Raw genomic sequence first — 70,636 nt, forward strand, 5'->3', positions numbered from 1 at the left:
CCTAGATGACCTTGGGTACGGTAATGCCTTTTTAGGTACAACACCAAAGACACAATCCATGAAAAAATCATTGATAATCTGCACTTCTAAGGGAGACTGTCCCCTAGAGCCTCCAGAAGGAACACAGCCCTGTCGACACCTTGATTTTAGGACTTCTGACCTCCAGAACAGAAAGATCATAAATTTGGGTTATATTAAGCCACTAAGTTTGTGGTAACTTGTTACAGGAACAATAGGAAACTAATACTTTATGTCATGTTTTCTTTATGTAATGTATTTTTTTTAAGAGTCTATTTTTTAGAGCAGTTTCAGGTATTGAGAGGAAGGTACAGAGATTCCCCATGTAATCCCTGCCCCTACACATGCATAGTCTCCACCATTATCAACATCACTCACCAAAACAGCACATTTCTTTTACGAAGGATGAACCTACATTGACATGTCATAATCACCCAGAGTCCCTAGTTGACCTAAGGGTTCTCTCATGGTGTTGTACATCTATGGGTTTGGACAAATGTATAATGACAGGTATCCGTCATTATAATATAGTACAGAGTATTTTCACAGCCCCCAAAATCCTCTGTGTTCTACCTATTCATCACTTCCCCCGACCCTCCCACCCACAGCAACCACTGATTTTTTAATCTCCATAGTTTTGCCTTTTGCAGAATGTGATTTGTTGGAATCATACAGTATCGTAGCCCTCTCAAATAGGCTTCGTTCACTTAGTAATTTGCATTTAAGTTTCTTCCATGTCTTTTCATGGCTTGATAGCTCATTTCTTTTTAGTGCTGAATAATATTCTATTATCTGGATGTACCACAGTTATTTATCCATTCACCTACTGAAGGACATCTTGGTTGCTTCCAAGTTTTATCAATTATGAATAAAGCTGCTATAAACACCTGTGTGCAGGTTTTTTGTGTGGACATGTTTTCAGCTCCTTTGGGTAAATGCCACTGAGCACGACTGCTGGACTGTATGGTAAGAGTATGTTTAGTTTTGTAAGAAACCCACCAAACTGTCTTTGGATAATAGTCCTTTATCAGATATGTCTTCTGCAAATATTTTCTCCCAATCTGTGGCTTTTCTTCTAATTCTCTTGATATTGTCTTTCTCAGAGCAAAAGTTTTTAATTTTAATGAAATCTAGCTTATCACTTCTTTCATGGATCATGCCTTTGGTGGTATCTAAAAAGTCATCTCCATACCCAAGGTCATCTAGATTTTCTCCTGTGTTATCTCGCAGGAGTTTTATAGCTTTGTGTTTACACTCAGGTCTATGATCCATTTTGAGTTAATTTTTGTGAAAGGTATAAAGTCTGTGTCTAGATTAATTTTTTGCATGTGGATGTCCAGTTGTTCCAGCACCATTTGTTGAAAAGACTATCTTTGCTCCATTGTATTGCCTTTGCTCCTTTATCGAAGATCAGTTGAGTATATTTATGGGGTCTATTTCTGGGCTCTCTATTCTGTTCCATTGAGCTATTTGTCTCTTCTTTCGCCAATGCCACACTGTCTTGATCACCATAGCTTTAGAGGAAGTCTTGAAGCTGGGTAGCATCAGTCCTCCAACTTTGTTTTCTCTTTCAATATTGGCTATTCTAGTGTATTCTTTACGTAATGTTTAAATCTATCTACTTTTTACTTGCTACCTAATTTAGCTTCATGCTAACAATAATATCCATGGAATCAACGGCTTTGAAGTGCTTGCTATGTATTTTCCTAATACACATTAAAATAAATACATGGTTATTAGCTAAGAAGCACTCGCCTATGTCCCATTCCACCCCACATCTCCTTGTACACCTACCCCAATGGGTCAGCACGTACGCACTTGGAAAACTGGTGTAAAGGAAGACTCAAAGATAGACCAGAGTTTCACGCTTGGCTCTTCCACTCATCGCCTTTAGACGGGTCATTTCAATACCCCTAGTCCTTAGTCTTCCCCTCTGTACAAGGGGTTTAGTGGAACAAATATTTATTGGACTTCAGCCCTATGCTGGCCACCGGGACTATCCAGGACAGTCCCTGGCTGAGCAAGGGATCCTAGGCCCCTGCGTTGGTCAAAAGTTTCCACTCCCTGCTCACTTACATCTGTTCCTCTTACCTGAGCCCTCCAGCTTCCACTCGGAATCAGAGAGCTGAAGTTTAGAGCAATCACAACCCCTGTGTCCCTTTCCTCTTCTTTTCCTCTGGAGCATCTATGCCCTGAGCTCAGTGGACATCAAAGAGAGAAGCTGCTTAACATGTCCCCACTTCCCACACTGGCCACTCTGAATCATGTTCTTACAGGGAGATGGTGACTAAATCAAACAACTCAGTGTGGTCTAATGGCAGGAACACTAGAGTAGAAGCCCAAAATCTGGCTCCAGTTGTAGCTCTGTGACCTGCCAGGGGCATGATCTTAACCTCTCTGAGACTCAATTGCCTTATTTGTAAATAGGGAAAATCCTACTTAGTTCAAAGTATTAGTGTGAAGATTCAGTGAAATAATATGTGCTCGATCTCCCAGCACCAAGCCTGACACACAGTAGGTATTCAATAATGTCAATGAGGCCTGAATTGGAACAGTAACCATCTCCTAGTATGCAGAGGTGATGGAACCTTTACAGGGACTCCTGACATATCAACAGGGGACAAGAGCTTTCCCAGAGGCTGGTGCACCCTCTAGCGCTCTTGTGTTGCAAGCTTGGTGATGTTCAGAAAGCATCTACTATTTTTTTTTAACCTGACTTTCCACTTCAGTGAAGAAAGCAAACAAGAGGAAGGCGGGGGAGAAATGGTGAGAGGGAAGGAAAAAGGAAGGCAGGGAGGGAGAAAAAGGCAGAATGAACAGCAGCTATCTCCAGTGCTTGAGGTTACTTATGGATCTTAGATCTACTCAGAGAGCTGAGAAGATGCCCCACGAGGAAGAGAACATTGAACCACGTTTCCCACGCTGGTTTTCCAACACCAGTTTTCTCATCTATTGCCAACGCCTGCCCCCTTGTGGACATTCTTCAAACTGCTTGTATTTTCAAAAATGCAAGGAAACCTGGACAGGCTCGCAAGGAAAACATGTTTTAGGCTGTCACAGGCTCCCCATTGCCTGCAAGATAAAAACCACTAGACAAAGATCTTTCACCATCCAGCCACTGACAACCAAGACAACCTCCTCTCCAGGCACCCCCCCTGCCAGCACTTTATGCTTTAACAATAACAAGCTTCCATAGTTCCCCAAAAAGAGTTAGTAAGAGGCCAACCAGGGAATCAGACCAGAGTTCAAAATGCTGACTCCTTCTCTCCCTAGCTGTGTGACTCTGGGTAAGCTGCCTAACCTCTCTGAGCTTGTTCCTCATCTGTAAAATGGGGATAATAACAGCACGTACCTCCTGGAATTGTTGCGGAGTTAAATAAGACAAAGCATGGAAAGCATCTTACAAATGTCCTATGCCCCCAATAACCTCCAGCTTTTTGTAAACTCATCATATTCTTTCTACCTCAGAGACATTTGTTTAACAAGCATTCATGGGGCCGGCTCCGTGGCTTAGCGGTTAAGTGCGCGCACTCCGCTGCTGGCGGCCCGGGTTCGGATCCCGGGCGCGCACAGACGCACCGCTTCTCTGGCCATGCTGGGGCCGCGTCCCACATGCAGCAACTAGAAGGATGTGCAGCTATGACATACAGCTATCTACTGGGGTTTTGGGGGGAAAAAATAAATAAATAGAGTGCTTTAAAAAAAACAAGCATTCATTATGAACTATGTGGATGACAAATAGGGCACAGTCTTTAAATACCTTGTAGTCAGGTGGAAGAGACAGAAATGTAGACAAATAATTATTGTATTTTTAATTTGGCAAAGGCAGTGGTAGAGTTAAAGATAGTTTGAGTTCTCCCCAAAAAGCAAACCTAAGATAAGGGATTGTAGGCATTAATTTATTGTGGGAAGTGGTCCTAGGGAACAAGGATGGGGGCTGAGGGGCTGGGAAGAGTGAGCAGGGGCAGGAAGGAAAGCCGTTATACAGTGCCTTATCCAGCTGGATCACGTGGACAGTTGGGGCTCTCTAAGAAACCACAAGGTATGTACCTCATATTGACTGCCTGAAGGACAGAAGAGGGGACGTTTACCCGTCAGCTGCTCTGCCCCAACAAGAGTTGCCCCTTGGAGTGTTCACTCCCTCACCCTTCCAGGGTTGTGCATGTGCAAGTGCCCGGGACATTTCTGCAGACATCGCTTGCCTCAAGGTCAGGCAAGCCCAGGGGCAGAAAGCGAGATAGGCAGCTGAGGAAGTGCAGGCAGTTTGCACCTGCTCAAACTGGGCAGCCCCAGCAAGGGCTGGAATAAAATGTGGGCAGACAGGATGCAAGGCTGGGCACAAGAGGTGACAATGATGACAAAGACAATCACGGAGCAAAGCAAGAGCCCTTAATCCAGCCCAGCCTTTGGTCAAAGAGATGGGATTTCATCACATCAAGTTTCCTGGAGTGGAGGGCTACATCAGATCCAGGAGGAATTAGGCAAATCGGGGATGGAAAAGAGGCTTTGATGTGAGGGATCAGAATTTGCCACCCCAAAATGTGTCTCTTTGGCTTGATTATTTTTAAAAACAAAAGACTCGAAAAGAAACTTTGGCCTTCCCCCTAGCTGCCTAAAAGAATGTAAGATAGAAGGCCTGTACCAGAAAGGAGCTATCACCATAGATAACTCTGGGTATAATAGACTGGGAGGATCCTTGCTAGATTCATTTTGATCAAAGTTCTCTCTGGGGTCCCATTGTCTATAGCTGGCTCAGCAAACATTCGTTTACAAAACATTTGCTTTTCTGTCTCCATGTAAATTGCCTTCCTCTCCTTTGAAGTCCCAAACCACTACCCCCAACATCCTCCTTTGTCTTTAGCTGAAGGTAGTATTTAAAGTGGTAGCTTCAGCATTTTGGCGAGTTACTCAGGTTTCCTGGGTTTTTCCCATGTATACATGTTATTAAATTTGTGTGATTTTCTCCTGTTATTCTGTCTCCTGTCAATTTAATTCTTAGACCAGCCAGAAGAACCTAGAGGATAGAAGAATATTTCTTTCTCCCCTTCACTGATGAAGGGCTGAGCTGGGACAACACCAGGAGGGTGGAGAGCAGAGGCAGAGGAAGGACACAGTCAAGGAATAATTAGGACATGAAGTTGGCAGGATTTGGTGAGTGACTAGATGGAGGAGGGGAGCGAAAGCAACAGTGGTCCAGGGGGACACATGGTTCCTAACCTGAGGGCCACCATCCAAGACAGAACAGGAAGGAGGAGGACTTGGCTCTCTAGGATTGCTATGGCTTGAATGTTTGTATCTCCCCAAAACTCATATCTTGAAATCCTGATGTTCGATATGATAGTATTAGAAGGTGGGGTCTTTGGGGTGATTAGGTCATGAGAGTGGAGCCCTCATGAATGGGATTAGTGCCTTTATTAAAGAAGGCCCAGAGAGCTCCCTAGCCCTTCTAGCATGTGAGGATGCAACAAGAAGTCTGGGACCCAGATCTCCAGCCCAACTGTGAAGAATAAATTTCTGTTGTTTATAAGCCACCCAGTCTGTGGTACTCTGTTATAGCAGCCCGAATGAACTAAGGGAGAGATGGATACTGAGCTCTGACATGCCATGTTCAAGTAACCTTTGGGATACCCAAGTGGAAAGGGTCAAGAGACTCCTAGGAACTGGAGTCTGGTATTTAGGGAACTTGAACATTGGAGTGTGGAGAGACGGAACAGGATGTGGAAAGAGATTTGTGTATCAGTTTTTCTGTTGATGCACAAAGACCAAGAACATGATAGATACCAAGTCACCACATTGCCAAGCGGAGTGTTAGATCATTTCTGCAGGCCCACCATGAGACTGGGAAGCCATCGCCAGAGTCCTTCATCTCCTGCCTCCAGCCTATGACAGTGGAGAGATTGAAGAGGGAGAGAGACAATGTCTTGGGAGAGAACTATTGGAGTGCTGTGGCATTTTCCCTTTCCCTTCACACTCAGAGAAGGGAAGGGAGAGGAGGCAAAGGCTCATGTTTTCCCACAGGCCAGATGTGGGCCATGTGGGAAGGAGCCAACCTTGAGCCATCTTGAAAGGGACACTGCCCAGGCAAGTAAGGACAAAGTGACACAACACAGATGGGAACCATGGAAGCCTAGGGGCTGAGGGTCACACCTGCTAGAGGAGAAAATTATGATCAGTGTTGCTGGTCAGAGGACCCCAGCAGGGCTGCACCCAACAAAAGAACCAGCATCTAAAACTCCATCATTCCCAGGCAGCATCTGTGGCTGAATCAATCCGAGCCAGCCTGCACATTCTTCCTGTCTTGCACTCTTCCTGGAACCAACTTGCCAGCAGGCTCAGAAGTGGGTGCTCCAGCCCCAGTCAAGCCTTCAGATGAATGCAGCCCCAGCTGACTCTGACAGCTGACAGGGAGACCCTGAGGCAGAGCCCCCAAATTAGCCACTCCCAAATTCCTGACCTACAGAAACTGTGAAGGATAATGAGTACTGTTTTTTAAGTCACTAAGTTTAGGGGTGATTTGTTACGCAGCAATAGACAACTAGTACATGGCTCCACCTCTCAACTACTGATTCAGAACTGGGGATGGTTCCAGGAATCCATTTTTAATAAGCTCTCTAGATGATTCTTTGATGACTAACTCAAGCTAGAGGAAGAAAAGACTGAAGCAGCATCTCTAGGAGCTCTGACCTCCAGTGCCTCCATGAAACTTACAGTCCTGGGGGTGAAATGGGCAATAATCACACCAAATGTTGTTTTTGGCTTTTGGTTTTATTGAGATATAACTGACATGTAACATTGTGTAAGTTTAAGGGGTACAACGTGTTGATTTGATACATTTGTATATTGCAATATGATTACCACTTAGCTAACATCTCTATCACATCACACAATTATCATTTCGTTTTTGTGGTGATAACATTTAAGATCTAGTCTCAGCAACTTTGAAGAATATAATATAGTATTGTTGACTATAATCACTATGCTGTGCATTAGATCTCCAGAACTTATCTATCTTCCCATGGCAAGTTGTTTAGCTGTAATTGTGGGATCTGTATTAGAAGGAGCTAGGAAGTGGTCTGGGCATCAGTTTCTAAGCATCACTGAAACAGCACTGGAATGACTTTTAGCTAAGCCAACCACGCTTCCACCTGAGCTGACAGCGCCACCAAGTGGACATTTTAAAAACTGCTCACACCTGATTTTTTTCCTTTACACTTGCAGTCACAGGCAGCGAAAAGCCCACCCTCACCAAGGGCTGACACGCTGATTCAGATCCTATTTACCTCTCTGCTGCTTACCAGCTATTGACGACCTAAGCTGTAAGCCCTTTCACGTGCCTCCTGAGAGTCTGGTTTGGAAGATCAGATAGGAAAACTGTGAATACAGAATAAACACTACAGAAAAGTGATGTTGCAAAAGTATTTTCAAAATGTGGAGTCTGCTTCTCACTGTGGAAATAAATTAGTTTAAAAAAAAAAGAAAAGCATCTGCATGAAATTTTTATTAGCCAAAAATCTATTTCTCCACAACAGATATTTTTCATATCTGTTTGAAGAAGCATCAAATTATGAGCCCTCCTGGGTGGTTCCCACATCCCAGTGAGGCTTGCCTGAGCCTCTTTGAGGTAGAAAAGAGCTGCTAGGCCACTGTAGGAATGAATGAGAGTGTACGAGGCTGGAGCATGAGTGAGGCGTAAAAAGAACTCAACATCGAGTTTACTGATTCTGATGTCCATGCTGTTACTCACAAAGCAAGTGATACCGGCTCAAGACAAGGTTGACATAAGGGAGGCCATATTGTAGAAAAGAAACCCTGTTGTAACTCTGAATGACCTCTGACAAATTAACCCAGCTGGATCTGCACCCTCCAGGAGATCTAACTGCTCTGTAGATTTTACGACCCCTGCTTGTGCATGTAGCTCCCAGCTGCGATAAGATGATAACTTTGTTTTTTTGAGTTCCTTAGGAATGTGACGACCCCCGAACAGAGAATCTATGCTGATAGCCGTCATCAGTGAAAACTGAAGGATCTGGTGTGGCACTCCCAGTGTGTAACACCAGAAGGTCAACATTCCTAACCCCCTCCCCAATAACCCAATGGCCTATATAACGGCTGTAAGATTTCGTGCCCCCTTAAGATGGTTCTTTTGGACATGAATCGGCCATCTTCCCTCTTGCTAGCAAGCTGTAATAAAAAAGTCCTTTTTCTCCTATCACCTTGCCTCTTGACTATTGACATGTCTTGGCAGCAAGCAGAAGGTCTCACGTTGGGCAGTAACACAAATGCAGGGCTCACCATGAAGTCTTGTATCACATGAAATGGGAAAGACCACGACAGAGCTCTGAGCCTGCAGTCCAGTTATCCTCACTCGGCCCCCATATGTTGGGCGGTAACACAAAGGCACAGGGCTCACCACAAAGTCTTGCTTCATGTGAAATGGGCAAGACCACGACAGAGCTCTGAGCCTGCAGTCCAGTTATCCTCACTCGGCCCCCATCGCCTGTCTTTCTATGCCACACTGGGTGCAGTCTTTGCATCACTCTGGACAAGACTAAAGAAGAGAGATGACAAGAGGAGCTTGGCAGGTAAGGATTTGACACCAATTACAACGTGTGGGCGTTTTCCCCTCACCAAGAAATTCTTGGACACCAGCTGGGGTCCTACAATTTACCTCAATTCTGACACTATCTACCTAGAGATAGCATCAGATCCCACAGGATAAGGGCTCAGTCCTACAACACTGACACCTTCACCCCCTGCCGTGACTTCAGATGTCACAAGTTCAGGTTGTCACCTGTGCTTCTGACCAACCAGCTATAGATTGGAGCTTCCAACGACCCCTTCCTTGGGTTCAATGAATTTGCTAGAGTAGCTCACAGAACTCAGAGAAACATTTTACTTACTAGATTACTAGTTTATTATAAAAGAATATAACTCAGGAAGAGCCAGATGGAAAGGATGCATAGGGCAAGGTAGGGGGGAAGAGGCACAGGGCTTCCCTCTCCAAGGACACCATTCTCCTCCAATCTCCACTTGTTCACCAACCCAGAAGCTCTCTGAACCCATCCTTTTGGGTTTTGTGGAGACTTCATTACATAGGCATGATTGATTAAATCATTGGCCACTGGCAATCAATTCAACCTCCAGCCTCACTCCCCTCCCCAGAGGTCAGGGGGTGGGACTGAAAGTTCCAACCCTCTAATGACATGATTGGCTCCTCTGGCACCAGCCCCCATCCTCAGGTGGGGTCCAAAGGTCACCTCATTAACACATCAAAACACACCTTTGCCTCTCTCATCACTTAGGGAATTCCAAGAGCTTTAGGAGCTCTGTGCCAGGAACAAGGACTAAGGCCAAATATATATTTATTATAAATCACAATAGCACAGCTAGAAACTGAAGCCCTTAGGCGATTACAGAGGACAAGGTTCAAGGTCAAGCAGACTCTCACTGAGTTCACAGCAGCCTGTACACTCTAGGGACGGCTGTGATTTCCTCCCCTGCTCTAGGGTACCCTTCCCATTCAACAAATATTATATGCCCCTCCTAGGTGCCAAGCACTGTGCTGGGTGCTGGAGATATGAGAGTGAGTTTAAGAAACAAACAAGTAAACAGCACTGCTCTTGTCTCATGGAACTTAAAGGTTGATGGGGGACAGACAGTCATCACCACCGCACAAACAAGGGTAAAATTGCAATTCTGGAAAGGACTATGAAAGCTCGTAATGTGGGATCCGACCTAGCCAGGGGCCAGGAAAGGCTTTCCCCCCCGGAAGTGATGCTTGAGCTGTGGAAGGAGGAGGAGGTAACTGGCAATGGGGCAAGAAGACGCCCTGCAGGACACTTTGGAGCAGAGGGTGGAGGGAGCCAGAACAGGCAGCCCTCCTAAGCCAGAGTTCCTCTTTAGCTAAGAATTAGCTGGAATTCAGCGAAGAGCTTTACCTTTTATGCACAGAATTTAACTCCTTATGGAGATTCCTCAAAAAATCAAGGATAGAACTACCATATGATCCAGCTATTCCACTGCTGGGTATTTATCCAAAGAACTTGAAAACACCAAGGCGTAAAGATACATGCACCCCTGTGTTCATTGCAGTGTTATTCACAATAGCCAAGACTTGGAAGCAACCTAAGTGCCCATCAAGGGATGAATGGATAAAGAAGATGTGGTATATATACACAATGGAATACTACTCAGCCATAAGAAACGATGAAATCCAGCCATTTGTGACAACATGGATGGACATTGAGGGTATTATGCAAAGTGAAATAAGTCAGAGGGAGAAGGTCAAATACCGTATGATTTCCTTCATTAAGTAGTAGATAGTAACAACAATAAACAAACACACAGAGACAGAGATTGGACTGGTGGTTACCAGAGGGGACGGGGGGGAGGGAGGAGAGCAAAAGGGATAATTCGGCACATGTGTGTGGTGATGGGTTGTAATTGGTATTTGAGTGGTGAACATGATGTAACCTACTCAGAAATAGAAGTCTAACGATGTACACCTGAAATTTATACAATGTTATAAACCAATGTTACTGCAATAAACAAAAATAAAAATAAAGAATAAGTACCCCCCCCAAAAAAAGAAATGAGTAAACAGAATTTTATAGGGTGATTTTTGTTATTTGGTTTATGTATTCAATTTCTTTAAAAAGTCTGAGCAAGAAAATTCCTACTTTCATAGAAGATAAAGCATCATTTTGTTAAAAATTACCTAACAACTTTTAAAGAAATATTTCTTTCTATCTATAATCATAATCATATAATTTCTTTTTTGAATGTTATAAATGCTGCAACTTATAAGAAAGCTTGAAAATATAAAGAAAACAAACCATTTATATTTGGGGAAAAAAAAAAAAAAAGAATTTAACTCTTGTGAAAGACGACATGAGTGAAGCCATACTAAAACAGAACCCGAGCAGCCATTTCAGAGGAATTGCCTTGCACGTCTTGTGTTCTTTATCTTCCAAACTGGACCAAACTGCCAACATTCCAAGAAGCCAGTAAGGATGGGAATATCCTGTAAGGACTGATGAAATTGGACTTTGCTGATGACCAGACTGCTAACCAATCAATGAACTACAAGTCTAGCCTTTTGTCTATGACCGAATCTCAAGCCAATCTATGAAGACCAAACCTAGCCTTACCTCATCTAGCACCAATGAACTCTTCTTTAATACAATGCACCACATCCTCTCTTTTTCCCATAAAAACCCTAAGCCCCTCTCCTATTTGGGACACTATTGGGACACTATTTGGGTTTCTACCTGAATCTGTGCTCCCCGAATTGCAATTCTTTGATCTCAAATAACTGCTTTGCCTCTTAAACTGGTTTCTGTTTTTGTAGGTTGACACTCTGTACCTTCTTGTAGGGCAATTAATGCTGCATGAAATTTTATCATTTTCATTTAATAAGGGGAATGGGCCATGAGGAAGATGGAAAAATCCAGAATCCAAACAGGGGATGGCGAGGTCACCTAAAGATTAGCAACAGTGGAAAGCCACTGCTACCCGAAGGGCTGAGAGTCAAAGGGAAGAGCCCCAGTGGGCAGGCCTGGGTGCTGGTTCCACAGGGACAGGAGCTGGCCAGTGGGAGCTGGGGCTGTGGAGGACACACAGCCACGGCCAAAGATGTCACTGCCTCCAGAGATGCCACCAGAGGCAGGAGGGGGCATGGGGATATTGTGGTTTCTCCCCTCACTCACTCTCCAGACTTCCACCAGGACCCCCCACTGCAAAAACCTAGGGAAGCCAGTTGGCAAGGGAGCCTGGGAAATGTAGTTCCCTGCAATACAGAGCAGGATGAGAAGGGCAAGGAACCCAACTAAGAAAAGAGGCCAGTGATGGGCTCATTGCTCATCTCTGGTCTCTCCACTGCTGTGTGGCAGGGCCAGACACGGGAGCAAGGTACACCCAAGTCCACCACTCTGCAGCCTGGGAGAAGCACAGGGGCGATGAGAGGTGGCCAAATGGCAGATGGTAGAAAGAGGTGGTTTAAGAACTGTGGCTGCAGGAGGGAGAAATTACCTCCCCTAACCAGAGTATCATATAAACTACTAGGGTGGGCAGCTGTGGATCCCGGCTCCATCACTTACTTGCATCACTTACCAAGAGCAAGCAACTTATTGAACTTCTCCAAGCCTCTTTCATCCACTCATTCAATACTTACCGACACTGAGCATGGGGAGATGCAAAACGGAAAATAATGCTTTGGGGGTTAAAGGGAATCTACCTTCATCTCTGCTCTCCTCTAAGTCCCTAACCAATCGGGAACAGACAAAAGGAGACAGAAAGGCAGGGGGTAATATAAATCAGTTCTTCTAGGGCAAGGGAGAGAGGGCAGGGGAGTGGGAGACCCACACTGCCCAAAGTCCACGCAGTGGCCTGGCTCCTGGTCCATGTGGTCCGGTCAATCTTTACTCCCAGTCCCTCCAATCAGATAAGCCTCTCCTCCTCCTCCTCTGGCAAGGAGCAAGTGAGGACCTCGAGAGGAAAAGATGTGTTCCCACGAAAACTGCCGCTGTCCTGGAGGTTGCAGATGTGGACCCCGTAAGTATACATGAGGAAGAGGAGCCAAGAAGAATGTGTGTGCAACTGAACAAGAAAAAACAAACAACCCAATCAAAAAATGGGCAGAGGAAATGAACAGACACTTCTCCAAAGAAGATATACAGATGGCCAATAGGCACATGAAAAGATGTTCAACATCACTAATCATCAGGGAAATGCAAATCAAAACTTCACTAAGATATCACCTTACACCCGTTAGAATGGCTATAATCACCAGGACAAAAAACAACAGATGTTGGAGAGGATGTGGAGAAAAGGGAACCCTCATTCACTGCTGGTGGGAAGGCAAACCAGTGCTGCCTCTATGGAAAATGGTATGGAGATTCCTCAAAAAACTAAAAATAGAAATACCCTATGAGCCAGCTATCTCACTACTGGGAATCCATCCAAGGAACCTGAAATCAGCAACCCAAAGAAGCTTATGCACCCCTATGTTCACTGCAGCATTATTCACTATAGCCAAGCAGTGGAAGCAACCCAAGTGTCCCTCAACTGATGAATGGATCAAGAAGATGTGGTATATATATACAATGGAATACTACTCAGCCATAAAAAAAGATAAAATCGTCCTATTTGCAACAACATGGTTGGACCTGGAGGGTATTATGTTAAGTGAAATAAGCCAGAAAGAGAAAGACAAACACCACATGATTTCACTCATATGTAGAAGATAAACCAACACACAGACAGAGAGAACTGTATGGTGGTTACCAGGGGCAAGGGGGTTGGGAGGTGGGCACAAGGGCTGAAGCAGGGCATTCCTATGGTGACTGACAAACAATAATGTACAACAAGAATTTCACAATGTTATAAACTATTAAGACATCAATTTTTAAAAAAAAGCAAAACAAACAAAAGAATGTGTGTGAAGCATCAGGCGAAAAGCAGGTAGTCCATGCATGCTACTTATTACCATCAGCACATCATGCGAGCAAGACATCCATGTGAAAGCCCAATCCACAGGGAGTACGTGCCCCACCCGTCCATAAAGGGTAGGGGTTAAGAGACGGGCTAAGGCACCCCATGGACTTCAGTGCAAATTCTGGCTTCTCTCTACACTTGCTGTGTGATTTGGAGAAATTATTTAATCTCTCATGACGCTTTGTTGCCTTGCCAGTAAAATGGGACTGCTATCTACCGCATTCAGGGACTTAGTCCAGATTCCCTGGAAAATAGTCTGAAGCAAATCTTCTGTGCTAACTGGACAGCATAAAAATTAAAAATTTTGTGCTTCCAGGGACACCACCAATAAAATGAAAAGACAAACCACAGAATGGGAGAAAATTTTTGCAAATCATATATGTGATAAGGGAATTGTACTAGGACCACAGGAACCACAAGCTCTGTAGCGCCGCCCTGGGCAGAAAGCCGCCCAAGTGTATGTGAGGAGATGCATAAACCAAGGCCCCGAAACCAAGGGTTATTGTGAAGATCGGATGAAAACATTCAAAGTTCCTGGCACCCAGTAAATAAATGACAGCTCATTGTGTTCCTGTGTCTCTCCCAACAAAACCTTACATGCCTCTTAAGGCAGATCTTTCTTACTCACCTTTGTAACATGCACAGCATTTTGCAAATGGTAGTAGGTCAGTAAATATTAGTCAATGAAGTGCATGTTTTTAACATGCCCCATCCCCACATGGTACCTGACCCTGAGGAAGTGCTCAACAAATAGCTGATTGTCCTACTGAAGTGATGCGCTCTTCAAAAGTAACACCGTATTATCTTCCCGTCACATTTCAATATAAATTAGAGACGGGTAAGAATAACAACAACTAATATTTTCTGAGAGTTTCTATGTGTCAGTCCCTGTGCACGCACTCATCTGTTTAATCCTTGGAGATCACCGACATTACTGCTCCCACTTCTGCTATGATTGAGACATGGAGAGATTAAGATATGCTCAAGGTTCTACAGCAAGTGAGTGGAAGAATCGTGTTCAAACACAAGCAGTCAGACTCAGAGTCCTTGTATTGAACCGTTACTCTATCCTGCTTCTGGCTGTAGGTCACACTCTAGCTGAGAGTTCCGAAGAAAAAGTCACGATTGTTTAATGGGACAAACTGCAGTGGGCTCCTGCCCAGGACTCTGCAGCCCTGTGACAGGCAGCTCTGACCATCGACGGAAGTTGTGTACACCTCAGCTTCCAGAAATGCTCGGGCTGACCTCCAAGCTGCTGAGAGCCCATCTGGAGAGAGAGCAGAAGCCTCCATCTGGAGTGTGGCAGGAAAGGAGCACATGGGACAGGCCTCTTCAACCAGCTCAGGTTAGAGAAATCTGAAAATTCAATAAACCAGGCTTCACGTTACATGTATCAGATCAGCTCCCTGAGAGAGGATTACAGCAATAACGCATATCTGTGAGAACAAAGCAGACCCAACGCCAGGTAGATTTTTCTAGATTCTGTGAAAGGATAAAGTTTAGAAGACTGCCACAAAGTGTCTAAACAGAGTTAAAGTTCTCTGGACGCCAACTCCTCTCTTCCCATGCTCTCTCAAGCCCACTCTAATCTTGTACCCCCACCACTCTACGGAAACTGCTCGTCAGCACCATCAGTGACCCCCCCCCCCACAGCTAAGTCCAATGCTCAGCTTGTAGCCTTCATCTTACTGGACTTCTCAGCAGCATTTGACATTGCTGTTCATTCCTTCTTTCTCAATCTACTTTCTACTTCACTCCTAGGACACTACCTTCTTAGTTTTCCTCCTACCTTATCGGTTGTTCCTTCTCAGGCTCCTTTGTTGATGTTTCCTCTTCTTCCCAAACTCTTAATTTTAGACAGCTCAGTCCTTGCTCTTCTTCTCTGCACACATTTAATGTATTGCTAATGTCTTAGTCCGTTCGGGCTGCTATAACAAACTACCATAGATCGGGTGGCTTATAAACAACAGAGATTTATTTCTCACAGTTCTGGAGGCTGGCAGTCTGAGATCAGGGTGCCAGTGTGGTCAGGTTCTGCTGAGGGTCCTCTTCTGAGTTGCAGAATGCTGACTTCTTGTTGGATCCTCACATGGTGGAGAGCAGGGCAGAGAGAAGCAAGCTCTTTCATGACTCTCATGAGGGCACTAATCCCATTCACGAGGGCTCCACCCTTATAACCTCATCTCATCCTAATTATCATCCAAAGGCCCCACCTCCTAACATCACCACATCAGGGGGTAGAGTTTCAATATATGAATTTGTTGGGGGGACACAAGTATTTAACCCATAACAGCCAGTTACCAGTGTATTGCCTCTCTGCTCCAAAGTCACATTTCATTGCCTGTTCTGTGATAATGGAGATGGACCCTGTAAGCATTTCTCCTGCACAGTTGACTTCATGTGCCAATAAAGAGTGCTGGAGGGATGCTGCAAGAGGAGGGGGCTTCTCTTCGTGGTTCTGGCTTGCTTCCATATTGCTCTTGCCACATGGCTACCATGTGCATTTGGGGGACATTCAGCAGCAGTCCCACCGATAGCTTCCCACTTAGTTTCAGCAGCACCCCATGAGCAGGATCCCCAAGGAGTCTCAAAGGTGCCCTAGTGGTGGTGCTTCCCAGCCCCAGGCTACTTGTACCTGGGCAGGGTGTTTCCTGCTTCCCCAGTGACTACAGATCAGCACCGACCCAGGAAACCCAGCAAACTCCTCTGCCATCAGTGAGCCACAACAACACCTTCTCCAAGGAGGTCCAGATCCCAGGCTCGGGGAGGGATCCGCCTTCCAAATTTGTCCTTCTTTGAGTCCTCTCCCTCAGCCGAAGCGTATTTTTCAGTTCTCTTTAGCCCTTTATACTTAATTCCTTTTGTTCAATAATTCTTTTTTTTTTTGGTGAGGAATATTAGCCCTGAGCTAACATCCATTTTCAATCCTCCTTTTTTTGCTGAGGAAGATTGGCCCTGGGCTAACATCCTTGCCCATCTTCCTCTACTTTATATGGGATGCCACCACAGCATGGCTTGACAAGCAGTGCGTCGGTGCACGCCCGGGACCAAACCTGCGAACCCCCGGCCGCTGAAGCAGATCACATGCACCTAACCACTAAGCCACTGGGCCAGCCCCTATTCAATAATTCTTTATCTCAAACTTGCCCGGTTGACATCACTGCATGGTTTCTATCTCCTAGATCCTGATTGACACACTCCCTTAGTGATCTCATCTAGTCTGACAGCTTTAAATGACAATTATGTGCTCACGACCCCCAAGTTTTTATCTCCACTCCAGATCTCTCTCTCTTGCACTCGAGGCTCAAAACACAACTGCCCATTCAATAACTCCACTAGGATAACAATATACAGAGCAAACCTGTATGTCCAAACTACACTCCAGATACTCCCAACAAAACTTGCTCTATCCATAGCCTCTCCATCACATTTATTACCAACTCAATCTTACCTTTTGCTCATGTCAAAAACTTTGGGAGTCAATGACTCCTCTCTCTCACCCTCACGTTAAATCAACCAGGAATCCTGTTGACTCAACCTTTACAATATATGCTATTATTTCACTTTCCTCTCAGCACCTCCACCACTACCCCCGAGCCACTGTCATTTCTTGCCTAGATTATTGCAATAGCTTCACTATTATCCTCAACACAACAGTCAGAGCAATCTTTTAAAATATATCGTGTCACTCATTTGCTCAAAATCCTCACAATGGCTGCCAAAAGTCAAACCCAAAGTCCTTAAAATGGCCAACACCACCCTACATTTGCCATTTTCAAACTGTGCACCAAGGCAGCCCAGGACAGCACAGTGAATCCATAGGGGCATGACAGGATAGTCTCCATTTCCTAGGTTAACACAGCAATATCTGTCAGACTATGACTATTAACTATCATTAGGCTCTAACTAATTATAAAACCACTGTTAGGTATTTCGTTTTATGTAGGGGCATCGTGAAAAGTTACTAACACACTGAGGGCACTAGGTACCTAGAAAGTTTGGGAACCTCTGCCCTCCACAATCCTGTCTCTGATCCCATCTACAACTGCCCCTTCACTCACCCCACTCACTCCACTCCAGCCGCTAAGGCCTCCTCGAGCTCCTCAACCATACCCGGCACAACCCCGCCTGGTTCCTTTGCCTAAACTGCTCTTACTTCACACATCCAGGTGGCTAACTTCTGCACCTCCTTCAAGATTTGCTTAATTATCATCTCCTCAGAGGAGGACCTCATGTAAGTCTCTTAGTCAGCTCAGGCTACCATAATAAAATACCACAGGCTGGGTGACTTAAACAACAGAAGTGTATTTTCTGGAGGCCAGAAGACCAAGATCAAGGTGCTGGCTGATCTGGTTTCTGGTAAGGACTCTCTTCCTGGCTTGTAGACAGCTGCCTCCTCACTGTAGCCTCACGTGGCCTTCCCTCAGAGCATGCACGCAGAGAAAGAGAGCTCTCTGGTGTCTCTTCTTCGAAGGACACTGATTCTATCAGATTCGGGCCCCACTCTTATGACCTCGTTTAACTTTGATTACTTCCATAGATGCCCATCTCCAAATACAGCCACATTGGGGGTTAGGGCTTCAACATATGAATTTGGGGGGACACATTCAGTCCATAACACTGCCCTTTCTGAAATTGCAACCCGCTCTCTCCCCAACATTCCTTAACTCCTTACCTTGCTCTTTTCGAAACCCCACAATTCACACCTTTTTCACATACTCTAAAACGTATTTGGGTTACATTGCATTTATTGGTTAGTCTTTCACCCTCTCCCCTACTAGAATGAAACGCCATTAAGGGCAGCAGTCTTTGTCTACTTAATTCACTATATGTCCCAGGCACCTCGATTACTGCCTGTCACATAGTTGGCAAAAACTACTTACTGAACGACTGACAGAAGCATTAGAGAAAAACATCCCTCTTCCTCGCCTGCTTTCCCCTTACATTGTCTTTGCACGTCACCAGGTTGGGAGGCCTAAGGAAAGGAAAAGAAACACACCTACACAATCACTTATAAGCTCTGGTTTCTAAATAGAATGAAAACAATCAACTCTCCTGAAACTAATTTTACCATCAGCAAGTCACTAACTTACGAAACTCTCTCTTCACCTGAAAAATGGAAACCATCTATCTCAGGTATTATTGGGAGGACAAGATGGAGGAATGGACCTGTGAGGTGCTGTGTAACTTGCGTGGGTGCTGTCAACAGCTGCACGTTTGATCCAGTTCCAGCTGCACTGCTCTCTGGCTGGCGTCTTTGTCCATCTGGGAGGCTATAATAAAACACTGACGACGAGGTGGCTTATAAACAGCTGAAACTTATTTCTCACAGTTCTGGAGGCTGGAAGTCTGAGATAAGGGTGCAGCACCGTCAGCTGAAAGCCCTCCTCTGGGTCACAGACTTCTCAGTGTCCTCACATGGCAGAAGGGCTAGGGATGTCACTGAAGCCACTTTTATAAGGGCACTAATCCTATACACAAGGGCTCACCTCCCAAAGTCTCCACCTCCTAATATCACTATTATTTATTATATTGGATATTAGGATTTCAACATATGAATTGGGGGGGGGGGGCACAAACATTCAGACTATAGCACCGGGTGACTGTAAACAAATCTTCCAAACATTTCTGAGCCCTCGTCTTCTTTCCTGTAAAATTTGGATATCACCTTGAAGTGTAGTGCCAAGAATCGAAGACTCCTCCAATAGTTAAACACAGAATTACCAGATGACCCAGTAACCCCACTCCTCGGTACATATCCAAAAGAACTGAAAACAGATACTCAAATACTTGTACATGAATGTGCACAGCAGCACTATTCACAACAGCCAAAAGGTGGCAACAACTCAAATGTCAACCAACAGATGAATGGATAAACAACTGTAATGTATACCAACAATGGAATACCATTCAATCACAAAAAGGAATGAAACACTAATAGCTGCTACAACATGGATGAACCTTGAAAACATGGTAGTGAAAGAAGCCAGACACAAAAAGCCAAATGTTACATGATCCTATGTGTATGAAATAACCAGAATAGGTAAATTCACAGAGACAGAAAGCAGACTGGTTGTTGCCAGGGCTGGAGGCAGGGGGGTTGGGGAGTGACAGCTTGGAGGGTATGGGGTGATGAACACGTGTTGGAAGTAGACAGAGATGGTGGGTACAGAACATTGTCAACGAACTAAACGCCACTCAAGTTCTCACTTTAAAATGCTTAATTTTATGTTACGTGAATTTTACCTCAATGAAGAAAATACAACAAAAGAAGACCCACGGTCAAGGCCTTCATGAACGGCAGGCATCTGGTGACCACGGTTGTGGGCTTAGCTCTGCCACTTACTGGCAACGAGGATGGTAAGTCATCTCTCTGGGCCTCACTTTCCTCATCTGTAAAATGACAGGTTGGATTGGATCCTAGTTCTCCTTCAGGACAGCCTATGTCAGTCAAGTGGGTCACTGCTTTTACACGCACAGCGCCATCCCTCCACCTCAGAGTCTGATACGCCAAGAGGGAATCGTGTGTTAAAAAACTTATTTCAGGGTTTGACCACCCCTTTGGAGAACATCAGACTAAAGACTGCTAGCAGCCCATGACGCTAGTACATTCATCTGTGACTGTATATAAGATGTGGTTGACTAAAGAAGACAACACAATAAATGAAGTGCATTTATTAGGAAGATAAACTCCAAATAATCACAGTAGTTCTCTTGCATGCTTGGCAACTGCACAGGAAAAAGATACCTAACAGGGCCATGGGATTTTGCTTATACCACAAAGAGTCTTAAGGCAGTTTAATTCACGGCTACAAAAACTGTGACATAAACATAACATTCAATAATTAAGTCAGGCCCCAAAATGTCCCCAATACCAACAAATCTCTAAACTAGTCAAGTCGACAGCCACTGTCAGGGACAGATAAATGGAGTCTCAAAAGCAATTCAAGATGATGCCGATACAGAGGGGGCTGTTCAGAGACCTCCAAAACTTACGCAGTTTACACAGATTCACGGTGCCATGTGTAGGCCTCACCCTCACATGTTTTTATTTCACATAAACATTTTACACTGTCCTAGGAGAACAAATGGCACATTAGGTGACAGAAAAACAGGACTCACTATCTCGTACCACGAGCAGAATTACAGAAGATACGGGGCTGGATGCGGCCACACTGAGACAGATTAACGACTTTTCTGGCAGGCCCCTGGCAGGCACTGAGATGAGGCTTAAGAATACACTGGGGTAAGCTCCGTCTTTCCCTCTGTGGTTACCACCTTGATCAGGCTTCCTGACCTCGGTCGGTTCTTCTCTGTGATCCAGTCACGGAAGGTTCTAGAAGAAAGAAGAGAAGCTTTACATTTTAAAAGCACAAATCTGGATACAGGCTTATATTCATATCAATGGTTTGAGGGGTGTGAAAAAGCAGGATTTTTCACAGCAGCTGTGAAAATGCCACTAGGAATCATGGACGCGTATGCAGATCCCCAGTGATTTTAGTACTTACTCATTCTATTTTCTGAGTGGCAGGATTTGATGATATTTTAACTTTCATTTTTGTATTTTTATGCATTGTTGGAATCTTTTATGATACAGTGGTATGACTTTAAGTGATTAAAAAAAGGTTTTAATTAGTTAATTCTAAGAGAGAGATGTGTGCACAATCCTTTATACTTTGCTAGATTACCTTCCCAGAAATTTAAAAGAAAGAAAGAGAAGAAATTCATTTGCTGGTTTGTTTTTTTTTTTTTTAGCAAACACTGATGGAACACCCACGGCTGTGCCAAGCAACGAAAAGAGATAAAAAACGGACTATTACAATAAAATCTGTTAAAGGCAGGAATGGGGGCATTTAATAACTAACCCTGTGTGTGGGGAGGGGCAACTAACCGTGCCTGGGGAAGACCTCCTCTAAGAAGACAGGAATGAACGAGTACACAACGAATTCACAGGGATGACAAGTAGCTGGTAATGTTTAAAACGAAACCTTTACACTTGAGTACTCCATCCTACTGACCATCTCCTGGCTAGGACTTCGGACCCTCTTTCATTGGAAAGCACTGATGAGTTCCCAGGATATTCATCAGTGCCGACCTATAACCCTCCAGATCAGACCTGAAGTTTAACAGTCAAGTCATTCAGGCTCCCACATTGAAGGCTGAACAAGCCATTGCAAGTTGGCTCAAGACACAAAACACTGCTGAAACTCCCTAAAGTGGTGTACAATGTCATGACCCCAGCTCTGGGGCGGGGCAGAGCCTAGGGGATGGCTCTGAAGGGGCCCAGTCTCGTTGGGATGTGTAGGAGCACATGTGTTACTTAGGCAGGCTATAAACTGTCTTCCTTCTCCTTCACCTCTCAGCAGTCTGGAGTGGGTGAGAGAGACGCCACTCTAACCACGGATGGTAAAAGAGGGTGCCGTGCTCACAGACGTTTCAAAGCAAGCTTTATGCCAACTTGTCACATGAGTTTTCAAATGCTACAAATGGGTGAACATGATTTCTGGAACAAAGAATGGCTGTCCCAGCCCACCCTCTGTGGGTGTGTGGCTCAGCACCGATTTAGACACGTGAGCCCAGGTATTCCACCTAGATCGGCGTCTTACGCCCACACAACTGCTCCTCGTTACAGAGATAACAATATTAACAGGAGCCGAGGTTGACTGAGCACTCGCTACGGGTCAACATTGTGCCAAGGGCCTGGCTCACACCATCATATTTAATCTTCCTAACAATTATTATGGATCCCATCATACAGACAGGGCAACTGAGGCCTAGAGCAGTTCAACGACATGCTCCGGCTGGTCTGGCTGGTCAGTGGAGGAGCCAGGAGTCACAGCGGCACTACCGACCCCTCCGCTCTGAGATCCACACTGGTGTGCGATATACCCTCGGAGGCCGCTAACCTCACAAGACCACCCATGTTGGTAAACCAAGAGAACATGGGCTTGTCCTCTAGCCCATAAAGGGCACAGAATGGGGGCTGGAAGCTGCTTAATGACTGACACTATTACTACAATACTCACTCGACTAGGAACTCTAAGGGCGTCCAGGAGCGGAAGTCGGCCTCGGGCATCGATTTCCTGTTCGCTGGGGTATCCAGGGTAACCCTGCAGAGCACAGAGATAAGCCTGTCATGTGTGCCTCCCCTTGATAACAGCTGCCGGTCCTCCTCCGCCAGCAAAATGCACCATGAGCCTCTGGCCCCGGGGGTGGCAGCAGTGATGCGGGGATCATACGGAGATAATCAGAGAGAGGGCAGGGAGCCGTCCATCCGCATTTCCAGAGATCACATGGAGTAATTAGCGAGGCACTCTGGGACCCACTCTTCAGAAGATAGAAGCAAAACCAAAGAGCCACATTTTGCCTTTTTTAAAACATAGCCCTTACTGAAGTAAGCTGCTTTCCTGTTTATATCCTCATTCACTCCCTAAAATGTGGCAGACTCATTTCTAAGGATTTTTGAAGTGTAATAATAAAATTCCTTTAAAATATGGTAAAAAGACAGTCTCATCCTTTGTTTTGTGGCTGTTTTCTTTGAACCCTTATGATTTTCAGGAAGAGAATACAGAATTCAGGTATGTATGACTCTCCCAAGAACATTCAGGCCTCGGGAATCATTCAAAATAGCTGTGGGACCACATCACAGAATCACAGAAGCTCACAAATGAAAGGGAACTGGAAAGTCTAGTCACCTAGAAGTCCCAGTGTCCACTTTATAGGACTATGGGTAAGAGGCCAGATGGTGCCGGAACCATTCCAGCAAGAAAGAACACTCTAGCTCCATAGAAGCTGCCTAGATCTTCTTCCCGATCACAAATAGGAACGTCTCCCATAGTCTCCCCCAGACTCCCCCAACACATAAACACAAAGACTAAACACAGCCTCTCTTCCACAGTGACCTTATAATGACTTGAAAGACAGAACCACAAATATTAAATAAAATGTATAGGCTACTTTTAATAAGGAGGGAGGGAGGGACGGACGGAGGGAAGGAAAGAAAACAAGAAGAAAGACAGACCCACCCCATCAGCCCATCAACCACCAGGATAATCCAACACCTGTAGAAGCATTTTCAGGGCCTTTTGTGGATTTTAGAAGCCAAGGTGATGGCACACACAAATCCCCGGTGGAAAGCAGCATTAACTGTCAGCAGTGGGGCAGAGGAGGGCAGCAACTGGGAAGCCCCCAACTACTTACGGGAGCACAGCGATGGCCGCAGACCCAGGCGGCATGCCGCTGTTCTTGCCGGCGAGGCTCTGGCAGAGCTGGTGAACGGCACCTTTGGCCATGCCGTAGCCGATCATCCCTGGGAAACGGGGAGAAAACAGTTCAGTGACCACTGGCCGCCAGTGGTGTGTCCAAAGAACACCATGCCAGGGTCCAGAGGAGGCCAGGAAGAAGAGAAGGACGGACATCTACGGAGAGAAAGTGGAGGAGACGTAACATTTCAAGTGCCCCTACTATTCTCCTGGTGCTTACCACTTATCACAAAAGCCATGAGGTTCATCTGTTTTTAGTGCAGGGGAAGCTGAGGCTGGGACAGGGTGAGTCATAGGCCTAGGCTCACACACATACTTGCACTGAGGCCAACAGAGAGCTTAAAGGCCCTGCAAGAGCTGGGTTCTGAACCCCTGGATCAATAACTGCCTGTGAGCAAAATGGAGCAGTCACGTGGGGTGCAGGCTTTGGCGTCAAGCTGCACAGGTTCAAATCCTAGCTCCTCCACTTTCCACCTAAGAAATCCTGGGCAAGTTCTCAAAACCTTCCTAATCCTCCGTTACCCTATTTGTAAAGTGGGAACAAAGTACTTAACTCTGCACTTAGCATAAGGTAGGTGCTCAATAAATGTTTCCCATCAAATTAACAGCAGTAACGTGCCTTGGAGTCCCACTCTGTTGAAAGTACACCATTTGAGCAATTCTGACATAAGCACACATGCCACCTACTAGTTTCCGTTGCCTCCCACCAGTCAGTGAATGTTTGCTGCTTGAAGCAAGGCACACCTTTTATTAGGACAGGTTTCCATCTGCCCCGCAGACTTGTGGCAGGACGGGGTCTCTCTCCTCTCTATAGTCCCCACAGCACCCAGCTGTGGGTCTTCACTAAATGCCACTATCACAGCAGCAAAGAAGAATGGCTAAATGCTTCAACACCTCTCCTCCTTCAGAAAACCACCACTTCTTCCAGAGGTCAGCAGCCTCCTTAAAAACCCCGACACACATGCTGTTTAAAGTATAACAGCTGAGGAGGCATCAAAGGTCCAGAGGGAGGTGGGGATCACAGCCCAGCCCAGGAACCAATCACCAAACCCTTCAACAGCAACCTTGAATTGCAAAAGAGGGTCAAGGTCTCAACAAGTTATTTAGAAGCACAAGAAGACTATTTCACCATCTCTGGCTCCTCTGTTTCAACAGGGGCAGGAGGCCAACAGTGATATAAAGATCAACAACTCCACAGGGATTAAAATACACCAGCGCATGAATCTCACTCATCCAGCCCCATCCCCAGCACACTCCCGGGGCTCCCTCTTCATTCCATTCAAACAACACAAGAGCAGGGAAGCTGAGGGAGAAAGAGACAAGGAAGCAACCAGCAACCCACGACCCCATGAGTTTAATTCTACAGAATTCTACACAATGCAGGTCAGGGGATCATTTGCAAGATATGGAAAAAAAAAAATGCATTTCATTAAGAAGATAAATACGGTCTTCCCAATTACAAAATGATTGATGTTGTCCCTAAAGACTGATTTCCAAAGACAGCACAGACCCTTACATGGTGAACAAGAGTGATCACTGTCATTTTAATATAGTTTATCCTCCAGGGGACAGTCCACAAATACAACCTTGGAAACAGGAGGGTGGGGTTTTCTCAGTATCTTTCCAAGTGAAAAACTCCCCATTTTTGAACATGTCTTCTTGGGTTTGAAGGACTACTAAGCCTGTTCATCATTCACTTTCACAGATTTCCCCACATTTTTCTGGGGTCTGAACCTAAGTTAAAAGTTTTCGGGGCCGGCCCAGTGGCGTAGCGCATGCTCCGCTTTGGAGGCGTAGGGTTTGCCGGTTCGGATCCTGGGTGTGGACCTACTCACCACTCATCAAGCCATGCTGAGGCCGCGTCCCACAAAGAGCAACTGGAAGGATGTGTAACTATGACATACAACTATCTACTGGGGCTTTGGGGAGAAAAAAGGAAAAAAGGAGGAAGACTGGCAACAGATGTTAGCTCAGGGCCAATCTTCCTCAAAAAAAAAAAATCAAAAAGATTTCATAACTCAAGTAAGTTTAACATCATCTAATTATGGGCATGAACAAACTTACTAACATCTGAAGTAGGAGTAGCTGGGCAAAAGGAAGTCTGGAGTAAATAATAATAAAAGTTCACATTTAACATTGACTCTCTGTAATACTTTTCTAAGCCATTTACATCCATTAAGACAATTACAAGTCACAACCACCATATCAAGGAGGTTTTACTATTTATCCCCATTTTACAGATGACAAAACTGAGGCTCAGAGAAGTTAAGTAACTTGCCAAATATCGCACAGAGAGTAAGTGGCAAAACCACAATAGAAAACCAACCTGTGCAGTTCTAGAGCCTGTAGTCTTAACCAGTAACCAAAACTGTAAACAAAGAAAGATATTTATAAACCAAAAAAAGAGAAGAGACTGTGTTGTCCTTAGAAACATTAGTCTTTCAGTCCTAGGGTTTCCTTTTTTAAATGTCAAGCTATTACTCATTTCTCTATTTACTTTCTAGTGCCTCTGCTCTATGTCAGCTTTAATAAAAATCAGATCTCAAGCAAACTAACATCTAACATTTACACAGCTATAATTATTGCAATAGCCATGGACTTGTAAGATCATATGCTCTGAGAAATGTAATAAGAAATTGTTCATTTGTAAAAGCCTCACAGTTCAGTGAGTTACATTAAAATTGAAAAGGCATTCATGGTCTCTACCACTTACTAAAGAAGTCCAAATACAGCTCCTGTTTTTATTTAAGACAATTTTAACTTAGGTAGTGGAGTAGACACTTTCTGCCTCCCTGTGCTGTCTCCCCGTCCCCCCATTAAATTCCTTTAGCCCTATCCCAAAGGGAGTGCTATGGGTTGAACCGTGTCCCCCTAAAATTCATTTATTGAAGTCCTAACTCCAAGTACCTCAGAATCATGACTGTCTTTGGAGATGGGGTCTTTAAAGAGGTAATTAAGTTAAAATGAGGTCATCAGGATGGGTCCTAATCCAATATGACTGGTGTCCTTATAAAAAGAGATTAGGACACAGATATGTACAGAGGGAAGACCATGTGAGGACACAGGGAGAAGGCGACCATCTACAAGCCAAGGAGAGAGGCCTCAGAAGAAACCAACCCTGCCCGACACCTTGATCTCGGACTTCCAGCCTCCAGAACTGTGAAACACTAAATTTCTATTACTTAAGCCACCCAGTCTGTTGTACTTTGTTATGGTAGCCCTAGGAAACTAACACAGGGAGTAAAAAATGCACAGGAAACTCGGATTTGCACGATGTAATAGAAAAAGCACACGATTTGGAAATGATCAGGGTTTTGATTCAAAGTAAGTTTGTGACTTACTTATTGCATAAACCCAGACAAGTTACTTAACCTCTAAGTTTTAGTGTCCTTACCCATAAATTGAAAATGGTAATAATGACATCTACCCCAGGATTAAATGAGAATACATATGAAATGAAAAAAGTGACTGTAGTAAGACTTATCATGTGCCGGGGACTTTACATATATCAATACTTCTAACACCTTAAGGCGTTACCTTACATATTCAAGGTAGACGCTACTGTCGCTATATTACAACTAAGGAAACTACCGCAGAAATTTGGTGAAAGAGATCAAATAACGTGTTCAAGGCCACACAGCTAGGGTGAAGAATCCACCCCAGCCTCTCTCATTCTACTGCCCAACAGCCAAGCTGCTTCCCTGGAACATATGAACACAATGTGATGATGATAACATGTTTATTAACTAATTAATATCTACTACACCACCATTCATTCCCTGGGTGGATCATAGATAAATAAACCAGATGAGAGGGAGGTGCCAGATTATACTGTTCGTTAACCACCAGGAACATGAGGACAATGCAAATGACAGGCTTAGGAGTCCCTCCCCTAAAAAGATTCAGGCCTAAAAGGAAGCTGAATCCACCCACCTGTGAAGCTCCTAAGAGGCGAAAGGGCTTTCATATTCCTCACCTCATGGAAGTGCCCAGCTACCCCACTGAGCAGGTGTGAGCATTCCCATTTCACAGGTGGGGAAATGAAGGCTTACCAGGAGTCCCCTCCAGGGCGGCCTTGGCCCCAGTCAAAGTCAGGAGGCCTCCTTCCTTGAGGTGCTTGGTGGCCAGGTGGCTGGAGATGGTCGACGTCCATATGCTCTGCTTCCACAGCTGGTCACAGTTTTTAAAGAGAGCTGAGGGACAATGGAAAGAGGAGCTCAACTCACGGCACCCGACACTCGAGGAAGCACTCACGGCCATTCCCACTATCCCGGTCCCTGTCTGCAACAAAGTCTACAGCAGTAGAGTCTACAGTACAAACAGCACAGGGCTCATGGTCAGAGAGACATCGGTTCACATCCAGGACACGTGATCACCTGCAGCTCAGCTACCTCAAATTAAAGTGGTAAAACTTTAGCCAATAAATGAGGACTGTTAACAGATATGCTGGCCTGGCTGTCATTCAAAGACTGTTCTACTTTATGAAGGGCATTGGATTTGTAATAAGAACCTACATGTCTAAGGCAGGTTTTACCTGTGATAAAAATCTGAGGGACTATTACCACATGGACATAAAGAGGGCTTTTATAGAGCTACATTTTTGATGGTTGAGAGTTTAATGCCAGCTGCTTTGAAAATTCTTTAAAAGAAAGCTGAAATAACAACCATCTCACCCTCGTTTTATCCCTCTGGCCTTGCTAGAGACGTAAGAGGGAACAAGTGGTAATGTATGTCACATCACGGCTGGGCAGCCGTCCCCTTCCTCCCTTACAGGGCACACAGGACCCAATGAAGCTGCACCCATGATCTGGAAAGAAAGCCCTCCTGATACGGGAGGAGGGTCTTCAGTAGGTGACAACCAAAGTATTGCATTCTCCTGCTAAAAAGGACTCAAAAAAAAATTGATGGATCCACATTTATCACGTCTTGTTCCCCAAACACATAAAAGGCCATCAGGGTGTTCTGCCAATCCAATCACCCCACAAAATACCAATTTCACATTTAAGTGTGGTTCACAGAAAATCAATTACTTTTTAAATGGCTTTGACTAACAAATGTAGAAGGAATGACAGAATTAGAAAGCCACCTTTGTCCAACCCCAACTGGGATAACTGATTCGGGCAGGTATTATCAATGGATGCTTAAAACCACTAGGTTTTGGGAATTTGGGAGTCTCAAAGTGTTTGGGAACAGGATACTCACACACGACGCCAACGTAGCATCCCACAGACCACTTACTAATTGCAAACAGAAAAATGTACCTTTACAATGGAAGTCCATTGGCTACCACCTTAACCAAGCATCAAATTTGGCATCATGGTGGATGACTAGGGTGACCTGACATGGTGAGAGGCTCAGCGTGATGGAATATGAAGTAGGTAACATCACTCAGGAAGAATTCTCTCCTCCAAAACATTCAACCTGAATCTAAGCAAGTCTCTAGACCTAAATTTCAGTTCACAGGAAATACCAGGGACAGAGGAACAAGGTAAATGATACCTTGAAGAAACAGACAAATTCAGAATGCGGGACATTCTATATGAAAACTGCCCTGGACTCACCAAAAAAGTCTATCACAGAAAAAAAAAAACTCTAGATTAACAGACCAAAAACAACAACAAAATATAGTGCACAAATCCTGATTGGAATATATTTAGGGAAAACAACTATACACGATATGGACTAAAGTGGGGTAATTTGGATTTAGGCTGAATATTATTAATCTTATACAATTACCGTTAATTTTCTTAGGTATGAGAATGGTAGTATGATAAAGCAGGAGAAAGGGCTTAATCTTTGGAGATGCATGCTGAAATATGGAAGTGTCTACTTTCAAAAGGTTAACAAAGGGGCCAGCTTGTTAGCGCAGCAGTTAAGCGTCACACTCTGCTTTGACGGCCCGGGGTTCGCGAGTTCGGATCCCGGGTGCGTACCAACGCACCGCTCATCAAGCCATGCTGTGGCGGCGTCCCATATAAAGTAAAGGAAGAGGGGCATGGATGTTAGCCCAGGGCCAATCTTCCTCAGCAAAAAGAGGAGGATTGGCAGGATTGGCATAGGATGTTAGCCCAGGGCTAATCTTTCTCACAAAAAAAAAAAAAAAAAGGTTAACAAAACAATACACACACGCAAGGAAGCAGGAGAGCGCAAGTGTGGCAAATTAACAATTGCTGACTCTAGATGGAGCACATAAGGGTGTTCACTAAACTGTTCCTTCAACTTTTCTGTCTGTTTGAAAATGTTCATAATAACAAGTTGAAAAAATGTACTCCGCTTTAATAAAAGCTCACTTTTGAGTCCTTTTGACCTTCAGAATGATCTTTCCATTTCATACACATCCCCCAACTTCCAGTAACAAGCCCTGTAAGATCAGGGCAGAAACAATGTTGATATCATTCTGCCTCTACTTTAAACTTCAAACCCAATGTCCCCGCCATGGTCCCCTCTATGGGAAGTTTCTTCTTCATCTGTAAAATGGGGGTGTTAATCCCTAGCTCACAAAGCCACTATAAACGTTCTGGGAGACATACAGAAAAACGCCTGGCCTGGCACACGGTATAGACCCAACCCATGCCAGCTGGACAAGGCGCAGAGCAAATGATTAACTCAGAAAAGGACTCACACTTGGACTTGGCATTGCCCCCAGCCCATCCTCCAGCCACACAAAGAATCGCGTCCACCTTCTCTTCACCCAAGAGCTTTCCAATCTCAGCAGTCACCTTAAACAAAGGGACAAAAAGATGCATAACTGTCAGGGAAACCCAAAGAGGCTGGCATCTTTACAGATACATCAGTTTATTTTTCACTTCTTTTTAAGCCAGTTTACAGTGCCTGGCAATTAACATTTTGAAAATTAGATGTAGGAGCAATCTACCACAAGCATTTTGGATAGTGAAGCCCAACTATATTTCAACGCGATTTTTATAAAGCAATCTAGAGTCTTCTTTTAAACATTCTCTAAAGGGTGGGGACATAAGCATCCCTGCAATAAACCAATTAACAAAGAAAAGTAGGAAAAGGTACAAAAAAAAAATGACCCGGAGCTTCACTGCCTGCAGCTAACCTTCTGGTATATTTCTTTCCAGACTTTCTTCGCAAATCGCAGAATCATAATCTGAGATAATCAATTCTACTCTCCCCGCCAGTACAAAAATCCCTTTAACTGCAACTCTAAAAGAAAATGTCAAAGAGATTATTTTTTTAAAAAGAGTAATAAAAAAATACAGTCAATGGCAAAATGTTGGTAAATATCGAGTACATGCTGTTTCATTTTAATTCTCTACTTCTGTTTGATTGAAATTTTTCAAGTGTTGAAAATATAATATATCCTTTTGTTACAATATATTAAAACAAAATCTGATGAGACAGGCAATCCTGGCCAACAACCACGACCCTTTTCCATATTTCTCTGGAATGGCTGAGATGACGCCTCCCAATTGCTTCCTTAAGATCATTCTTCTTAAGACAACACAAGATGGTCTATCTCTCTCAGCAGCAACATTTCAGGCCCTGCCCTGCCCTCTCTCCCCAGCAATTTCTGAGGCCTCAAAGTACTCAGTCAAAGAGAAGGCTCTGGCAATGGAAACCAATCCTTCCTCTCCCTACATTCCACACCTAACGCTTTCCTTTTAAGAAGATTCCTGAATTTTCCTTGGCCTCAATTCCTGAGTATCGCACTTAATCCCAACTTATCTTTTGTTGACCTTCCTCCTGGCTGCCCCCTCCCTTCCTTCTTAAACCCTGTCCTGCCGCCCTGAGCCCAGCTGCGGGAAGTGGGACAGTCTGGCGTCTGTATGCACACACAACCCGCGCACGCTCCACTTTGCAGGGAAGCGTGGATCCCGCAGCAACGATGCACCTGTTTGACTTGTTTTTTACAAGATCTGTAACAGCTGTGCATTTTTTAAACTCCTCCCCTTTAAATTTTGCTCTCTGCCCAACAGTTTTCCATAGATTTAGTGCCTTTCTCACTTCATCTCCTCACTGTCACCAGTGAATCTCCTGCCCAGGGGGCCAATTTTACATCTACTATGATTGAATTTCCTCTTCTGGAGCCTTAAAATCAAAAAGTGGATGTCATGCTGTCTGTCCAGAAATTCTTAACTGGGGGGGAGCGGGGAGTAGGAAGGATTAAAGATTTTAAAAGCTAAAGCTTATAATAAATAAGGCATTTCTCAGTCTTTGTCTTAAAGACGCACCGTATAGTCAAGTCTCAGACGGGGACAACTTCACATTCAATAAAGCACACGGACACACAAACCTGCAGTTAACAGGAGCAGGAGAGACACTGAAGAGACACTGATTACAGAGAACCACACCCAGAAGGGCCGCTGCTCTCTAAGCACAGGTGTGCTTCCCTTGCACTTGGTTTTAGCATTTACTACTTTATTCACATGAAGCTATTCTATTCTGCAGAGAGGCAGCTTAGCATGCAGATAAGAGCACAGACATCAAATCCCACTGCCCAGGTTCAAATCCTGGCTATGCCACCTACGACCTGTTTGACCTTGAGCAAACTCCAGGGCCTTTCTGTGCCTAGACTCCCCATTTCTAAAAAGGAGATAAAATCAGAAACTTTATTTTGAGGGTGTTACGGAGATGAAGCAAGTTAATGTGAACAAAGCACTTAGAATGGTGCCTGACACATACCAATGCCATGTCAACTTTTACTATTAAGCCCATTAAGGCCAATATGTATCATTAAGTAGGAAACATTAGGATCATATTAAGAAAAGTACGAATAACAAAAATCTATATTCTGGAATAAATCAGCTGGCTTTTTATATGCTAATCTATGTCGAACTGACGCTTTAGAAAGGGCAAATGAGCAGTACAGTATGCTCACGGTTTTGGGGTTTTTTAGATTTACACATGTATATGTTTGGAAAAATAGATTAGAAGGAAATATAACAAAATATTAACTGCATAGTGGGACTAGAAATGATTTCTCCCTTCTTTTTGCTTTACTGTATTTTCTATATCATGCATGCATCACTTTTAAAATTTTAAAAATTTGTTATAAAAATAGGTAAGGACATAAAATACCAGATGCCCAACAATGTTCAGATTACTAGAGAGAGCATAACTAAACAAAAAGCAGACCCTGAACTTATTAAAGTTGTTAATAAGTTCTGGTTAATAAGTTGTTAATAAGTCTCTTGTTAATGAGTCATTAATAAGTCTCTTGTTAATAAGTTGTTAATCTCTTGTAAGTTGTTAATAAGTCTCTTGTTAGGAGCCCCAGGCTTCTGACTCCACCACCAGCTGGCTTGTTGGTCGTGTCACTTAGTGTCTGAAACTCAGTCTCCTCAGCTATCAAATGGGACCACCACCACCTGCCTGCCGACCTGAGTGCTTGTGAAAAATGGTGCATCACACAAAGAATGACATGGAGATTTCCTTGGGAATGTGGGCTGGTGCGCTGGCAAGAGAGCCACATAATGCAGTCCTTCAGGAGCTCGTGGGAACAGCTCTTCCAGAAAGGTACACCCACTGAAGAGCATCTCAGATATTTATACCAGCCCATCCATCAAATTGTTAACAGAGCTTCCTTCTGGAGAGTGACACTGTCACGGAGAAACAGGGGTTTTTCACAGTTTACTTATATATTTATAGAGTTTTGTTTGACTTCTTGTTTTACAGTAAGCATATCACTTTATAATTTAAAATAATCTGTTTGGTTAATATTCATGCTTTGAACTGGGAAGCTCCACTTTTTAGAATGTATCCTAAATAAATAATCAGAGATGGAGAAAAAGATGTTCACTGCAGCATTCTTGATAATGGTAAAAAAGAAAAACTGCAAAAATCTTAAATGTAAAATAGGTGGAAACTAAGGAAATTGTGACTAATCCATAAAATTAAAAATTACATGCCAACACAGAGGGTTTTTTTAAGTGATCTGGAGAAGTAAAGTAAATGTTAAGTTAAAAAAAGCTGACCATAAAATACAAGACAGAAGATTATCTCAACTTTTAAAACTAATAACATACAGTACGCATAGGAAAGACAAGAAAATGGGCCAAAATGTGAACATAAGCTAATTAGAAATAGATCATGGGTAATTTATCTTCTTTGTATTTTTTTTTTTTTTTTTACTTTTTCCAAATTTCCCTCAATAAGCACAAATGGCTTTCATAAATACAGAAACAAGACTTGAAAGAAAGGAAGAACACATCGCCAGTGGTAACTCCTCCCCAGGGTTCCCCTAACAATGCTTGGTGGGGCCTCTTCTGGAATCACCTGGTCAGCCTGCTCCGTAAATGAGTCCGTCATTTTAACGACAACACTAGCACTAGCATCTTCATTCTCCACCACGTCGATGCTGGCAACCCACTGGAGGGAAGGAGAAAAAAGCTCTGGTCAAGAGACAATAAGTTGTTATTCCTATAAAGATCATCCACACCCAGAAATGGGGGGAGTGGAGAGAGATGAGAGGCTTAAATGAAACCCCACTAGAAGAGAGGATCTAGCTACCGACCTCTCATACTTACAGGGACCTTTGGCTTCGGACAGCCTACCCCTTACTGAGCCCCAGGCCAGACCATTCTGCCTCCAAACACCTCATCATCTTCCACTCTCACCTCTGAAAGCCAAACCCTGCACTTCCAGAGACTTCCTAGACCAGGGGTCTGCAAAGGTTTTCTGTAAGGGGCCAGAGAGTAAATATTTCAGGCTTTGCTGGCCCTTCGCTCTCTGTTGCAACTACCCAATTCTGCTATCGTAGCAAAAGAGCAACCACAGACAAGAGGTGAACAAATGAGCGTGGCTCTGTGCCAATAAAACTCCGGACACCAAAATGTAAATTTCATATAGTTTTCACACGTCACAAAATATTCTATTTTTTTTGTGAGGAAGATTGTCCCCACATCTGTGCCAACCTTCCTCTATTGTGTATGTGGGATGCTGCCAGAGCATGGCTTTGATGAGCCGTTGTGTAGGTCCACGTCCAGGATCTGAACCCGTGAACCCCAGGCCACCAACGCAGAGCGAGCGAACTTAACCACTACACCACTAGGATGGCCCCTCATATTCTTCTTTTGATTTCTTTTCAACCATTTAAAAATGTGAAGCCAGTCTTAGCTCTTGGGCTGTACCAAAACAGATGGAAGGCAGGACTCGGCCCAGGGAGGACCAGAGTTTTCAAACCCCTGCCCCAGAGCACAGAGGGACAGCTTTGGGTTTGGGAACCAGACAGACAGGGGTTTAACTCCTGGGTCTGCCATACAGCAGCTTTCTCGCCCTCATGCTCTGCAGAGGCTCCTCACCTGTAAAATGGGGGTTAACATTAACAGGGTTAGTGAAAGAATTAGCTAAAATGGAGGATGCTACAGCTGCCGGCACAGGTGACAAATGGTTCTAAGAAAGCTCCAGCGCCCTGCGGTCTGAAGGCCCCAGAGATAAAGATCTCTACCACAAGCTTTGAAGAACACAGCATCCATTCAAGAACACTCACTACTTCTATGTTACAAGCCACAGGGGATACTGAGACAAAAAAGCTGCATCTCACCCTCCCAGAGCCCCCAGGAATGAAGGGGGTGTGGGAGATGGGACACGGAACACAGAGAGTCATCAGATTCTGGCAAGTCAAAGGTAAACCAAACTGCACCCCGGGGCCAGCCCCATGGCTTAGCCATTAAGTGCACGCGCTCCGCTACTGGCGGCCCGGGTCGGGTTCCCGGGTGCGCACCAAGGCACCGCTTGTCCGGCCATGCTGAGGCCGCGGCCCACATACAGCAACTAGCAGGATGTGCAACTATGACATACAACTATCTACTGGGGCTTTGGGGAGAAAAAGGGAAAAAAAGGAGGAGGACTGGCAATAGATGTTAGCTCAGGGCCAGTCTTCCTCAGCAAAAAGAGGAGGATTGGCATGGATGTTAGCTCAGGGCTGATCTTCCTCACAAAAACAAAAAAAAACAAAAAAAAACTGCACCCACCAGGGGGAAGTGCCCCCACCAAGGAATTGCACAGCCCTCACATCTCTAAGTGTGGATACCAATAGGACTACTGTCTTAAAGTCAATGGGAAGAGGAAATGAAATTAAGAGTATGGGGGAGCGCTGTGCCTGGCACCTGGCCTGCACTCTTTAAATGCTCCCTCCCACTGTCACCACCACCCATCTCCGCAGACCTGGGAAGACGCCCCACAGCAGTCTTCCCAGGTTCCAAACAGGTAAATGGTAGGAAGGTGTTGGTGTGTTTAGAATCCCTGAGAAGTATAATCCTATACCAGATTCTGAGGGAGAAGATGACCCTGGAACCCTCTCTCTGGTCCCAGGTTACCCTTGCCCAGGCTGCTGCCGCTGCTAACTAAACCTCCAGGAAGGCTCCCCACAGCTCCACGCAGACTTTGAGTAGGTGACAGCTGCAGCGAGAAGGCACAGGGCAGCCTGTCCCCGGGGAATGCGCTGAGCCCTGCTGGGTGGCTGGGGTCAGGGTCCCTGGCAGGGAACCAGTGTGGCTCCTACTTGCAGCCTTCTGGGAGCGGATACTTGATGACCCAGATGAAATAGCCTTTGCAAAACAAAGAAACCACCAGCATTTGGGGGCTGAGCCTTCAAAGTATTAGGTCCAATGGACGCTAAAGGAATAGGAGTATATATCAATAATATATATATTTATATATAAAATAAATATATCAATGGCAACCAACATATAAACAGCTTTTACCACGAGTCAGGTAATTTACGCGAAACGACTCCAATTATCTCATTTAATCCCCACAACTCCCCTAAGGGGTAAATACTATCCTTATCCTCATTTTACAGATGGGAAAACTGAGGCTCAGGGACGTTAAGCAATCAGTTCACGGTCAAGGCCTAGTAGCCCGAGGCAGGCAGTGTAATTCTAGATCTTTCCTTCTCATCATCTCTCCCTGTCCCCTCAACTCCGCTCCTCTTCCTCCCCCTCTGGAATTCTCTCCCAAGTCATGCCCTACTTTCTGGGCCTGGCGGAGGCCGAGGAAGCAGCCCCCCACCACCGTCCTTGCAGAGCGAAGGCCCCGCACCTGCGACCCGGCGTGGGCACGCAGTCGGAGACAGGAACAGACGTGTAGACCTGGCCGTGCACATGCAAGCACCCACGTCTGGGGGTGCACAGGGGCCCCAGCTTCCTCCCGGCGGTCCTCCCGGGCTGCACCGGAAGGCCCCCCTGCTCCCCAGTCACCCTCGTGCCCGCCCGCCACCCCACCTGCCCCTCCCGGCGGAGACCCGGCCGCCCGCAGCCCGCCGAATTACCCAGTTGCAGGCCCGGAAGGCAAGCACGCATCGGGAGCCCAGCGCGCCCCTGCCGCCGTACACCAGCACCCGGCGCGCCTCGCCCGCGGCCGCCGCCATCGCGCTCCTGCGGCTCGGCTCCCGCAGCTGCGAGCGCCGCGCCCCGGCCCGCCCACCCGGCCAAGAGGGACCGCGCGGCGGCCGCGCCCCGCGCCGCCCGCTGCTGCCGCCTAGCGCGCGGCCAGGCTCGGCGAGCACGGCCACCCCGCCGGGGTGCTGCGCCGGGGCGTGCAGGGCGCGGGGCTAAGGCGGGGGCGGGTGTGGGGGGCCGCTGCTGTCGAGATGCTGAGAGTCCCCTGGGGAGACCGGGCAAACCGCGTAGATTTTTCCTCTAAATAAGAGTGAGGCCGGACTGCTTGGCCCTCGTGTTTAAGACCTGTGTGGCCCTAACCAACTTCCTTAACTGCTCTGTGCCTCAGTCTCTTCGCCAGTAAAATGGGAATACTAATCGTCTATCCTCCTGGGGTTTTGGAAAGGACTTTTAAAGGTAATACTAGAGTACTTAGAGCAATGCATGGCTAGTAGTGGGAGGTCAATAAATGCCAACCGAGCGATATTAATACTCTTATTTTTGCCACTACCTCTGTTACAATGCACTGGGCCTCTTGGAGATGGTGAGTTCCAGGCCTCTTCCATTTTGGGGGGTGGGGGATATTTAAATATCTATTTGGGGGCATATTTAAAAATTAAAATTGCAAAAAGAGGGGCCAGCCGGTGGGGTGGCGGTTAAGTGCTGCTCTCTGCTTTGGCGGCGGCCCAAGGGTTTGCAGGTTCGGATCACTTTTGTGCAGGGATGGGGGGAGGGGAGAGAGCTGTCCCGTGCATTGTAGGATGTTGACAGCATCTCTGGTCTCTACCTCCTAGATGCCAGTAGCAGCCCCGCACCCCTCCTGTCACCACAATCAAAAGTATCACCAGATATTGCCAAATGTCCCCTGGGGGGCAAAATCACTCTGGGCTGAGAATCACTGCCCTAAGACTATTGTAACCTTCTTGACAGCAGGATCCCATGTTATACATCTTTGTGTCACCCTCTGCCGACACATGGCGCCTTGTACACAGCAGACACAGGTGTTTGCTCAATAAATGTGCGCCAGATAAGGCACGCAGAAATACGTCGTTAGAGAACAGAATGCAGCCCGCAACACATTTATTATCAGAAGCTTCATTACCGGGAGTAGAATCGCTAGAAGACTGGAGGGGGAGAACACCGTTTACTTAGCACCTTCTGTATGCCAGGCACTGTGCTGAGTGATCTGCATGTGCTATTTCATTTTACTTCACACAACAATCCTGTGACAGATTAGGAAACTGAGGCATGAGAGTCTCAGACACTTGCTGAGAAGAGTAAGAATTTGAGCCCAGGTCTTCAACAGTCAGACTTCTGCTTAACCACACCTCCATTCAGCATGGCAAGCGCTTGTTGGGAATCGGTTGTTTCCCACAGAATTTTTCTAAAAATAGTTGCTTAACCCTTACAACACCAAAAGTTGACATAGGACGGTCATTTGGGGCAGAAATATGACTCAAAGGCATTACACATGTCCTGCCTCTCAAAGCGTGCTTAATGTTAAAACAAGAATAACTAGCATTATCAGTCGCTCATTAATGTGCCAGGTACTCTTCTAAGCCTTTTATGTGTATTTCGTTATTCATTACCAGAAAAGCATGTGCTATTCCAAGGTCTTTGTGATGAAGATGGGCCGTGGTAGTTCAAAGACTTGACTGGAGCTCCAGCCCCAGCACTCACATTCATTTTTCTCAGGAGAGAAATGGCTAGTATAGTACATCCCCTGCCCACCACAAAGGTTGCTACAGCATCAGGGCTGAGCAAGCACGTGGTCAGAGCCCTTTGTACATGGCAGAGCGCTGCACAAGCTTCAAGACACTGTTCTTTATCTTCATTGTGAAGAGACCATGGAAGCGAACCTCAGTTATAGGGAGGGAAACTGGCAGTTCCGTTCTCATGTCCCTCTGCTCCTCGGTGCTCTCCAGGTGAGGCTCCTGGAACTCCTGCTGGTTAACAGTGCAACCTCCTGAACCCCCCTCCAGACTTCTGCGACCAAATAAGGAATTTTACCGTGCCACTTCTGCCCAATTTTGGTCCCCAAATCTGTTGACAGTTGCTGTTGCCATTCTCACAGGACATTAAGTTGACGTTCAGCAATAGCCACAAGTCAAAATTAAAAAGCCACAGCATAAGAGAATCTGGGAATATTTTATTCCTAGTGCCTACAGATTAAAAGAAAAAGACAGATCTGCAGTGGTTACCAGAGATGGGGGCTGGCAGGTAGGGAAATTGGATGAAGGTGGTCAGAGGTACAAACTTCCAGTTACAAGATAAATAATTACTGGGGATGTAATGTACAACATGATGACTATAGCTAACATTGCTGTATGGTATATTTGAAAGTTGCTAAGAGAGTAGATCCTAAGAGTTCTCATCACAAGGAAAAAACGTTTTTTTCTTGTATCTATATGAGATGATGGATGTTAACTAAACTTACTGTGGTAATCATTTCGCACTATATGTAAGTCAAGTCACTATGCTGTACACTTTAAACTTACAGAGTGCTATATGTCAATTATGTCTCAATAAAACTGAAATAAAAAAATGAAAAAGGGGCTGGCCCAGTGGCGTAGTGATTAAGTTGGCACGCTCCACTTCGGCGGCCCAGGGTTCAGATCCCGGGCGTGGACCTACACATGGCTTATGAAGCCATGCTGTGGCAGGCGTCTCACACAGAAAGTAGAGGAAGATGGGCACTGATGTTAGCCCAGGGCCAATCTTCCTCAGCAAAAAGAGGAGGATTGGCAACAGAAGTTAGCTCAGGGCTAATCTTCCTCACAAAAAAAAAAAAAAAAAGACAGATCTTCACTATTAGAAGAGATAAATACCCAACCCGGGTGATTATTATTTGCTAACACATTAGAAAAGCACTTTTCTGTCCCCTTTCAGGTGACGTGACAGGCGGGGGGACAGAGGAGAGGAATGTTAAGTGTTGGGGTCCAGGCTGCCCCAAATTGACTCATGTTGCAGTTTTACCCACGGCAGATTCACCCAGTGATACATCCAGGATTCATAAAGCCTTGTTTACACATTTCAATTAAAAGCCTTGAGAACAGAGGTCATTTCATGGTATTAATAACCGTTCTGGGGATTCTGACAACAGTGACATTTTAGAGAAAGAAATGCCTGGGCAAGCATTGAAGAGATCGACATTTGATACCGTGCATTGTTGGCAATATTCAAGTGCTAATCCTTCCATCTTCGTTTTCCTTCTACCCTTTGCTTTTTTTGAGACCGGCTAGTGTCTCTTTATAGTCGGATCTACCTGGTTTTGCCTGCTAATAACTTCCTGGTCATTAAGAGGTCCATGCCAGGGTTATTTAAATACTGGAAACGAGGAACAATTGAATCCTCTGCTGAAACATTAGTCTAGTGGGAGATATAGAGTTACGTCCTTCAGTAACACACTCGTGTCCACTCGAGTCAGGTGAAGACCGTCTCTGTAGAGACTTGCGGATGTGGTTGTAGTAAACAGGGGCTGTGGAGGCAGGTGCTGAGGGAGGACCAGGGAATGGACTTGAAACCTTGAAATGGTGTTTTTGGAAGAGCCGACCTTAGAGCAGGGGATTGCTGAGTGTCCAGAAGATGTCAAGGACCCCCGCTGCTGCTCGGACACCAGGGACATGACCCGCACCCACTAAGATGCCCGGATTGTTCAGAAAGGTGTGGTATGGGCTGGCATCTTTACTCAGCTTCTCCTCCTTCGTCCTGATCATCATTGCCCTGGCGGCGCCCCACTGGCTGAGTGGGAAAATCCTCTGTCAGACTGGAGTGGACCTGGTCAACGCCACGGATCCAGAGCTGGTCAAATTCATTGGGGACATTTACTACGGACTCTTCCGAGGGTGTAAGGTGCGGCAGTGTGGGCTCGGGGGCCGCCAGTCCCAATTCACAAGTGAGTATATTTGGGGCACGAAATCTGCTTCAGAACACTTATTTTTTACAATTTGTAAGGGCACTTATGTCTAAACATGGAATTCAACTGCTGCCTCAATCTAAGACATATGACAAAATCCTCAGTAAGCCAAGAAGAGACCTTGTTTTTGCCCTTGTAGAGGCTTATGGAAACATTAGAAGTCGGGATTTCTATATCTGTGTAGTTTACCTCTTTTACTAATAACTGTTAAAATATTGAGTGATTACATGTGCCAGACATTCTATTAAGTGCTTTACATGGCTTGTCTCTTTTAAGCCTCATTACAAGTTTATAAAGAAGGAATTATTAATGTTCCCATTTTTCGGAGAACTACACTGAAGTCTGGAGAGGTTACATAACTTGCCTGAGGTCACCCAGCCAGAAAACAGCAGAGCCAGACTGCAGACCCGTGCCACGTGACTGGGGTATTCTCAGCCAGTGCAGCACGTGAGGGTGTAGATTGCCTGCAGAAATGAACCTTCAGCGAGCATGGCAACAGCTCCCACTTATGTTTATATAAAAGCTTCATAGTCCGAGAAAAAGCAAAGGGGCTCTGTGCCGGGGCTCTGGAATCAGACTACCCCAGTTCAAAGCCTAACCCGGAGGTTTACTGGCCAGGAGACCTGGGGCAAGGCACTGGACTGCTCTCAGTGACCGTGAGCAGGCAGGGACATCAGCTGGCATCCAGTGTCATCAGAGCTGCTCTGGATATAAACAGAGCAGGAATCCAAGCCCAGCTTAGGAAGGGTCTTCTGGGAAGGAAAAAACAAATCAGAAAAAGGCAATAGTCTGCAAGCCTTTAGAATCAGATCACTGATGAGAATAGTGTCCTACAAAATCATAATTAATCAACCTAATACTAATGTAGGGGGATAAGGAATTTTATTCATTATTTGATTTCTGTTTTTGAGAATTGTAGTTTTTAGAATCCTGGCCAGGGTAAGTATCTTATTAAATATGTAAAGACAGAAACCTGGACCATTGACAAAGATAATAAAATACAAATTAGCACCGTTTATATACATGAAGGAAATACATATTTGTTATGTATATTCAAGAAAAAAGTCTCTAGGGATATTTATATTTACCCAGCAATTAAATTGGACCAGGGATATTGGAAAAATAGCTCTACTAAAAACATGACATATAAACCTGAAACACACACACACACAAACAAAGAAATAAAAATAAAGAACGTGTTAAAAGGATACCATGACAACTATGCAGTCCTTGGTTCCAAACTGGGTCTGTTTGCTATAAAAGACGTCCCTGGGACAATTCATGGAACTTAAATGCCGTCAGGATTAAACAGCAGTCATGTACCAGTGTTAACCTATGATTTTGACAGTTGTAGTTATGTAAGAGAATGTCCTTTTTGAGGAAATAGACTCTAAAGTACTCAGGGATGAAGGTGCAGTTTACCCTCAAATGGTTCAGGAGAAAAAAAAAAATCTTTATACCATTATTGCAATTTTTCTGAAGTTTGGGATTAATTTTAAAACTATAAAAAAAGATTTTTTAAGGGAGAAATGGCACAATTTTTTAAATAGTTGTAGGTAATTGAAATTAAGTAACCTCATAAAGGAAGTTCCATAGCTTGAACAAGGGAGCGACAGATTCAATAGCAGCAATATTCCAAAGACTTTAATAAGCGAGACAGTGCTTAGGCAATATAATAAAAATAGCCCACGGTAATTATATAGCGTGATATATCATGTTACCATGATAACCGCCTTCTTGTTGTTAGTATCTTCAAGTCAGTTCTGCCTCCTAGCAACCCTGTGCACAGCAGAGCAGAACCCTGCCCAGCCCTTTTGCACCATCCTCTCACCTTCCAGCGCTATATCAGACAATGCTCCACTGCTATTCATAGGGTTTTCATGGCCAATTTTTTGGGAAGTGGGTAGCCAGGTCCTTCTTCCTAGTCTGTCTTAGTCTGGAAGCTCTGCTGAAATATGTCCACCATGGGTGACCCTGCTGGTATTTGAAATACCAGTGGCATAGCTTGCAGCATCACAGAAACATGCAGCCGCCACAGTATGACAACCAACAGATGGGTGGTGTGGTTCCCCGACTCGGAAAAACCGGGGCCAAGGTGGTGAGAGCGCCCAAACTTAACCACTAGACCACCAGGCTGGCAACTGTCCTCTTACGTACTAGATAATTTACTTATCTATGTTTATTATTTATTATCTGTCTCCACTTCTACAGTATTTAGTGCCATGAGGGCAAGGACCTTGTTTGTTCATTGATGATCCCAAGCCCCCAGAGCAGTGCCTAGCACATACTAGGCACTCAAAAACATCGGTTGAATGAATAACAATAACATACTTTTAAACTCATTTGTACTGAATGTTCACATACAAGACGCCAGACGTGACCTAAGCTATACTGATCCTCCACAACCCTGCCAGATAGGAGGAGAAGACTGAGGCTCAGAGAGGTTAAGCAACTCACAGCTGTGTGACCCTGGCTAAGCTATGTATTTAACATCTCACTTCCTCATTTGTAAGAATGAGAGAGGGTTGCCGTGAGCAGGAAAAGAAAGAATGTGTGTATGTGCCTGGCACATAGTCTGCACTCAATATATGTAGCTGTTGCCATTTATTGTCATGGGTCATATGCTTTTATGGTTGTGGATATTAAGCTGGAAACTTAAACTTAATCCTTAAGTCAGAGACATCTAATACTTTTGGAAAATGGGTACAAATATGAAAGGCAAGCAAGCAACAGCTTTCCTGGGGTGGCCCTGTGTGACAGGACCATATGTGGAGTGGCCCCTTAAAAAATCGTTAATAGAATGAACTGATGCATTAAAACTCCTGAGGAAAGACTTGACTTTCTAAATAATGACATAGATGAAAAATAGGAAGATCTCATTTAAGTGGGAGATCCGGATCCTTGGGGTATGGCCCATGAATGCAGGAGCTAAGTGAGATTCAGCTTTTGCCGACAAAGATGTTTTTCTTAAAGTATAGTCAATACACTTCCTGCTGTGGAAGCTAAGGACTGGGTGCTCTTTTACCACCCCCCTGTCATTCTATACGCCCCAAATTCCCTCTCCCCCATCCTTCTAATATGGTCATGTCTCAATTTTTTATTAAGTCAAATCCGGAGGTGGGTTCGGATCATTATACGGGTATGACTAGTTCTTTTTAAAAGTTGCATTGTGTGGTTGTGCTGTACCTTAATTTATTAAATCAATCTCCCATTGATTCATATTTTGGTTTTTCTCCAATCTCTTGCTACTGTAATGAATATTCAATATATACAGCTCTGAGCACAAGTGGGAGTGCTTTCCCTAGAAGTGAAATTGCTTTGATAGATGTTGTCAAATAGCCCTCTAAGGAGGTTGTGTGAATTAATATCCCTACACAGTTTGACACCCGTTCCTTCCCCGACGCCTTCATCACCAGGGTGAGTTAACAAATGTTTCCATCTTTGCCAATCACATAAGCGATTGTTTTCTATTTTAAGTGCCTGATGAGTATTACTATGCTTGTTTTGTGTCCTAAGGATGGGATGGGCAAGAAAGGGGACAATGAAACAATTAGGTAATCAGGCATAAGCTACCATGTTTGGAATAAAAAGGGGCTGAGAGTTTGAAAACAAAAAAAAAAATCTGAGGGACACTGAGATGGAAGGGAAGCAAAGGGAAGAGAGAAGACTTACAAAGAAAAATCCTTTGGAAAGAAGCTCGTTTTCCAGGATAAAGTTTCTGATGCTGATGAGATAACCATATGGAGATAAATATAAATAGAAATACAGAACTGGAAAGAAAGTTAGATGAGAACTAAGGACATAACTGTGGAGTGTCTGGAAACTTCTGAGTGGAAAGAACACCTTAAAGGGAGAGGGACAAAAATTCTCATTCTCAGGCTTGGGAGACACCAACCTTCCATGAATAAAGGCACGCAGGTGACCCAGCAAAGGAGCCAGAGGGGAGGGGGTGGGGGAGTGAGTGGAACCAGGAAAGCTTTGAGTGCTGGCTCCTGAGGAGGGACAAACACATGGGCTGGTTGGTGGTATTAAGTGATGGAGCAGGGATGTTGGAGCTCATGAGGTGGACCCAGATTTGAGCAGAAGGTGTTCAGTAGAACCTTGGAGTAGTTGCAGAGGAAGGGGTATGCCCGGGATTCTTTAGCTTTCATCATTTTAAATTCTTCACTTATAACTACTGAAAACCGTGACCTAAACTCTATGTTCCGTATGGTATATAGGACTATATTCCTATATAGAATTCTGGGTCACCTTGCCCAAAGATAAAGGACTTAAAGTCTACAAGCCTGTGGGGTAAGGGGGTTTATCAAATCTTCCTCATGTCCTTGTCACAAGGATGGAAGGCAATAACAGATGTCAAGGGCTCAGCCCATGACTGTGCTCAGTAAATGTGGATTATCCTCATTCATATGCAGCTATTACTATCCCCATTTTACTGATGAGGAAACTGAGGCCCTGAGAAGTCACATGACTTTTCCCAAGTCAGAGGGTAAAAATAACAGCAGCAACAACCACAGCCGCCATTTTTAAGAATTGGCTGTTTCCAGCAATACTTGAAGTACGCTACTATGTTATATCATGTAATTTTCACAGCTATTATGTGGTGGCAAATATAGAGAAAACAAATACAAATTAATATTTCACTAAATTATCCTGCCACATTAATATGGCAAATTAATATTCTAATAAAGTACTGTGCAACGTGAGGATTAAGCATCCATCATACACTGGGAAACAAAGTCTGCCTTGCTGAGTCATTATGAGGGATCCAAGATGATGCTCTTAGCTTCACATTAGTGCCCATTAAGTGGGTGCCATTATTATTCCTTTGCACTTCACTTGATCCACTCAACAATCTTGTAAGATGGGTAGAGGAGGCAGGGTTTAGAGGATCCTATGTTAATGGTTGTTGCAAATGAGCAAAGCCGGGATTTGAACTCAGAACTTTGGATGCCAGATCTAGGTTTCACTTTGCTACACCCTTCCACACTCTTCACCATTATGCCTGAGATCTCTTCTACCTCTCTGATTTAATGAAGGCAACTCTCTGACCCAGGTTGAAGCTTTGCGATCAGCCCTCTTTGACTGATTCTCTTGCCAGCCTCCTTTGCTAAAGAGACACCATCTGGGCCTTGTGTGCATCAGCTCACACGAGATCCCAGGGCTCTGAGGTCAATGCAACTTAAATTGCCAGCTGGGGCACATTTGGATTTTGCATCCACCCTGATGAAGAGAGGATTGTTGGTCAACTGACAAGTGGCAAATCTGGGGGCCATGAATTCATCCCAGGAAGTCTCCTGCTTTTTGAAAATCCTCTTGCTGCCTTGCCCTTACTCACCTCTATTAAAGCCTTTATGATAAGCAAACTTGGGCTTTGTGAACTTGAGCCAAGCTCTGATGTGGAAATACTGGCTGTGTCTTCTCTCCTCAGTCTTCCCACACCTGGTGCAGGAGCTCAACACGGGCCTCCACGTGATAACTCTGCTTCTCCTCTTCTTGGCCTCGGCCCTGGCTCTGGTCAGCATGGGCTTTGCCATCCTCAACATGGTCCAGGTTCCGTACAGGGCAGTCAACGGCCCCGGGGGCATCTGCCTGTGGAATGTCCTTGCAGGTAAGGAAGGCCCCTAGAGAGAGAAATTCGGGTTCCGGCCTTCACCAGGCTGAGTTCCAAGTAATTAAGCTATGAAGGAATGAAAATGCCCCGCCTCAGCCTTCACTCCCCTGGTCTATAACCTTCTGGATGGGCATGAATCTCTCCATCACAATAAAGAACCAAACTGTTCTTTATTAGCGTCCACGAGTGACTGAGGGTTTAAAACAGTGAGGAGAGGTCAGGGTGAGAGGAGAAGCGAGAAGACAGAGCTGGGGGTGGAAGGGGCGGGGGCCGTTGGAGGAGTGAGGAGATGGAGCTGCTGTGAGGCTGGGAGGAACCCTCACAGATGACAGAAGAGCAGGGACCTGCTTTTTTTCATTTAAACCCCACAACCTCCCTATGAGGTGCTATTATTAGACCCATATTTACAGATAAAGAGCGTGAAGCTCAGGGAAGTTAACAGGTGCACCCAAGGTCACACAGCATTGAGTAGCAGAGGTGGGCTTCCACCCCAGGTACAACTGAGTTTAAGCCCTTTGTCTTTTCATTAATCTATGGTCTCATTTATGACTGTGACCTATTTTCCAAGACAAAAGGGTTGTATGTGTGTGTGTGTGTTTGATTTGGGAGGATATTGATACATGGAAAGTAATTTACATTTAGTTATGCACTTAAAAAATCATCTGCAATGAAAATACCAAAATCCCAAGAAATGAGGGCTGTTTCAGAAAACCCAGGTCAAGTGATCATGATGGCAGTAACCCCTCACTGCCTTTACCTTATACAGGGTGACCTTAAAGTATAAAAGCAAATAATGTGGTTTTATCCTGTATTAGAACGGAATGTCAGTATGTATTTGCCTGTGTTTGCAGACTGTGGCCATCCTGTAGAATTACTTATATACCAGGTGTCAACCAAGGAAAAATATTTCTACAATTTAAACAGCAGATATTTTGGGGGGCCATTAGAATTGCAATTCGGGAGACAGATTCAGGTAGAAACGCAAAACGTGTTCTGCTAGGGAGTAAAAGGGGCTTTTAAAGGCAAAGAAAGGAGGTTGTGTCACAAAGAATTTTAATTGGAGTTGGAGGCAGAGAGCTAGTCTTGGCTAAACATTGATTGACTATTGATTGTATCTTCAGAAAGTTCACAATCCTCAGTCTTTGTGATCAGGATGTCCATTCTCCTGCTGACTTCTCAGACAATCGCTTGTAAAACAATTGCCGTTTTGCCCCTGTTCAGAGGTTTGGCTCAGTTCAAGGTTCAGCACAGTAAAGCAGTTTCTCTGGAAAGTCAGCTCCTATTCCATTTTAAAATGGCTCCACTGTAGTCAATTTTGACAATGGCTCACCCTCATCTAGACCACAGGTGTCTTGTTTATCTCTGCTTGAATCCTTATAGTGGCTGGCATATAAAATGTACTCAGCCCTGCTTATCAAATAAATGCTTATCTCTGTCAATTTCCTTCCCTGGCGAGAGAGTACTCTCTAGCTCTACAGAGGAGAGTATTAAAAAAAAAGCAATTTGGCAAAACTTCAGTGTCAAAAGGCATAAAAATATGAATATCTTTTGATTAAACAATTCCAAATAGGGATTTATGCTAAGGAAATAACTAGAAAAGAGCACAAAAATGTACATTAAAAGGTGTTCACTGAAGCACTGTATAATATCAAAAAATTAGAAGCAATCTAATATCCAGAAAGAAAGTCACACTTAATTAAACAATTTAATTAGGTGTGTCACAGGATAAAACATCATGCACCAGTTTAAAGCGATGCTGTAACAGAATATTTAACAATATGGAAAAATGTTCAAGTAAGGGGGAAAAATCAGGTGTAAAATGGTAAGAACACTATAATACTAATTTTTTTCAAGAGAAAGAAATGTAAAGAAATATACTAAAATGTTCAAAATGTTTATACCTGGCTTTTAGGATAAAAGTAAATTTGGGGCCAGCCCCATGGCTTGGCGGTTAAGTGCGCACGCTCCGCTGCTGGCGGCCCGGGTTCAGATCCCGGGCACGCACCGACGCACCGCTTCTCCGGCCATGCTGAGGCCGCGTCCCACATACAGCAATTAGAGGGATGTACAGCTATGACATACAACTATCTACTGGGGCTTTGGAGGAAAAAAATAAATAAATAAAATTATAAAAAATAAAAAAGTAAATTTGTATTTTCATCTTTATGATTTTCTCTGGTGTCCAAATTTTCTTCAATGAAAATGTAATGATCTAAACAAAAAGCATAATATATGTGTTTTTTAAAATATTAATTAAAATCAAAGCAGTAGAAAAGTAGAGAGAGAGAAAGATTGAGAGAGAGAGAGAGCCAGAAAGTCCAAGTTTGCAGCAACAGGTAGAGAAGTCTGTGAAGTTTGGAATCCTTCCAGTTTTCCCTGCTCTATTTTCTCTTCCTCCTTCTCTTATCTCCTTGTCTTATCCTTTTTTTTTGTATAATTTTATTTATTTTTTCCCCCAAAGCCCCAGTAGATAGTTGTATGTCATTGTTGCACATCCTTCTAGTTGCTGTATGTGGGATGCAGCCTCACCATGGCCGGAGAAGCGGTGCATCCCTGCGCGCCCGGGATCCGAACCCGGGGCGCCAGCAGCGGAGCACACGCACTTAACCACTAAGCCACGGGGCCAGCCCTCTCCTCGTCTTATCCTTAAGTATGCAAAGAGGATAATTAAAGAGAACAGTCTAGCCCTCCCTTGAAACCCCAATCTGCACAGTAAGGTGTTCTTACATCTTCCCACGTAGCCCTCAGAGTCTACATCCAAATGCTACAATATGTAGAGATTGAACTTTTCTGAATGTGGAGACCCGGTACTGGGTAAGGGGGAAAATTAGAAGGGTCGAGATTCAAAGTCAATCTGATATGAAGCATACTTTCTTTCTCCCACGCCTCTACCTCTCACACTGTGGGGTTATCTGCTGCTTTTAAAAGCAAAGTAACACTTGTGTCGCCCTAACCATTTTTTACACCCGAAGCGAGTTTGTTTCCTGTGCCACAGAAATGGCACCTCACACATGGTCGTTACAACTGCAAGAAGGCGCTGTGAGTGAGGGTGACCTTTCTGGGTTTCAGGCGGAGTCGCGGCCTTGGCCATCAGCAGCTTCATGGCCGCGGTGAAATTTCACGACCTGACCGGACGGATCGCCAACTTTCGGGAGAAGCTCTTTCGGTTCGTGGTGCTGGAAGAACAGTACGAAGAGTCGTTTTGGATCTGTGTGGCCAGCGCCTCGGCCCATGCTGCGAACTTGGTTGTGGTGGCGATCAGTCAAATTCCTCTCCCGGAGATCAAGACCAAAATAGAAGAGGCCACGGTCACGGCTGAGGATATCTTGTATTAACAGCCTTCTCCTGCTCACACCCTTTCCTAAATCAGTTCTGCAGTGTGAATGGAGACCTCTCTTTTTTTTTTTTTTTTTGCAGGCTTCACAGTCCAGAATGTCCATATTCTTGGCAGTAAGAAGGAAGTGGAAGGAGGAAGGGTGGTGCCCCGGCCAGAAAAGAAAACTTGCCCAAATTCCTGGCATCTCTGCCCTTTTTTCTCACTGACCTGGGAGTTAGGGCTGGAGACTCTGCCACTTGCTGGCTGTGTGTGACATTGGACAACTCACTTAATGTCTACTTCTCAGGTTCCTCATCTGTAAAATGGAGATATTAATGACCTCACAAGGTTGTAATGGGGTTTAAATGGGCAATAATGTTGCCAGCCTTTGCATATTGTAGAACACCCTACCAATATAAGGTACTGGACACTCTAATAAATGTCTATAGACCCTTGGTCTATTCCACACAATATTGGGGGGATACAAAGAGGCATCCCGGCCTCCAGAAACACCAAATCTTGCCATGCGGCACAGGAATCAGATTGCAACAATAACGCTAAGAATGAAAAGAACTATCATCTTTTGAGCGGTTACTACGTGTAGTTCTAAGATGTTTACATATATTAACTCATTGCGTCCTCACTACAAACTCAGATTGTCGGTTCTATTTCATTCCTGTTTTATAGATGAAGAAACTGAAGCATAGAGAGGTTAGGTAACTTGCAGAGGGCAGGAATTAATTCGAAGAAGTCTGGAGCCAGAGTTTACACTTGTAACCACTTTGCTCGTTGGTTGCGGGATGTACAAGTCATTGCAGCACACGGAGCTCAATGCTGTAATAGTACAAGCATAAAGGACTGAAGTAGGAATTAATCCTTCAGGACGGAATGTGGTATTAAGGAAAGTGTCACAGAGTTGACACTTGATCTGAACTCTGAAAGATGAGTCGACTTTTTCCAAGGGGGAAGGAGGCAGGGTTGGAGAAGGGCATTCCAGGCTGAGTTAGTAACGAGGAGAGGCACAAAGCATGAAATTACAAGGAGGGCTTGGAAGCATGTGGATACCCAGTGGGATTAGAATGTTGCTCTAATCCACCTGTTGGAGAAACCCCGGCTATTTTGTGTTGGGTTTTCCTAAGTGGTACTGTGATGGTTAATTTTATGTTGTCAACTTAGCTAGGCCATGATACCTAGATATTTAGTCAAACACTGTTCTAGATATTTTCGTGAAGGTATTTTTTGGATGGGATTAATGTTTAAATCAGTAGACTTTGAGTAAAGCAGATTGCTGTCCACAGTGTGGGTGGGCCTCATTCAATCAGTTGAAGGCCTTAAGAAAAAGACTGACCTCCCCTGAGGGAGAGAGAATTCTGCCAGCCAACTGTAACTCTTCCCTGGATCTCCAGACTGCCAGCCTACCCTGCAGATTTTGGACTTGCCATTGTCCACAATCTTGGGGACCAATTCCTTGAAAAAAAAATCCTCTCTCTATCTCTCTCTCTCTATGGATGGATGGATGGATGGATGGATGGATGGATGGATGGATAGATAGATAGATAGATAGATAGATAGATAGATAGATAGATAGATAGATAGATAGACACACACACACATTTTCTATTGGTTCTATTTCTCCGGAAAACCCTCACTCATTCAAGCACACAACTCCATTCATTTTCCCATGACGCCAGCTGGGGTGAATCCTTGCCCGGGTCTCCTGTCTTCATGCCAAGTAAAAGTTATCTAATCCTCCAGATTAGCTCCATCTAAAATGACACCTGATCTGGACTCACTCTACCTTTGCTTAACACTGCACTTCAGGAAGTTTCCGTGACATCTCTTCTGTTCTAATTGCTTATGATTCCCTACTGGCTAACCTGTCCCTTCCAGCCCTCTATCCCCATCCCAGACATAGCTCAGTACTATTTAGTGGACTGGGGTCATTCATCAAATATGCAGATGGCATATGGCCAGAAGAGATAGGTAACACAATAGGGGATGGATCCAAGAGATAGTGACAGACCACAGTGCTGTCTGGAACACAAGTGGAAATGTCAATGTCCTATCAAGTTTACCATAAAGTCCTGCTAACAGTGAAAAAAAAAAATAACATAAATACAGAAGAGTCTGGCAACAGTTTATATGACAAACATCTGAGGATCTTGGTAAATTTATTTGTTCAACAAGTATTGAAACGGAGCTAGCTGCTCGGAGTAGAGCAGTGAACACACAGACAAAAATCCCCACTCTCCAGAGATTTCGTTCTCCCACTGGCCGGGGGTGATTCTCACTGAGACAGCTTGTGATGGAGCCAGTGAAGAACAGCGGCCCAGCCACAGCCTTCAACCTGATGGTGGCCTTCAGGTATGTGCAGACCGTCATATAGGGGCAGTGAATTCAGTTTTGCTTCTAACAGTAGAATTGCCTTATCAATATGGTAACCTTGATCAAGATGGATGTGTACCAAGGAGTCAAACTGCTGGCTTTTGTATGTGTGTGCATTTTTCCAGTGACGAGTCCATAGCTTTCTAAAGATTTCCAAAGTGTCCACAATACCTTTAAAGTTTCAAACCATGACCCATCAGGTGGCGGCCGTAATGTTACTAGAGATAATCAGGTTCGGTCTGAAAGTCGTCTCTCGGGGATACTGCAGAAGAGATTCCTGTATGAGATTTAGCGTGTTTTCTTGGGGGTGAGGGAAGAGTGGGAAGAAGGGAAGAAGGGAGATTAAATATCTGGGTCACAAAGTTCACTCACATGATCACTTGGATGTATAGAGAAAATGTAGCTTCTTTATTTTGACTATAGTTAATCTGGTCATTTTGTAAGTAAGAAAAAATACTAATAAAGGCCCAGTCTAGTTTAAATTTAACCCAACCTGATCATTTATACCATCCCTCCGGGTAATGTTAAGCCTTTCTGGGTTAAAATGGCTGGTTCCTCAGGTAACACCCCTGCTCCTGCCTCTCTCCTGAAGGTAGTTCTAGGGTTATGGGAGAGGGAGGCACGCACACACATACTCCTGATTTCCAGGAAGCATCCCCTGGCCTCTTGCTGGTTCTGGGGGTGCACTGGCTGGGCTCTTCGGGCTCCTGTCTCCCTGGCTGCTTCTTGCCTGGCCAGCCTTTCCAGAGCCATCCAAGGCCAGAGTAATTTATGAAATGTTCTCTCAACTGAGCAGAGCCCACTCACTGCCTAGAAGACTTAAGAAAATACTGTGAACCTTAAGTTCTTGTAAATGTCGCAACACTGTATATAAATGGAGTATGATTCCAAATCAATCGGAATTGCAAGACTGCCCTTTCTCTTGCAGACCAACTTCTCTTAATCATCACTAATATCTAAAATAATAAATATGCACAGATTTTAAACCCAAAAATATCACTATCTTGATTTTGCTTCTTTTGAATATTTCTGTACTTAATTCTAAATCTTGGGGCCAGCCTGGTGGCATAGTGGTTAAGTTGGCATGCTCTGCTTCTGCAGCCCAGGGTTTGTGGGTTTGGACCCCGGGTGAAGACCTACGCACCACTGATCAAGCCATCCTGTGGCAGCATCCCATATGCAAAATAGAGGAAGATTGGCAACAGATGTTAGCTCAGGGCCACTTTTCCTCACACGCAAAAAAATAACACATAAATTCTAAATCTTGTCAGGGCAAAAAAGATGCTTACTCACCAAGTAAATAATTATACCATCTGTCACAATTTTAGGAATTGCCTTTCCATATATTTTGGGAATTAACTTCTCAAAAGGGTTGTGGTCACATTATGACTTAAGTTTCACCTCCAACGTCATCTTCTAAATGACCGCCCTATTTATTTATTTATTTTTTTATTTATTTTTTTGTGAGGAAGATCAGCCCTCAGCTAACATCCATGCTAATCCTCCTCTTTTTGCACCGGCTCTGAGCTAACATCTGACCGCCCAATTTAATACTGAAACTGAAGTCTTACATTTTCCCAGCACTGCTGATCCTCCTTGCTTGGCTCTACTTTTTCTTTTTACTTTCTTTTAACGTGCTCCATAATTGATATGTGTATCATGTGCTATGCTTATTGTTTTTTGCCTGTTTTTCCCCATGAGAATGTCATCTCCATGAGGACAGGACCTTTCTAGGTTTTTTGCTCATTGATAGATCTCACGCACCCTGATATATCTCAAGCACCTAGAACTGTTCCTAAATAATTTAGAAAATAAACTCTTTTTAATCTCAAGAACACATTTGTTAAAAGAAGCCAGATATTAAAAAGTACATACTATATGATTTCATTCATATGGAGTTTAAGATAGGCAAATCTAATCTATGGTGAGATAAGTCACAAAAATTTTTTTAAAAATTAAAAATACACAAAGAAAATGTTTGAAAGTTTCCTTTTTCCTTCCTCAATCCCACTCCCAAAAGGTAACCATTTCTAAAACTTCTTTGTACCTTTTTCCATACTCTTTCTAAATATACACATACTTTTTTTTTCCTTACACAATGGATGATTTGTACACATATTGTTCTGTAATTTACAATGCGTATTTCTAATCAAGCAGCTCTCCTCTGGAAAAAAAAAATGTTGGACAAAGTAACTTTTTTAGTTTTACAAAGAGAAAAATCATATGTGACAGAAAATGAGCTGGTGCTTCCTTTTTAGATCAATAATTTGCTCTGTAGGAAATCAGGAAAGCGAGAGGTGGATCTAGAGAGCAGTCAATAAAGCTTCTTGGGAAAGCACTGGAGCTCAGCTAACCGCATTTCATGCTGGCCGGGCAGACGACAGGGTGCACGCCGGGCAAAGTGAGAAACGCGAGCCAGCAAAGAAGGGAAGATGGACGGGGCCTGCGCTGTGGACAGTGGGCGGGTGGACTGGGGAGAGCGGAAGGTCATATATTGGAAGATGAGCTTATAACACTAGTTATCCTCCAGAAGTATTCCTTATTTTGACATAATTTTAGAAAGTTGTAAAAGTAGTACAAAAAATTCCTCTCTAGCCTTTACCTAGATTCCCCAAATGTTAACATTTCACCACATTCTTTATCATTCTCTCCTCTCTCCGCCTTTCTTCTCCTGTGTGTGTGCGCATGCGCACACATGCGTGCACGTGCACATAAATTTTTGCAGAACCATTTGAGAGTAAGTTGCAGACATCTTACCACTTTATCTCTAAAAGCTTAAGTATATATTGCTGTAACAAAATGTTAAGGAATTCTCTTATACAACCATAGTACAATGATCACAATCAAGAAATTAGCACTGATGCAGTTCTGTTATCTAATCTACAGATGTTATTCCAATTTTGCTAGTGGTCCCCCTTATGTCGTTTATAGTTTTTGTTTGTTTCTTTACACATGATACAGGATCCAGGTTGCATTTAGTCATCATGTAGTCATCATGTCTCTTCAGTCTCCTTTAAACAAGAACAGTCCGTCAGGCCTTTTTGTCTTTCATGACCTTGACATTTTTTGAAGAACACAGAATATTTTATAGAATGTTCCTCAGTTTGGGTTTCCCTGACATTTCCTCAACATCAGATTTAGCTGTGCATTCTTGGCAGGAACACCTCCAAAGAGATGTTGGGACCCGTAGCAGGCACTGGTATCTCTTTGTCCTATTACTGGTGGTGTTAACTTTGTTGACTTGGAGAGTGGTATTGCCAGGTTTCTCCACTGTAGTTACCACCTTTCCTGTTCTAAACAGTCAGCATCTTGTTGAGAGATACTTTGAGACTATGTAAATATCTTACTACATGGAATTCTCACCCACTAGTTTTAGCATCCATTGATGATTTTTGCCTGAAATAATTGTTATTATGATGGTTGTCAAATGGTTCTTTTTTCTAATTTCATTGTTCCTTCTACATTGATTAGTTGGCATTCCACTGTAGGGAAGAATTTATTTATATACTTATTATATGTTTATATCCGTATAGACTCATGGATTTCTATCTTACTCTGTGGTTTATTATCCATTACTATTTCATTTTTATTTTTATGCTTAAATTGTCCCAAACGTGGCCAGTGAGAGTGCCTCTGGCTAGCTCCTGTTCCTTATGACATGTCCACACTGTTCTTTGAACACTTCTTTAATATGGCACAGCAAGATTTTAGGCTCATCTTATACTTTCCCTGCCCCAGCCCTGGAATCAGCATGGCTGTGTTTGAGGTAGCTACTATCATTGTACCTATTTTATAGGTGAGAAACAGAAGCTCAAGAAGTGGGAAATGTGGTTACAGATATCAGAAGAATAAAGACAATTCAATAACACTTTGCTACCAGACAAAATCACGCGTGAACAGCCATTAAAATAACAACTAGTCTGTTGTGGTGACTTGGAGAGACCATTTTAATTCCCATTTGGGATCAGGGACCACTGCTCATCCACCCTCGAGGACCCACTACCACTAGATCTCTACTTGCCAACTTCATCCTTGACAAAGCAACAGAGGAAAGAGAGAAGATGGCATCAGCAGACCGTGTGGTATCTACTAGAAAACCAAATGCATTTCATGTCATTTGGTGCTTAATTGTCTAGCACTTAGTGAAAAACTGATTGAACCGAATTTTTTTTTTTTTTTTGGTGAGGAAGACCAGCCCTGAGCTAACATCCAATGCCAATCCTCCTCTTTTTTGCTGAGGAAGACTGGCCCTGGGCTAACATCCGTGCCCATCTTCCTCTACTTTATATGGGACACCGCCACACCATGGCTTAACAAGTGGTGCGTCGATATGCGCCCAGGATCAGAACCGGCGAACCCCGGGCCGCTGCCGCGGAGCGCGTGCACTTAACCACTTGAGCCACCGGGCTGGCCCCTGAACCGAATTTTGAGAGTCTTCAGTTTTGCAATTTATCAGAAACACATTCTCTGGGATTTTCTTTTAATAAAAATTCATTATCATTGGTGGATGTGATGTAGCCTTGCTAGATTTTTACTATGAATGACAATAAATTGTGTATTGTTTATGGAAATGATAATGTAGTGAATTACATCATGATGTAACAAGACAATTAAAAAAAAAGAATTTGGGCCAGCCCCATGGCTTAGCAGTTAAGTGCGTGCGCTCCCCTACTGGCGGCCTGGGTTTGGATCCCCAGCGCACACCGACACACCACTTGTCCAGCCATGCTGAGGGGGCGTGCCACATACAGCAACTAGAAGGATGTGCAACTATGACATACAATTATCTCCTTGGGCTTTGGGGAGAAAAAGGGGGAAAAAAAAAAGGAGGAGGATTGGCAATAGATGTTAGCTCAGGGCTGATTTTCCTCGCCAAAAAAAAAAGCTTTTATCCCAAAACTCCCAATATTTTTTAACAGCTTTATTGAGAATTAGTTTACACACCCTAAACTTCAGTCATTTAACTGTATGACTCAATAGTTTTTAGTGTATTTACAGAATTGTGCAAACATCACCACAATTTTAGAATATTTGCATTTGCCCAAAAGGAAACAATGTACCCATTAGCAGTCACTCTCCATTGTCCTCCCAGCCCAGCCCTAGGCAACCACTAATCTACTTTCTGTCTCTGTGGATTTATCTATTCTGCACATTTCATATAAACGGAATTATACAATATGTGGCCTTTTGTGACTGGTTTCTTTCACTTAGCCTGATGTTTCAACGTTCATCCACATTGTAGCATAATGTCCCAACATTGTAACTTTTGTATGCCATCATTGTGTCTCTCATTCCAAATTGCGTACATCATGTACTGATTTTCTTTCTCCTTCCTTCACAGAAAAATATCAAACCTATTTTTTTATTTCTACATAGTTTTATTCTTGATAACTTTTCATGGCTCTATCAGTATCGAATCCCATGACATCCCTGCAATGGAAATTTCCAGGCCTGACATCTCAGGCAATCCCATCAGTTCCCGTAACCCTCACTCATGCTATCACTAAAGTCAAATCCGTTTACAAAATCTGAGCCAATAACAACAATCACTTTATTACTCAACTGTTCCTTCTTCAGCTAAATGATGGTTTTATCCCCAGGAAAGTGTGACACCCTCAAGGGCTGACTAGCCACAGCAGTGACATCCTCTTCTGGGCTGCTCCCCAGAAGAGATGGACATCACTGCCATTGTTCCTCTACTAAGAGCCATTGTGACAAAATGCAAAAAATAAGCTTTCCCGGACAGCTTGGTTCATTATAATACTAACACTTCTTTCTCATGCCTGTAAACAAATGAGGCTTTTCTTTTTTTTTTTTTTACTTTTTATTGGGGAAAATTTCAAACATTTAAAAGCAGCGAGACCACTACAATGCGGTCCCGTTACCCATTACTCAGCTTCAACAATGATCAGCTCACGGCTAATCTTGTTTCTTCTGTACCTTCACCTCCACTAACCAAAGCTCCCCACCTCCATTCACAAAAGCTTCTCACTAAAAATATTTGCAAATACTTACTTGGACGCCCCTGCCCTGTGCTCCCGTAGGTCTGATTTGTTTAACTTTATCTTCAGCAGGTATTTGGGGAGCATTATGATGTGTCCAGCATGGAGTCCTGAGGATACAAAGATGAATAGGACATTGTTTGGGTGGTTTACAGACCAGGAACGAGAGAAACAAACATTCCGTTTGATTGTAACACGAGGTTGGGGGATGGACAAAGTCGGTTCCTGACACAGCCTCGCACGGGTGGTGGCGGGTTTGTAAATAAAATCGTTAATAGTAATCATGCTGGAGTGGGGTAAAGTTTCCAGTAAAGTTGCTGGTATGGAAGTGCTTACGTGATAGTATTTTCAAGGTTAGATAGGATTAAGGGAGCTGCTACAATGAGGTTAGAGTTGACTAAATTATGAAATCAGGGCTCCTTCTAATTGAACACTTGATCAGGTATATTGAGCATGATTCACATCTTAGAAAATCTGGAACACTGCAAAGCCACCATAACCACATTACCACAATCCTCCCTGAGGCAAGGGGATGTGGCGCCTGCAATCAGCTGAAATGGGGAAAGAGAAAGCACTTGGAAAAAGAGAACATAAATTAATACCGCCATCAATCAGTACTAGCCTCACAGGTATGAGTCTAAGTTCAAATGTATAGAAACATAAAAATACATATGTAGCCAGCTGTGAAGGGGAAGAAATTGAATTGTCTATGTGAAACAGTGAAGAAGCTTCACCTGCCCAGGAGCTCCTACGGGCCACCTGGTCTAGGGCAGCCAACACCTCCCAGGGGCAGGGGACAGCTTGTTGGGGCAGCGAGTTCCTGATGCCAGGCCTGGATCATCATCCCCCTAACAAACTGCTCCAACAGTAAATGATACTCATCTTCCCATATTCAGTCACTCACAGTGCCCGGAGACACACTCATGCGCACTGGTCACTCTGGGAGCCAGAGCTGTGATCGGCCTGAAGGAACCAGGAAAGGCTCCCACTCACTATCAGTTTTGAAGAATGAGGAAGAGGTAGGCAGGTGAAAAAACAGGTCTCAGGTGAGGGCATAAATATAAGCAAAGGCATGGAGGCATGGAACGGCGTGGCCCGGTCATGGAGCATTTTAGCATCAGCGGAGGTCGGGTGTAAGCAAGAAGTATGGAGAGAATCAAGGCAGGTAAGAAAGGCAGGGCCAGGTCCGAGAGGGCTTCCTTTGTCCTGTGAGGGAACATGGGCTTGATGGAAGGATCAGAAGCAGGGGAGCTTGCACAATCAATCTTGTATTCTAGAAAGACCCCTGTGGACAGTGAATTGGGGCAGAGGATCCAGGCGGGAATGTGTTGCAGAGTGAAGGGCAGAAGAGAGGCAGCCTTTAGCCAGTTCAGAAATGTAACCAGGTTGTTACGGGCTGAATTGTGCCCCCCTAAATTTCTTATGTTGAAGTCCTGACCCCCAGCTCCTCAGAATGTGACTGGATGTGGAGATGGGTCTTTAAAGAAGTAATTAAGATAAAACAAAGTCATTTAGGGTGGGCCCTAATCCAATATGCCTGGTGTCCTTATAAGAAGAGAAAATTAAGATAAAGACACGCACAGAGGGAAGACCACGTGAAGATACAGGGAGGAGGCGGCCATCTGCAAGCCGAGAAGAGAGGCCTCGGAAGAAACCAACCTTGCTGACACCTTGATCTCAGACTTCCAGCCTCTAGAACTGCAAGAAATAAATTCCTGATGTTTAAGCCACGCAGTCTGTGGCGCTTTGTTATGGCAGCTCGAGGGAAGTAACCCAGGGAGTGAGAAGATGTGGAGGACGGTTAGGAAAATCAGCAAGACGTTGATTGCCAGTGGGGACAGAGGAAGAAGAAGGATCCAGGAGGCCTCTTAGATTTCTCATTTGACGAAATTAGTGAGGGCAATGCCACCAACTGTCACAGAAATCCAGGAGAAGGAGCAGTTTGGGATGGGGTACGTCTGAGAGCCTGTGGGTGGGACATCCAAATAAAAATGCACAGCCAAAAATCAAATATGAGTCTGAAGTGTTTCACAAAGAGTGAGACAACCGCATTCTTGTCCTGTTTCTGGGACTGTTCTGCTGTTCTGCTCTCTCTAAGCCTCAGTTTCCCCAACTATAAAAAAAAGGTGGGATAATAATACCTTCCCTGTCTACCTCAGAGAGTTGTTAAGGCATCAAATGAAAGTAATACCATACATGCAAACACTCTTTGAAAATGGTATAGAAGCAGGATTTTTTTAAAGAAAAATTTACAATTATATATGCCTTTTCTGGGACACCAAAGATGATTTAGAAATTTCACTGAGCTCATTGAGGTTCTTAAAAGCAATTTGCCTCAGGGTGATAGACTGTTTTCTAGGTATGAACTGTTTATCAAATCCTGGGTCTGGTAGTAAACTGTGTCCAAATCCTTTCTTTGTGTTTCGTTGTTCGTCACCAAAGGGTGTAACCACGTGGTGGCCATTTGCCATTTCTGGAAACATAATCATACTGGCTTTTAATACTATCCAGTGTGATAAGGCTGACTTATAACTATAACAATTACAAGCATGTCTGTAAGATTTCTTCACAGTAGGAGTATTGTAAATCAGAGATATGTTGTTTCACTTGAAACAATTAGTGAGTCAGAATGAAATTAGAAAAGTAACGAACTTCGACCACCTTAGATATTGTTGCTTTGATTGTTAAAATCATGAGGTAATAGTTTTAGCATTGATACTATATGTTATTATCACAAAAGCATAGATTGTAACGATCATAGTTCAAGCAATCCATGTGTGAAATAAACGATTTACAAACTATGATTCTGAGGTTAAACACTTTAAATAACTGTAGTGGTATGACCCCCCTTTCACCACTAGGAGGAAGCAGTCCACTGGCAATAATTGCATTGTGTCCTAGGGGTGTGACTGCTGGTTGGATCAGACCTTGGACAGTTCTTTCAACTCGGATTCATCCTATGATTCTAATACGCTAGGTTCCAATTTCAAATTCCAATTGAAGAAGGAAAGCCTTTTTATATTTTATATAACATTGCTGGCTTAGTATAATGGGCATCATTTCTCAGGATGGTGTTGCGGGACCCTAGAGGACAGAAACGGGTAGAATTCTAGAGGTGGTACCTCTTACCAGTAATCTGTAAAGTCAGCTCTGAGAGTTTTCATTTCTGGGGGAACAGAGAGTCCTAAAACTAAGAATATTTGGCTAACCGGTAACTCACCAAATATAAAACAGCACATAGACAGGGCAGCCCTGACTGGATCAATTTTTTTAATCCATAAAGGTTCACCGTTTAAAAGTTATTATCATTATAACAATATATGCCAAGAAAATTTGGAAAACACAAAACTACGAGAAAGAAGATAAAGATTAAACCACTATTGATATTTTTATTTATTTTCTTAAATGGCTGGTTTTCTGAGTTACTATATTTAATTAAGTGAATACCTTAAATCTTTTTTGGAATAAGGAAAGCAGGATAGATAGATAGATAGATAGATAGATAGATAGATAGATAGATAGATAGACAGACAGATAGAAAAATAGACAGACATATGCACAAGGAACCATCTCAATAGTTTCCAACCCTGGCTGATGGTCAAAATCACTTGGTGAGCTTTTAAAAACTAAATCAGAATCTACTGGGGGAGAGGGAGGAGAGGAAGGAAGGTGGATTCCTGAGTGTGTGTGTGTGTGTGCGTGTGTGTGTGTGTGTGTTCCCCCATTGATAGTTTAGAGTTGGCATTTGGGAACTACTGATGTACTGAAGCCACAGAAAATATAGAGCGCCTGAATGGGTTACGGACTTAAATTTAATTAATGCAAAGAGTGGAGACCAAGTTGGAATTAAACTACTTTTCAGAAAAAGAAATCACTTTGAAATATGAAAAATTGTGGCAGGCAAGATGGGACACATTGACAACTCTAATAATATATTTTTTAAAGTCAGTCATATTTTATTAGACAGAGTTTATTTGAAACCTCAACTACTAAGAACAATTTGCCTCTGGAATTTTGTAGAGATGAACAACTACAGAAGAAGGAATGAGATTTTATCATTCACTAAAGACTTTCACTGTAAAAACAAACAAAATGCACCTACAGCATTTCTCAGAACTGTCACTCAATAACAAGGGAAGATTATTCTCCAAGAAGATAAAGTTCAGGGGATTCTTGAAGGAAGATCCCAGATCTGATAAATATGAGAATTAGAGAAGAGGATTAATCTTCTTTACTCTTAGCTCATGGAGGCAGACTAATGCAAGGAACTTCTTTAAAAGGCATGTAGGCACATGTTCAAGCACAGAGACCTTGGGATTCGGTTCTTACCAGTGATCCACAGGACTGGATTCCCCGCTAGGGCTGGATGACTGGGGAGGTGGGAGGGAGGCTGGTTGCCCAGGTGAGACTCCTGCCTAAAAAGGTGATTAAGAGCAGAGGTGTCTGAGGATCAGTGAGCTCAATGGGTCTGAAAGCCGAGACAAGAATTGGAAAATAAATAGACTGAGACATGAAATTGAGACCACCATGAGATTGAGACACCACTGAGCCATTGAAGGCTTAGGAGGTGTTTAAGGGCAGTCATGGTCATTGTCAGCGGTTCAGGAGACATGTGGGGGCAGACAGACCAGAATTCAAAATTTGTGTTCCCAGAGAAAGAACCAGCTGGTTTACAAGATTCACAGTTGAGACCTGAATCAGGTACGATAGGGAAAGGATCTTGATGATTCACCAGCAGCCAACACGGCATTCACGCCAGCAGCTTCTGAGAGCAAATCCAATACTGCATTGCCCATGTGGTGTTTTCACCTGCCTCCGCCAGCAGTACAGCTCAGAGACACCCAAGGACCACAGAGTCTCAGAAAATCCTCTCTGGAGGCCAAAAATAAGATGGTGCTTCTTAAACAAGCAGGGCTGCTACACGGTGTGGTCCGTGGACCAGCATCGTCAGCACCACGAGAGAACTTATTAGAAAGGCAGAATCTCAGGCCCCATCCCAGACCCATTGAACGGAAACTGTATTTTTACAATTCTGTGTACTTGAGTTAGGTGTTCTAGACCACCTACCCAATAGCGGTGAGTGAATGACATCAAGAATGACCAAGGCAGACTTGTTCATTCATAAGCTTAGGAGGACCTTCAGCCTGAGGGTTCAGATGTAAGTGCAGAACTACCTGAACCTGTGGTTGATCAATACACTCCCTAGAGATAAGAAGAGTAGTCCAAATCTTAAACAGAGTGCTCAAGCTATAGAAACTTAGAGTTATATTTGTATTCATTGATAGAATTGGTATAGATGGAACAAATCTATCTTTTGAGTAATTCATTTCTCAGAGGCAAGGCAAAATATTCCCTCCGCTCTAGGAAAACCATGACTACAGTATGTTGAGCACTTGCTGTGTTCTAGGCTCGCTTTCCCCCACTTCACATATCCCCTCTTCCTTGAATTTAATCCTTGCATAGATTCAACTGGCCTCCATTTACAATCTGTATTCTAGAATTGTTGGGCATTGATTTTCTAACACTAGACCCAGAATCTGTGGGACTCAGAAACATACATTTCTAGAGTTCTCAAATTTTAGATTCACCGAGAAAGCTTTTTAAAAATGCAAACGTTCAGCAGACACTCCCAGAGGTTCTGATTCAGAGGGTCTGGGGTGAGATCTGGAACTCTGCATCATTAACAAGTACCGCAGGTGAATCTTACAGACATGGGCCGCAACCACACTTTGAGAAACATGGGTCTGGTTCTTAATGATCACTTCATACTCATACATGGGCCATCTCCCAAGGCGTGATGATGGATTAATTAGAATAGCCCCAGAGATGTGCTGGCTTTACAAGCACTTCTGTTACACCAGTGACACCAATGAAATCCAGTTAAGTAGGGCAGAACTTGAGAAAATTGCTTGGTGAACCACAGCCAAGGAAGATGCTTCCCTGGCAGGAGGCACCTTGAACTTAAGTCTGCCACCCAGAGGGGAGAACAGTGACTCACAGGACTGCCCATTTGGAAATGATAAAGTTGAGGAAAGCATTTTCTTTAAGACAGAGAAACACCTATACAAGTACAAACTCATAACAAGGTAAGGTTAAGCCTGAAATGTTAGTGGATTTGTACTCTCTGGTAATTCTGTATATATCTGTGAGAAATCTGTCCAAATATAATAGTGGTAGAAGCAGTGAATTGTACAATTATACAATTGATGCAGTGATTCTATTTAAGGATATTATAAAGATGTCAGAATTATTGGGTGAAGGAGAATACAGCCGAGATCATTGCAGGTACTTGGTAGTTAAGCAGGAATGCCTCTCAGTTACTACGGAAGGGGTGGGTCATATTTAATGGAGTTACACCTCATGCGCACATGCGCACGCACACACACATGGTTGCCGTGTAATAGGAAATGTGATGGCACAGCATGTCAGGTACATCAATAATAGTAACTGACGAAAAAAGTACACTAAATACTAAATTCTCTGCATCAAGCTTTCACTTTTCTTTGAAACAGAGAACCTATAATAATCGTTAACTTTGGTTGGCCTTTTTAACATTCAGAGCTCTACTCCAAGGGCTTTATCTGTGTTGATTAATTTAATTCTCACAACAACCCCTAGAAGGTGGGTATACTGTTATTCCCGTTTTACAATGAGGAAATGGATTGAATAATGTGCCTGAAGTCAACCTGTGAGGTAACTTTGAGGTGAGCGGTCTGGCTTTGGATCCCAGTTTTTCATTGCATTGTCTGTCTGTAACTGATTTGTAGTATTTCTTTGTTTATGCTGGATACAAATCCTCTGCTGATTACATGGATTGCAAATATCTTTTCCCACTACGCTGTGGTTTGCCTTTTTACTCTATTACTGCCTTTTTAGTGACTAGAAGTTCTTAATTTTTTTTCCCCCAAAGCCCCAGTAGATAGTTGTATGTCATAGCTGCACATCCTTCTAGTTGCTGTATGGGGGACGTGGCCTCAGCATGGCCGGAGGAGCGGTGCGTCTGTGTGCGCCCGGGATCCGAACCCGGGCCGCCATCAGCAGAGCGCGCGCACTTAACCGCTAAGCCACGGGCTGGCCCTCAATCTTCATATTTAAATAGGAAAAAAATTTCACAGAGTAACTGAATTCATCAAACATTAAATCAGGTACATGTGCTTGTCAACAATTCAGTTCTCCAGGAACTGAGGTGCCTTCCACTTCCTCTATGGACTGCTCTATTACCTTGTCACTGGTCTGCTGGAGAGCAAATCAATTGTCATATCAGCTCCAGAAATTGTTCCAAATTCCAACACTCAACTTGCTTTGGTAGAGTGAGGACCTGAGTTATCTTTTTTTGCCATTCCCATTGCACCAAAATGGTCCAATGTATTAATCTCTTATCATCAGAAACAGGGAGTCAAGGCTGAGAGAAATCTGTACAGATAAACCTTGTTAAACTAACCCTTATCTTCCGAGTCACTTTTCCACAATTAACTGTCCTAAGTCAAACCCCTTTGTCTTATCATGTTTTCATAATTTACTACTCTTTGTCCAACCTAGTATACAAGCTTTCAGCCCTAACTGCTTCTTTGGGTCTTCATTTTTCTTGTTAAGACCCCTATATACATGTAAAAATTACTAAATAAAATGTGTATGCTTACCTCTTGTTAATCTATCTTATGTCAGTTTAATTTTTAGGTCCAGCCAGACACCCTAAAAAGGTAAAGGAGAAATTTTACCTTCTCTACAATGTTAAAGAGCATAGACAAAGACCAGATTTAAGCAGGAACATCAAGAAAGAATTTCTCAGGGAAATTAAATTTGAGCTAGAACCTGAGAGATGAGTGGCAATTACTGTGTGGGCAGAAATTCCTTGTTGCCTAAACAACATCCAGTTTCCCTTTATTGTTGGTTTTAAAACCTAGATTTTATCCCAGGTAGCAGCCCTCTTTACAGATAGGGATAGCCAACGGAGTATAAGCAGAAGTTGTCGAGTGGAGCTTCCAAAAGCATTCTTTAAAGGGAATGACTCAGCTGGGAGGGAGGGAGGCGTTGCTTCCTCTTGTCTAAAGGCAGAGATGATGGCTGACATTCCAGCAGCTGGATAACCCCGAGGATGGAAACTCTGCACTAAATGTTCAGAGAGGCAGTCTCATGCACACGGTCCTTCAAGCCCTGCTTGACCACATAAGAATGGGCCTTGGGCCTGGAACACTTCCCTACCTGGAGATAAAGAATCTACACAGCCTGTGCTGGCCTTATCACCTTGTGTGGGAACATCATTACCTGTTTCAGGCTCAAAGTGTGCTCCTTTGTTCTGCTTGAAGCACGTGCATCGATGGCCCTCAGGCACGCTCCCAGCTTTCAGTATTTCAGACTCCACCAGGGAGGGGGAGGGTCCTTCTACTGTGGCAAGGGAGGGGTGCTAGTAGGCCAATTGTCCTGCATTGGCTGCCAGGGGACCCGCTGGCCGTGGAGGACCAATACCCACCATTGAAGCTGACCTTGCTCTCTCTCTTCTCTATGTGAGTAAAGCCTTGTTCTGTCCAGTGCTTGACTGCATCGAATTTTCTTTGGCAACTCTGATACAAAGATGCAGTGGGCAGAAGTGCTCAAACTTTTACTCCTGACAATAGGCAACAGATGCTACCTGCTTGATGCTAAATATGGTCGAGCAGAAAGACAGAAGTGTGAGCCTCTGATAACTTTATGTAGCCACTGTACCAGCCTTGGTCTTCTTTCACATGAGAAGACAAATCTCTAAAATGTTTAAGCCTCTGTTTAAGAATTTCTTAAGCAAAGCACAATAAGCTACGTAACTAAGAGATTAATACATTGGGTCATATTAAAATTAAGAACTTCTATTCATCAAAAAGAAAGTGAAAAAACAAGCCATCAACTAAGAGAAGATATGTACAACACATTTAACTGCCAAAAGAATAGTACCCAGCTTATATAAAAATGATAAGCCAATTTTAAGAGGCAAACTACCAAATGATAAATGGGTAAAAGGCACTAGCAGACATTTCACAGAAGCGGAAATAGGAATTGTGAATAAATGTAAAAATGCTGAACCTCACCATGAATTAAAATCATCAGATACCACTTCATGTCCACTAGATTGGAAAAAATCGAGCAAAATCAAGGGATGACAAGAATGTGGTAAAATGAGGACTCCTATACACTGCAGTCAGGAAGAAGGAAAACAATTTGGTATTGTCTCACAGAGCTGAGTATTTCTATCCTACTTCCCAGCAATTCTAGTCCTACTTTTATTTCTAAAGAATATTCGAACTTGTGAATCAGGAGACATGTTTAAATTTTTTTTCACAGTGCCATTGTGTGTATTGGAAACTAGAAACAATCCAAAGGTCAATTGATGGGAGAATGGATAAATAAATCGTGATAGAGTCACGTGTCATTAGAGTCACAAAGTGGAATATTACACATCAGGGAAATTGATCCAATCATACATACATAGAACAACATGGGTGAATCTTAGAAACATAATATTAAGAGAATGACATCACAGAAAGCTCTATCTAGTATAAACACCCTTTAATAAAGCTCAGAAACAGGATGAGGAAGTGCATCAGTAGCTTCAATGGAATTGGAAATTTCTAGTCTGAGGTTATAAGTATTGGGTTCACAGATGTCTGATTTATTAGTATGCTTTATGAGTACCATATACATTATAATTATTCCTCTGATGTATGAAATAATGCATTTAAAAAAATTTCTAACCATAAAAAGAAACTATTTGCACCTCTGGCCTTTTTCAGCTACCTTCCTGTTTGTCTCCTTTGCGTGGCTGTCACATTCCTCATCAAGACGTACAGGACCATGGTGGACATCTCTCCTGTTTGCTGGTTTCCCAGCACCTCTTACACATTCCTTTTGTGTTTAGGGAATGCCCCACCTTGAGAGCTCCACCTCCCTAGGAGCCATCAGGGCCTCACTTTCCCAGGGGGTGGGGGCAGGCATGTGGTCCAGCGTCACCAGTCAGTAGCACCCTCAGCAGATTTCAATTCAGGGGAGAGAAGCCTGACGAAGGAGGCTCCTGTGCGGTCAGAGTTGCTGGTAGGTTCAGAGAAGGGGCATCTGATGTTCAGAAGTAGCAAGGGCCACAAGGTGGAATTCACGATACAGAATTACCAGGAGCATCAACCGTGACAATGGGAGCCTGAGTCAGGGAGGTGGGGCAGTTTTCTACTCAGATAGTCCTGTGGCAGGTCTAGGGCATTGTTTCTGGAAGCTCTGCCCCTCAGGTATTTCTCCAGCCCTCATGCCTCTCTTTTAATAAACTCCTCGACTGAATCAGCCAGGGTTGGCTTCTGTTGCTTGCATACAGCCACCATCAGTGTTATTTTTCTCCTGTAACTCCTTTTTGGTAGATCTCACTCCTAATATTTTGCATTCCATAAACCAACATGTTCATGGCACTAGGGATACAAAATATAAAATTAGATGGATGGATAGATAGATAAATAGAGTTCGTACCCTCAAAGAGTACAGTTTTGTCAAGAAGACAGTGTTAAACACCAATGGTTGGTCATCACAACATCCATCCCCACCCCCCTCCCCTCTTGCCTGCTTCTGCTATAGAAACTGGGAAAGATCCAGCAATCCCAGACCCACTTCTGGGTATATATCAGAAGGAAACGAAATCACTGTGTTGAAGAGATATCTGCACCTTCATATTCATTGCAGCATTATGTACAACAGCCAAGTCATGAAAACAATCTAAGTGTCAATGAACAGATGAATGGAAAGAAAATGTGGTGTGTGTATATATATATATACACACACACACACACACACACACACACACACACAATGGAATACTATTCAGCCATAGAAAAGAAGGAAATCCTGCCATTTGCAACAATCTGGATGGATCTTGAGGGCATTATGCTAAGTGAAATAAGTCAGACAGAGAATGACAAATACTGTATGATCTCATATGTGGAATCTAAAAAAAAAAATTTATAGAAAAATAAATCAGATTTGTGGTTGCCACAGGTGGGGGATGAGAGGGTGGGCGAACTGGGCGAAGACGGTCAAAGTTACAAATTTCCAGTTATAAGATACATAAGTACTAAGGATGTAACGTACAATGTGATGACTATAGTTAACACTGCTGTGTGGTCTATTTGAAAGCTGCTAAGAATAAATCCTAAAAGTTTCCCTCAGAAGAAAAAAACATTTTTTTCTTTTTCTTTTTTTTGTATTTATATGAGCTAATGGGTGTTAACTAAACTTATTGTGGTAATCATTTCACAATAGATGTTAAGTCGAGACATCACGCGCTACACCTTAAACTTATACGGTGCTGTATGTCAATTATATCTCAATAAAACCTGAAATTAAAAATAAGAAGCTGGGAAAGGTCAATACTTGCCATCTCTTGCAGCTAGGAGTAGCCACGTGACACAGTTCTGGCCACTGAGAAATAAGTGGAAGTTCTCTGTGGCGGGCGGGGGAGGGCTTCTAGGAAAGTTTTTGCTCTTCAGACAGGAGACAGATGTACCCGGTGCAACCCTTCCAGCTTCCTGCTGCCTTGAGTGTAGATATGATGCCTGAACCCACGTGCAGCCATGAGAGCAAGCACGGCAGAGGCATCACTGAGCGGCTGAACTAACACCTGGAAACCTCTCTCTGGACTTGCTGTTGTATGAGGAAAACAAACTGCTCTTTGTTCACACCACTATAAGTCAAATGCTCTGCTGTTTGCGCTGAAAGCATTCCTAATTTTGCTGGGGCTCAGAGCAGGCTGCTCCAAAACATCCTACGATGGTATACTGATTATTTTGAATTAAAGTTACTTGAGAAGCAGCTGATGCAAAAAGGGCACTTGGGTCCTCTCTGTCACCCTGAAAGCAGGAAATAAATCTCCCATGTGACAGGTGCCCTCCCTGCACCAGTAGCTAGAGAGACGTCCTTAGCGCCAGAGACGGGGAACTCAGCGCTGAGAAGCCTGTATAAGCAAACCTTGCTCCTTTACTAATTTACTACCCGAAGCCCAAAGTCTGCTTAGATTCTTCACTAATTAAGTCCCTAAGCCTAAGTTTCTCTGTCCTGTCAATTCCTCACAAATTTATTGTTTCTCTGCCTAAAACGTATAAAAGCTGCTTGCTTTGGTCATTTCTTCAGGTCACATTTCTACGACACCTCTGTGCATATAAATTGAACTTTTTTTGTCTCCTGTTAATCTGTTTTGTGTCAATTTAATTATTAGATCAGCCAAAAGATCCTGGGGCGGGGGTGTGGGGGGCAGATTTCCCCGGGCCTAACAACTTAAACA

The 70,636-nt window shown here is 43.8% G+C and overlaps 2 protein-coding genes across 2 annotated transcripts; one reads left to right on the plus strand and one right to left on the minus strand.

Annotated features, from left to right (window-relative positions):
• Positions 1–20,172: 20,172 nt before the first annotated feature.
• Positions 20,173–37,158, minus strand: QDPR (quinoid dihydropteridine reductase). The gene is made up of 7 exons (XM_004432355.3): positions 37,012–37,158; positions 34,017–34,109; positions 30,397–30,493; positions 27,827–27,967; positions 23,713–23,821; positions 22,539–22,622; positions 20,173–20,848 (listed from the first exon to the last, which is right to left on the minus strand). The coding sequence occupies exons 1-7, from the start codon at positions 37,108–37,110 to the stop codon at positions 20,743–20,745; spliced, it is 729 nt and encodes a 242-aa protein (XP_004432412.1). The 5' UTR covers positions 37,111–37,158; the 3' UTR covers positions 20,173–20,742.
• Positions 37,159–40,762: 3,604 nt separating this feature from the next.
• Positions 40,763–49,985, plus strand: CLRN2 (clarin 2). Its single transcript, XM_004432293.3, has 3 exons — positions 40,763–41,015; positions 46,468–46,647; positions 49,720–49,985. The coding sequence occupies exons 1-3, from the start codon at positions 40,763–40,765 to the stop codon at positions 49,983–49,985; spliced, it is 699 nt and encodes a 232-aa protein (XP_004432350.1).
• The last annotated feature ends 20,651 nt before the right edge of the window (positions 49,986–70,636 follow it).

This window comes from Ceratotherium simum, chromosome 8 (genome assembly GCF_057802395.1).
Source record: "Ceratotherium simum simum isolate JZ-2026a chromosome 8, ASM5780239v1, whole genome shotgun sequence".
NCBI classification, from domain to species: Eukaryota; Metazoa; Chordata; class Mammalia; order Perissodactyla; family Rhinocerotidae; genus Ceratotherium; species Ceratotherium simum.

What these genes read in the sequence shown, in the direction of transcription:
- QDPR (XM_004432355.3), bottom strand. Translation starts at nt 37,110, where the DNA reads ATGGCGGCGGCCGCGGGCGAGGCGCGCCGGGTGCTGGTGTACGGCGGC. An exon ending in CCTTCCGGGCCTGCAACTGG is followed by an intron (nt 34,110 to 37,011) that starts GTAATTCGGCGG and finishes CCTTCCCTCCAG; the next exon opens with TGGGTTGCCAGCATCGACGT. An exon ending in GCGGCCATCGCTGTGCTCCC is followed by an intron (nt 22,623 to 23,712) that starts GTAAGTAGTTGG and finishes TGTGCTCTGCAG; the next exon opens with GGTTACCCTGGATACCCCAG.
- CLRN2 (XM_004432293.3), top strand. Translation starts at nt 40,763, where the DNA reads ATGCCCGGATTGTTCAGAAAGGTGTGGTATGGGCTGGCATCTTTACTC. An exon ending in CCGCCAGTCCCAATTCACAA is followed by an intron (nt 41,016 to 46,467) that starts GTGAGTATATTT and finishes TTCTCTCCTCAG; the next exon opens with TCTTCCCACACCTGGTGCAG. An exon ending in CCTGTGGAATGTCCTTGCAG is followed by an intron (nt 46,648 to 49,719) that starts GTAAGGAAGGCC and finishes TCTGGGTTTCAG; the next exon opens with GCGGAGTCGCGGCCTTGGCC.